General features: G+C 38.1%; 3 protein-coding genes across 3 annotated transcripts; 2 read left to right on the top strand and 1 right to left on the bottom strand.

The window, feature by feature from the left end:
* The first annotated feature begins 19,888 nt into the window (after positions 1-19,888).
* Positions 19,889-22,896, top strand: LOC145782199 (mesencephalic astrocyte-derived neurotrophic factor-like). The gene is made up of 4 exons (XM_082593970.1): positions 19,889-20,023; positions 20,514-20,638; positions 21,154-21,295; positions 22,171-22,896. Exons 1-4 carry the CDS (start codon positions 19,927-19,929, stop codon positions 22,335-22,337), a joined length of 531 nt encoding a protein of 176 aa, XP_082450096.1. The 5' UTR covers positions 19,889-19,926; the 3' UTR covers positions 22,338-22,896.
* A 14,497-nt stretch (positions 22,897-37,393) lies between these two features.
* Positions 37,394-44,044, top strand: LOC145781841 (solute carrier family 35 member E3-like). The gene is made up of 5 exons (XM_082593521.1): positions 37,394-37,804; positions 38,777-38,887; positions 39,436-39,589; positions 39,763-39,966; positions 40,753-44,044. Exons 1-5 carry the CDS (start codon positions 37,406-37,408, stop codon positions 40,827-40,829), a joined length of 945 nt encoding a protein of 314 aa, XP_082449647.1. The 5' UTR covers positions 37,394-37,405; the 3' UTR covers positions 40,830-44,044.
* A 5,256-nt stretch (positions 44,045-49,300) lies between these two features.
* Positions 49,301-50,896, bottom strand: LOC145782435 (cytochrome c oxidase subunit 4 isoform 1, mitochondrial-like). Its single transcript, XM_082594222.1, has one exon. The coding sequence runs from the start codon at positions 50,867-50,869 to the stop codon at positions 50,339-50,341; it is 531 nt and encodes a 176-aa protein (XP_082450348.1). The 5' UTR covers positions 50,870-50,896; the 3' UTR covers positions 49,301-50,338.
* Between the last annotated feature and the right edge of the window lie 21,193 nt (positions 50,897-72,089).

Genomic DNA, 72,089 nt, shown 5'->3' with positions numbered 1-72,089 from the left:
CCGTGTGTGCACCAATCATTTTCTGGCCAGCGATTACCAACGCGATCTACAGGCAGAGCTACAAGGCACCAAGTCCAAACACCTGCTCATCCCTGAAGCTGTTTCTTCTGTCTTTGATTTTTCAAGATATGTGAAAGCCACTGTCAATCAATACAGTACAGTAGGCCTACCCACAAAACTCGATCGACCTAGGTACAGGTCTATGAGTACGATCGGGCGTTTGGATCGAATAGCAAAGCGAGAAAACAACAAGACTTTGAAATAGGTCAGTAGGACAGTAAAACATTGGCAGGGTAGGCAAAGGCATATTGGGCAACTTTGAATACATAGGCTACTTTTAGTTGATATAAACCACTTGGTACAAGCAAATTATTTTCCTGCATTTTTTTCAATGCAAATTTTCCATCCGACTGCTGTCTGAACTGGTGTTGTCAGAGCACGAATCAGAATGATGTTCTTCGCTGTCAAGTCGCCATCTTTTTGGTTCAAAGAGAAATCCTTGTCTTGTTTCAGACATCTTGTTTATGCTCAATATACAATGACCTATGCGACGTTTCTAAGGCAAATGCATGAAGCTGTTTACTTGGTTGCCAGCCGATGACGTCACAAGACACATAGCGCCATCAGGTGGCCGATTTTCATTTGGTTATATCTCCCAAACAAAAAGGCATATCAAAAAAATTTTTTGAAAAATATAATACTTAAACACTAAAGAATCACCAAAAAAATTTTAATTTTTCATTTCAGGTCCCCTTTAAAAACAAAATACATTAATTATGTGTTTGACTTTCAAGAACATGGTAAATAGTTATAATAATCACAACATCATCATTCACAAGTTTATAAATATTTGCACGGAATATCCCTGGTTAAATGCGGGGAGGGGGGTGGCAGTGGCGTATCCTGGTTGATTTTCCTAGGCATGCAATGGAGGGAGGGTCATAGCCAGTGTAAAAAGGTCTGGGGGCATGCTCCCCCAGGAAAACTTTGCAAATTTGCCTTAGGTTTTATAGCTTTTCTTGCAATCTGAGCCTTAGCCTACTTAGTTGATAATTGTTTGAGCTGTTTTGAAAAAATAAGGTTTGAAACCGGAACGCATCATGAATCCAATCCAATGTCTTAATTTTATTGGCTATCTTTATCCTGCATTGCAGGAAAGCGGACTTGAAGCGTTATGCAGGAATGCAGCGGTGTATAGCCTTCAGCATACACCCGACCCGCTTTCTTGATGCTCTTTTAAACTACTGTGCTTAGGTTTCAAAGTGTAATGTGCAAGTTTTTGCATTGGTTCAACGTTTGCTTACGTTGGAGCGGTGTAGAGGTGACGAGATTAGCTGGCTGGGGTCTTATAATTATCGCTTTATCGACGTAACTTTATATCACAGTACGCTTGGTATCTGCAAGACATAACTTCCTTGGGTATAAATATAATTGGATTTCCGCAAGATGATGATGTTATTGGTCACAGCGGTAAACCATAATCTCTTCGTGGGAAAATTTTAACATAAAGTTCCCGAATCCGTTCGTCTGTATATAATGACCGAAGAAACACACACTTGAACTTCTTTTCAAACAGTGTATTTCTGTAAAATTAGCCCGCGGCTATCGAAATGGAGATGCAATGCCTACACCTCTAAAACTGTCACTACAATACAGATTACTTGGATAAAAGACGGAGAATTTGTCCAGCTAGCAAGCACCAAATAAACCAGTTAAATGTGCGACCGACTTCCAACAAACAACTTCGAGAATGAATCAGAAAAATTTGTGATAACTCAAAGGCACGAGAGCAGTTCGTGTGACGCAATTTCATGTCCAAACAGGTTTCAACTGAAACAGGTTTAAACAGGTTTGACACGAGTCTTACGGACGATGGTGCAATTTTGGCTCATGTTTTAGGAATTTCCATGACGTAATATTCAGTAGACCCGAACGGTTTTTATATGACGTTTGACCAGGCGAACAACCGTCTGGAACATAGCGGCCCCTAGTTATGACAGTCTGACATGGCATAACTAAAAAAGAATTGACGACAATTGTGAGCCAATGAATAAAAACACATGATACACAAATTGTTTGAATCACTCACGTTTAAGTTAATACGCAAATACAAAGGGCATGCAAAGAATGAACAGCAATAAGAATAAACACGACGATACATGAAATTGGTACCATAGGTATTAGGTACACGCAAAAAATGACGCTATATACCATGGTTGCGATAATAACCGACTGTTCTGGGCTCAGACAAGTGTCGGCCACCGCAGACAAAACCAGGCTCAAACCCTAACACTTAGGTGTTCTTTACGGGGGCGAGGCACGAAATATCCCTCAACACACAGTCTACTTTCACTTTCCCCGTACTCTCATCATAGTTGCAGACGGCAACTTTAGCTCTACGAACCACAGGCTTCCCTTTCCTAATTTGTGGAACTACCTCATGCACCCTCCCAAGTTGATACTTCCCACGTTTACCAATGTCCTGGAGAGAACCTACCACTACAAGTTGACCAGGCTCCAAATTCTCGGCCATTTTTAGCCATTTTTTCCGGCCCTGAAGACCTGGCAAGTAAAAATCGATCCATTTACTCCAAAACTGATGAGAAAGTGACAAATTGAACCGATAATCCCTTCTTAATTGGTCACGATCATGTGGTTGCCCAACAGCACAGTGTGGGTCTAAGTATGGGGTCAAAAGTGAGGCAGGGGTGATGACAGTAAAATCCCTAGGGTCGTCACTCAAAGGTACCAAAGGGCGTTCGTTCACGATCCGAACGGCACTGCCTGTGTACGTAAGCAGTTCAATAAAACTGGGCTTACGAATTGAAGAGTCCAAAATGTGAAAAAATGCGATTTTAAATTGTTTAACCATTGCCTCCCAGGCGCCATCTTGCGCCGGAGCATACGGAGGTATAAATTCCCAGTTTATCTCTCTCTGTCTCAGGGCGTTGTGAAATTCAGCTGATTCTATCAACTCGGGCAACTTTATTTGAAAGAAGCATTTAGTCACATCAGCCATGAGACCAAATCTACCAAGCCGAAATCTAGCCAAGACATCTACCAGAGGGTTTAACAAGTCAGGACCCGAAAACATTACATCATTAACACAAGTTCCTCGAAATTCAGACTTGCCATCGTAAACAATGCGCTTTTTTAATTGTGACGTAACAAAGTATGGTAAATGCCATTCAAATCCCTTGACATTTCCTGCTTCACCAGTACGCTCAATATAGCCATTTGATTTAAGATCTTTCATGGTGTCAGTAAGGAAATCACGAAGTTCAGGTTGTTTTAAAACTTTCTTTCTTAAAGCAGCAGCTCTATCTGACGCCAACACAAAATTGTTAGGTAGATCAATATCTTCCTTCAACGGAACAGGTATCTCAAATCGACCATCTTTCAACTCAATATTCGGTTCGACAAGTTCTCTAGCCAAATTATCATTGCGAGACAATTCACAGGTTTCATTTTGCAACGTCAAATCCTGAATGACTTTATTCAGGTCTGCTATTTCCATATCACGAGACTCAATTTTACGCTGAAAGCCAGAGATGACATCCGACTCTGAAGACGTCTGCACTCTGCACACGTTAGCAACGCTTTCATCTAAGGGTGACTTACTACCACAAGCCAACCAACCGAGAGGAGTGAGTAAAGCATGCGGTTCACTACGATTTTCACCAACACGCTCCTCTTTGGCCCACATCAAATAAGCGTTTTCGTTGCCAATCAGTACATCTACAGTACTACAATCATTCAAATGAAACATATTCACGTCATGAAAATGACGGAAACCATTTAAATCTTGTTTATGCGGTAAAGTTTTAACATCATCACCCCAAGCTGGGTTAACCACCGAGGTTATATCACAAAACAGTTCATCTGTCTCTAACGACTGGATGTTGAGTTTGACAAGGTCAGCACAAGTAGCTTTCTGACCAGCCAGGGTATCCATTTTAAACGACGCTTTATCGTACGGTTTAAGATCAAGTTCACACACTAAATCACTCGAAACAAACGTCAACTGCGAACCAGGATCATGCTGACAATACACCAACTTCGATTTGCCAGTCATTGGATTCAAAACACGAGCAGCAGTAATGCGGTTAAAAGCTGCTTTAACATTTCCAATCTTAACATTACGCACAGGAACTCTGGTACGAGCATCATCTTTCCCAACCGAATCCAGAGAATCACGTGACGTCACATAAAAATCATGCAGAAGAAAATAGTGTTTCCTATCGTTGTTAGGCACACACTTACGACTTGCATGAACGCAATCCCTAACCATATGCTGGCGCAAACAATTCAAGCATTTGCCAGCTTTCACAATGACATCTCTCCGATCTTTAGGTGTCAAACGCAAAAATTCTTTACAATTAGACAAAAAATGATATTCAACTTGACCACGTGACGAACAACAAATGCATGCCGGTAGGTTTTTACGTCTGGCTTCACCACCGCGCGGTGCGCCAACAACAGTCGAGTACTGCGAACTCCCTGACATCACATCATCATTGGGTTTTACGGACGTCTGCCTAACCGGACATGAAGGCAATTTTCCTTTGCCAAACTTTTTAAATTGCTGCGACTCACCAGAATCGTCCATTAGCATAATGCTAAAATCAGTCGACTTACGCGTTTCCTCCCGTACTACAAATTCAAACAAACTCTGAAAGGTAGGCTCATCAGTGCCACCATACTGATCACCTAAAAAGTCAAGATAACGCTGCTTACTGCTTAGCGTCAAACGGGAGTCGCTTAGCCAAATCCAAAACAAAACGTCCTTCTAATTTATCACGCTGACCATAAGCTTGCGCGTAAAGCAAACACTGCGACAATTCATCTTTAAACTCTTTCAGATCACTGGAAGAGGTCGAAGTCAATTTGCTACCATAGCGATACTTTCTAATTTCCGGTTCTGCAAAAAGACCTCCACGAACCCCAAAACGCTGGGACAAGCGAGCTAACGACATTTCTATCCTGTCTTCCTCTGACAAGCCAGGGGTGTCAGAAACCAAATTAGCAATCGTTTGCGCAGCTGTCCTAACACAAGCTGCTTGTAACAAAGTCAAACGAGTCCCCTTAAAGGGCGAAGCTGCCATTAAGGCCGTAACACGATTTTTAAAGAAGATAAATGGCATATTATTACCATCGTAACCAATCAAGGCCGCCTTATCGAAAAACGTCCTACTATTTGGTATTCAAAAAAGCAATCCTGCTGTTGAGAACTCGATTTAGCGGGAGAAGACAAGCTATATCCCTTAAGGGGCTGAGTGGGCTCAGTCACATGCACAGCCCGATCACGATCCTCACACACGTTAAAATCAGGAGACGCGATACGCCTCTCACAACCACCCAAATTACGTGTAGCTGGGCGATCCACAACTAGCGGCGCAGAAAAACTTTGAAGGGGGCAAAGCATTACTGCTAATGGCGGCCCCGTGACCTGTACGCTCTGGGGGAGGAGTTCGGTTGTAATTCACAGACCTTATTGGCTCTACAGCATTCGGAAGACCCTTAGCCGCGGCCCCAAGACCTCCTGAAACAGCTGGAAAACGTGTGGATTGCCCTGGTCCACTCACAGGTTGAACGGGCGTTTGGAAAAGGTTATGTAAATTAAACTGCGAATGATGTTCATTTCTGGAATGCCTAGAAGAGCTCTTCTTAGAGCTACGCCGAGAGCCCACCTCTGATCGATATTCAGCTAAAACTACCTCTTTTCGTTGTTCAGCCCTCAACTGAGCGTCTTTGAGTGCGAACTCAGCAGCTCTCGCTTCGGCTTTCGCGGCGGTCTCAGCTGCTCTCGCGGCGGCCTTTGCAGCTCTCGCAGCAGCCTCAGCTCGTATGGCCTCAGCTCTCGCTTCGGCCTCAGCTTGTATCTGGAGCTCCTCTCGTTTTAACTGTAGGTTAATTTGTGTAACTATCCGTGACGAGCTCTCAGACATCCTAGTGCTTACGTTTGAGGCGCTATCCTCAGGATGTATGTCAGCATCCAACCTATCTGAGAACTCACTTTCTTTTTGTTCGAAGTTATGTTTTAAAGAGTTAAATTCGGGATCTACCCTATTACGAAGTTCTGCCAAGATTGCAGAGTTAAAGATTTTAGTCAAAAGAGCATGGAAATGCAGCAATTCCTCTTCTAAAGTAGATAACTTAGATCTAAAAATTAACAGTTCCTGCTTATCACTCAAAGAACCTAGGGCTACAGAAAGTTCCCCAATTTGAGTCAAAATATCCCGTCTAAGATGCCGGGCCTCTCGAACTGACTTAGCCTCATCGTTATTGGGTCCTGTTGTGTCTGCCTAGCCTGCTTTACACAACTTGATAGTTCAGATTTAACATAGCACTTGTATTTGCGTGGCGGAACAAAGAATCCAAACAGCGAGACACGAGTCATTTATATACTAGCACGTTACGGGTTTCCAATACAGATTATGTAAATACACAGACACTACATCTCTTTCCTTTTCAGAATCAAACACTATTTCGAAATGCAGTCAACAGATCAAGAATTAAACATAACAGTTCTGGCTAAACACAACACAGTAAATTACATAACAAAGTCTTTAAACCGTTGCGGTAGTTTGATGTTGCGGTGCGGCCTGGTTAGAATAACAGCGTCAGTAAGGTTATCAGGCGAAACATTTTGTTCAGGTATTACATCAGTTGAATCAGAGAAAGCCTCAGTCGAGACATTATGTCTCGAAGACACATCAGTGGTTGGGTCATTGTTTGAATCATGAAATTTCTTAACATGGGTTACGTTTCTTTTATACTTTGCGTCATCATTTTCAACAATCACACAATTACCATGTTTCTCTGTGACAATAAACGGATCTTTACGAAAGGTAGTAGAAAGTTTATCACGGCCATGTTGTTTCAATAGTACAGTGTCACCAGGTTTAATATCAGCTTGAACTGCACCACGTCTAAGATCAGCATATAACTTTCCCTTTTCCTTCATTTCTGAATCTCTGTCACGAACAGATTTAGAATCATGGTCATAAGAACGATCAATGCATGGTAACTTAGTACGCAATTTTCGTTTGAACAACAATTCGGCTGGACTAACTCCAGTCGTTGAGTGTGGTGTAGAGCGATACATAAGTAAATACGAATACAATTCATTTTTCCAGTTTTTACCTTCAGCTTGTGCAATTTTAATGCGTTTAAGCAATGAGCGATTTTGAATTTCAACTTCTCCGTTGGCTTGAGGCCACAATGGAGTCACTCTACGATGCAATATTCCACATTCGCTCAAAAATGAATGAAATTCGTTGCTAATAAATTGCGGACCATTATCAGAAGTTATTGAACAAGGTAAACCATGCGTTGCAAACATTTTCTTTAATCTTCCAATCACTTTTTCACTAGTAACTGTTTTCATAACATCAATTTCAAAGTAACGACTAAAATAATCGATCACAACAAAAACATAATCACCAGAAGGCAGAGGTCCCATTAAATCAATAGCAAGATCTTGCCAGGGTCCTTCCGGCAATTCGGTACGTTTCATGGGTTCAGGAGATACAGGTTTTGAAACAAGTTGACACCCAAAACAATTTTTACAAAAACGATCGACATCTTTGTCTATGCCAGGCCACCATACTTTAGTTCGAAGACGTCTCTTCATGACAACGATACCAGGATGGCCCTCGTGAGCTAACGTAAGAACATGTTGTCTCAATGTTTTTGGAATCACAATACGTGTACCTCGTAATAGAAGACGGCCAATGACAGCTAATTCACTTCGAACTGTTAGATAAGATTTACATTCAAGTTCACACCAGTCGTTCGAAAGAATGCAATCCATGACATTGCGCAACTCAAAATCAGCGTTTGTTGCACGCTCGATGTCACGTGTGCTCATGGCAATAGGCGTCGCTTCTTTTGCTACAAATTTCACATACTTCATGCGGTCCCACGAATTACCCATAAGTACCCATAAGCACCATAAGTACCCATAAGCCCCATAAGTCGCGTCGAATTACCCATAAGTACCCATAAGTCGCGTCGAATTACCCATACGCCCCATAAGTCGCGTCGAATTACCCATAAGCCCCATAAGTCGCGTCGAATTACCCAAATGCCCCGTAAGTCGCGTCGAATTACCCATAGGCACCATAAGTAGCATTGAATTACCTAGAAGTAACGTCGAATTACCCATAAGCCTGTATAGTGTAGAGTGTAGTCTATAGCCGTCTAGAAGCCTAGTAGTCGGCTGCATAGCCGAGTGGTGAGGAGCACTGGCTGGGCGTTCCAAAATATAGTTCTACACCGCTCAAGAGCAGGACACTTGAAGGCATGCCTAAAGGTGGACACAAAGATTGGCTTCGTTGCCTTCCCGTCCGCTTATGTGTAATCTGCAGTTTGCTGCAGCAGATGGAGTGTTTTGTCCGATAAAACACCTTAACATTGGACAATTTTCCCTATGAACCAGGTGACTGCAGCATAGCAATCGTTCTCGCACTCAGCCAAAGACTTAATTCTTGCTTTAAACTTGATAATTAAAGAAAAAAAAGAATAATGGCAAGGGTGGGAATCAAACCCGTGTCACCAAATTCAATAGCCTTTGCCTTAACCACTCAGCCACGCAAGAGCTCGTGAAATCTTCGCTTAATTTGTTTATATGGGTAATGTTTCGATAACGCTCACAATATTATCAGTTTAGTTTGTTTTTATTTCTGACCATCACAACGAAAAAACAATATACGACAAACTTAGCAGAGGTCTATAAAAGGTAGAAGCGACAAAACGCGGACGTTATAACGTGCACAATACCAAAGCCTGCAGATTACATATACGCTGACATGAGGCGTAAGTAATTCCACGTTGCTTATGGGTAATTCGACGCGACTTATGGGGCATTTGGGTAATTCGACGCGACTTACGGGGCTTATGGGTAATTCGACGCGACTTAAGGGGCTTATGGGTAATTCGACTCGCGTCGAATTACCCATAAGTCGCGTCGAATTACCCATAAGCAACGTGGAATTACTTACGCCTTCATGTCAGCGTATATGCAATCTGCAAGTCGCTGTTGCGACTTGCGATAGTGTCACTTAAACTGATTGTCCTGCTTTGGTATCATGCACGTTATAACGTCCGCGTTTTGTCGCTTCTACCTTTTATAGACCTCTGCTAAGTTTGTCGTATATTGTTTTTTCGTTGTGATGGTCAGAAATAAAAACAAACTAAACTGATAATATTGTGAACGTTCTCGAAACATTACCCATATAAACCAAATTAAGCGAAAATTTCACGAGCTCTTGCGTGGCTGAGTGGTTAAGGCAAAGGCTATTGAATTTGGTGTCACGGGTTTGATTCCCACTCTTGCCATTATTCTTTTTTTCTTTAATTATCAAGTTCAAAGCAAGAATTAAGTCTCTAGCTGAAGGCGAGAACGATTGCTATGCTGCAGTCACCTGGTTCATAGGTCTATAAAAGGTAGAAGCGACAAAACGCGGACGTTATAACGAGCATGATACCAAAGCAGGACAATCAGTTTAAGACAAACAAACAAACAAACAAGTGACACGATCGCAAGTCGCAACAGCGACTTGCAGATTACATATACGCTGACATGAAAGCGTAAGTAATTCCACGTTGCTTATGGGTAATTCGACGCGAGTCGAATTACCCATAAGCTCCATAAGTCGCGTCGAATTACCCAAATGCCCCATAAGTAGGGTTGCCAGATATTTTTCCTCAAAATAGTGAACATTTTGAAAGCGCGTGACCGCATCCTCAATGTTCTCAAAGCAGTGGCGTAGCCAGGAATTGTGAAAGGGGGAGGGGTTGACGGCCGGCGGGCGAGGCCCGACGGCGTCTCCGCCAAAGGCGACACCCAGTGGCGGGGGGTCTGGGGGGCCTCTCCCAGAAAATTTTGAAAAATGACTTTGAATTTGGTGCATTCTGAGAGCATTTTCAACCAAAATGTGGGTATAAATATTCCTGTAAAATGGTGCTGTCTGGTGGCATAGCAAAAGGATAAGATCATTATTTCTTGGGCATTTTTCGGTAATAGAGCTATGTCTCTATGTTTTCTTGTTGCTAATTCCCAGCTGAGATATTTAAATGTTTGGTATTGGCAAAACTCGTTCTTTTAATGCAGTTTCGTTTAAAATTAGGCAAACTTTGTTTTGAGGCATAGAGACTGAAAGCATCATTCTCAATATGTCACACGCGTGACAAAGGGGGGGGGGGTAGTAACCCCCAAAACACTCCCCCTTGGCTACGCCACTGCGCTCATCTGTCCATATGTTACCCATAACACTGAAAATTCTCTCAACATTGGCATTAAATACAGGGATAGACATTGTATACTGGACAAATTTTAACAATTTAGGTACAGTTTCTTTCTGAAAGAAGTTAGTCCACTTTTCCAGCGATGATCTGAATTCTTAACTTATTAGCCACATCACACATGATTGAGTAGCTGGCCTACACACTCTATAAACAAACAGTTAAATGGCCAAACTTCTAGGCTGTTAGTTGCTCAGGCTAGTGGCTTTCAGTTTGTCAGCTACCTAGGCTATACAGTGTACACTCCACTGTTGGACTTCGTGCTGGCCAAGCCTGGCTTTGGCGAAATTACACTGGGGTAGCATATCAGGGGTTTTTCCTCAAAGCACCAGACTCATGTGCTTTTACTTTCTAAGCAGCAGAAGTGTATAGTCACTGGTTAATCCATGGCTATTGGCTAAAATATATTGACAGAATTGTAGACAAAAATTAATTGTCAAAATAGTGAACATGTTCACTATCACTATTAGCAAAATAGTTTACAGTGAACATTTTCTTAAAATAGTGATTTGTTCACTAAAATAGTGAACATCTGGCAACCCTACCCATAAGTCGCGTCGAATTACCCATAAGCAACGTGGAGTTACTTACGCGTCATGTCAGCGTATATGTAATTTGCAGGCTTTGGTATTGTGCACGTTATAACGTCCGCGTTTTGTCGCTTCTACCTTTTATAGATCTGTGCTAAGTTTGTCGTGTATTGTTTTTTCGTTGTGATGGTCAGAAATAAAAACAAACTAAACTGATAATATTGTGAGCGTTCTCGAAACATTACCCATATAAACAAATTAAGCGAAGATTTCACGAGCTCTTGCGTGGCTGAGTGGTTAAGGCAAAGGTTATTGAATTTGGTGACACGGGTTTGATTCCCACCCTTGCCATTATTCTTTTTTTTTCTTTATTATCAAGTTCAAAGCAAGAATTAAGTCTCTAGCTGAGTGCGAGAACGATTGCTATGCTGCAGTCACCTGGTTCATAGGGAAAATTGTCCAATGTTAAGGTGTTTTATCGGACAAAACACTCCATCTGCTGCAGCAAACTGCAGATTACACATAAGCGGACGGGAAGGCAACGAAGCCAATCTTTGTGTCCACCTTTAGGCATGCCTTCAAGTGTCCTGCTCTTGAGCGGTGTCGAACTATATTTTGGAACGTCCAGCCCGTGCTCCTCACCACTCGGCTATGCAGCCGACTACTAGGCTTCTAGACGGCTATAGACTACACTCTACACTATACAGGCTTATGGGTAATTCGACGCGACTTATGGTGCTTATGGGTAATTCGACGCGACTTACGGAGCTTATGGGTAATTCGACGCGACTTACGGGGCTTATGGGTAATTCGACGCGACTTATGGGGCTTATGGGTAATTCGACGCGACTTATGGGGCTTATGGGTAATTCGACGCTACTTATGGGGCTTATGGGTAATTCGACGCGACTTATGGGGCTTATGGGTAATTCGACGCGAGTTATGGGTAATTCGACGCGACTTATGGTGCTTATGGGTACTTATGGGTACTTATGGGGCTTATGGGTAATTCGTGGGACCCTACTCATGCGTGTCATCAACGTGTTTGCACAGCGCTTTTGAAGAAAATAAGCGAGATAAGCAATCGGCAATGTTTTGCCTCCCTGGGATATACTTCACTTCATACTGATAAGGCATTTATCTTAAAATCCAGCGTTCCATTCTAGCATTCGGCTTGGAGCGGGGAGTGAAAATGAATTTTAACGGTTTATGATCTGTTAATAAATCAAAACTGCTTCCATACAAATAAACGTGAAATCTTTCGCATGCCCACACAATAGCTAAAGCTTCTTTTTCAGTTTGCGAATATTTACGTTCAATTTCGTTTAAAGTACGGCTAGCATAACTAATAACATAATTTTTTCCATTTTGGTTTTGCACCAGCACTCCAGCTAAACCATAAGGACTAGCATCAGCAATTACTTGAGTTTTAGCATGTTTGTCATAATAACCCAAAGTTACACAATTGCACAATAAAGATTTTAGCTTTTCAAAAGATTGCTGTTGAGCTTTACCCCAATGAAAATCAACACTTTTACGAGTTAACATACGAAGCGGTTCCGACACCGTGGCTAAATCAGGTATAAATCTAGCATTATAATTCACCAGTCCTAAAAAACTTCTTACTTCAGCGGCGTTTTCTGGTGCTCTTGCTTCCTTAACAGCTTCAACTTTTGCCTCTTCCGGGTCAATTCCTTTAGACGACAGCACATGTCCCATAAATACAAGTTTGTCTTTGTTGAATTCGCACTTTTCTTTGTTCAGCGTGAACCCACTATCTCGAATTCTTTCAAGTACCTTCTCGAGTCTTCGGTCATGCTCCTCTTGAGTCGACCCGTACACGATAATGTCATCAAGAATATTCTTGACTCCTGTACAACCTTGTAGCGTTTGTTGCATTACTCGTTGGTACATCTCCGGAGCACAACTAACTCCAAACATCAGTCTCTTGTATCGATATAATCCTTCATGCGTCACAAATGTAGTAATATTTCTAGAACTAGGTTGTAATTCAATTTGGTGATACGCCCATTTGACATCTAGTTTAGTGAATACCTTGCTTTGGTTCATGTCATGCAGCACTTCTTCAATGGTAGGCATCGGGTGACGTTCTCTTCTGACAGCTTTGTTAGCTTGGCGCATATCGACACACAAACGAATGTCTCCATTTTGCTTGGGCACGATCATTGCAGGTGAAACCCAAGTTGACGGTTCTTCAACTTTTTCGATGATGTCAAGGTCTTCCAACTGTTTTAATTTTTCTGCTAACTTGTCCCGAAGGTTAAATGGTATTCGTCTTACAGGTTGACACACAGGCTTTACATTTTTATCAACAGGTATTGTTAATTGAAAATCTTTTAATTTTCCCACACCATCGAAACATGACTGATATTTATTCAAAAACGAAGGACTTTTAGTTACAGCATTTAGTTCACAATCAAATTTAATTATTTGTAACTCTGTGGCTGTTTTCAATCCTAGCAGCGGTTGCCCTTTTCCTTCGATCACTACAAATTCGACATTTTTCAGTGCTTTTTTTGTTGTTTCAACGTCTGCAGTGAAAATTCCTGCTATTTTCAAAGGTGCATCACTTCCATAAGCGTAGATTGTTTTGTCAGAAAGATGGCTTTTGCACTTAATGCGCTGTTTTTTCAAATCTTCCCACAGTGCACGATCAATTACATTACATGTAGCTCCCGAGTCGATAATCATTGAAATATTGATTCCACCAACATTTACCGAAACTTTTCCAGTATTGTAACTACATAGATTAAAGATATAGTCCAACTCACCATCAGCATTTCGTTTTACTTGTCTGATGTTATTTTTCCGGTTCGTTCTGTTGCTTCCATTCGTCGGGTTCTTTTCCACGTGGCTGGTTCCAACAGATTTTGTTCTGCAGCAGCTTGCAAAATGACCCATTTTATTGCATTTTCTACATTCTTTTCCTTGCGCTGGACAATTTCTGTCGCTGCTTTTGTGACCTTCCCTTCCGCATCGGTAACATCGGAATCGAGATTGATAGCTTTTCTTAACTGATTTAAACGTCGAGATTTTGTTGACTTCCTGACTGTATGATCTTGATTGAATTTCTGACACTTCGAATGCCAAGGCCAATTCTCTTAACGTTTTTAGATTCAAGTCACTTCCTTTTTCTAAGAGTTGCCGTCGTAACGCATCCGATCTACATTTTTCCACGACTTGATCACGAATTTGATCATCCATGTCTTCAAAACTGCACGTTTCTGCTTTTTGTTTTAATCGAGTTATAAATTGTTCTACACTTTCTTCCTCTTTTTGAAATAGAGATCTAAATACATGGCGTTCAAACGGGACATTGTTTAACGGCGTAAAATAATTAGTTAATGCTTGAACAGCAGCTTCATAGCTGTTCAATTCCCCTTCAAAGGTAAAGAAAATGTCCTGCACTGCCATTCCAGCACAATGCAGCAGCAGAGCTCGCTTTCTAGAAGCATTCGTGACATTTTTTCCTTCAGCATACAACTCAAAAGCTCGTTTCCATCTGGTCCATCGCGTGCTTGCTCCAGGACTTTCACAGTCAAAAGGTTGTAAATCAAACGTAGGTATCTCCATTCTTTTCTGAGTATTATCCTACTATCCTCGTCGCCAGAATTGTTGTGTCTGCCTAGCCTGCTTTACACAACTTGATAGTTCAGATTTAACATAGCACTTGTATTTGCGTGGCGGAACAAAGAATCCAAACAGCGAGACACGAGTCATTTATATACTAGCACGTTACGGGTTTCCAATACAGATTATGTAAATACACAGACACTACAGGTCCCTCCCCAGAATGGCCTGCCCGACCGCAAAGAACATCATCAGGCTTAAACTCAGTCGAGTCTACGGCGGTCGAGTCCTTGTCGCCACCGAGTGTAGACATATTAAATGTTGGGGCTAAATTTAACAATTGAAAAAAAATGAAGTTACACAAACACACAAAATTATTAGGCTACAGTAGTTATAAAAAACTTAACTGCAAAGACCGTAAAAAATACAAAAAAGAATTTAAATGCACGATACCGTAGCTGTACGGGTATGAAGTCCTAAAGTCCACAAAACTTGCTTGGATTCTTCCACTTGAATCTACAAGCACAGATGGATTGTCTTTTAATCTTCTTTCTTGCCAATGAATGTCAAAGTTATTTTTCTTCTGTACCAAACTGAGGAGAATTGTCTTTACTTTTCTTTGCTTCTGTAAGAGTGTAGACTACCAACCAACAAATCTTCTTTTATTATTTCTTGTACTTCTAAGTAGTTCTTCTGCACTAGCTGACAACAAACACGTCGTTTATTTTTTATGCCTTCAAGTGCTTCTTGGCCTACCAGCTAACAAAAATCGTCTTTTATTTTTATGCCTTCAAGTGCTTCTTGGCCCACCAGCTAACAAGAACTCGTCTTTTATTTTTTTGCTTTAATTTCTTCTTGACCTACCAACTGACAAGAACTCGTCTTTTATTTTTTATGGTCACAGCGGTAAACCATAATCTCTTCGTGGGAAAATTTTAACATAAAGTTCCCGAATCCGTTCGTCTGTATATAATGACCGAAGAAACACACACTTGAACTTCTTTTCAAACAGTGTCCCAGCCAGCAAGCCCATATGGGCCCCACATGGGGCCCATATGGGCTGATGTACGGGCCCCATGTGAGCTGCTCATATGGGGCCCATACACATTGTGTCCGCGGGCATCACATTGCGCCCATATAGGCTGCCCATATTCATTTATGGGTTTCATGTGGGTTGCTCACACTCAACCCACAAATCTAATGTGGGCTGTAACCCATAAATCTAATACAGGCGGCCCATATGTATACCAGGTATATATATAACTGCAGACAGATGCCAAAGTGCTCAAACTGCAAGCAGTGAACTTTACGCAATGCATAGCAAGGTGCCCCCAGTAAAGTGCTCAATCGGCGTAAGCCAAGAGCAGACAGTGCACACCGTTTAATATATACACTGGAATGGCCATGAAGGTATATAGCTCCATGTTACATTTTCCTATTTGTGGTACGTAAGCACCAAAAATAGTACTACTGCCAACCTTGCCAAAGTGCTCCAACTGCAAGCAGTGAGCTTTGCGCAATGCATAGCAAGGTGCCCCCAGTAATTTTGCTTGTTCAATTTCATTTTGTGTTTGTTTAAAAGATCAATAAAAGTCGTTTGAGACAACTAAAAAATCTCAAAGTCTAGACAAATGCTGATCGAGGTGTATATCATATTAGTATGGGTTGCCCACAAACCTTTGAATCACTGTGTGGGTGCCCATGGTCTGCCCATAAAAAATGTGGGCAGTCCATGGTCTGCCCATAAAAAATGTGGGCAGCCCATGGTCTGCCCATAAAAAATGTGGGTAGCCCATGGTCTGCCCATAAAAAATGTGGGTAGCCCATGGTCTGCCCATTAAAAATGTGGGCAGCCCATGTTCTGCCCATAAAAAATGTGGGCAGCCCATGGTCTGCCCATAAACAAAGTGGGCAGCCCATGGTCTGCCCATAAACAAAGTGGGAAGCCCATGGTCTGCCCATAAACAAAGTGGGAAGCCCATCAATATTTCATGCTTAGCCCATGATCAATAATTTTATGTGCCTAAATTTATTAAAATGCATTTATATGATCACGCATTTGAAGATTGGAAGTTTTATATTCCACCTTGTCATTTAGCAACACATTCTGCAAAAAAGCCCATATTGGGCACATATGGCAAAAACACAAAAACCCACATGCCCACAAGCCCATTAAAATAGTATATGGGGCCCATATGGGCTTGCTGGCTGGGGTATTTCTGTAAAATTAGCCCGCGGCTATCGAAATGGAGATGCAATGCCTACACCTCTAAAACTGTCACTACAATACAGATTACTTGGATAAAAGACGGAGAATTTGTCCAGCTAGCAAGCACCAAATAAACCAGTTAAATGTGCGACCGACTTCCAACAAACAACTTCGAGAATGAATCAGAAAAATTTGTGATAACTCAAAGGCACGAGAGCAGTTCGTGTGACGCAATTTCATGTCCAAACAGGTTTCAACTGAAACAGGTTTAAACAGGTTTGACACGAGTCTTACGGACGATGGTGCAATTTTGACTCATGTTTTAGGAATTTCCATGACGTAATATTCAGTAGACCCGAACGGTTTTTATATGACGTTTGACCAGGCGAACAACCGTCTGGAACAGTTATTTTTACTTGTTTGTTTTATTTGTTTTTGTCATTGTTTTGTGGTGCCGTCAAGTTGTAACTATTTTGTGACTCGTGCATGGCCTGGTGCGTTGCACTTCAAATGGCCTTGCCATTGGGCCCGTGGCCCATTTCTATTTGAGGTTTTCTTTGAATGCCTTGCTCTTCTTTGCTATGAGCTAAAGTGCTAAATGCATCAAGATGTGTTCCCCTGACGACCATACGCACTCTTGATAACGCACCATGGCCGATCTTCATAGCAAATGTTTACATATAGGCCTACAATTCTTGAAAATATCAGCTAAAGCTATCACATTGTGGGCTGTTGTTTTTTTTGTATTTTTGTTTGTAACATTTTCTTTTATTTCCCTTTTTATCTTAAAATTTTCTGAAGGTGTTGCGACCGTGCTAAAATAAATCCTTTAACATAATAACTTACTTCAATCACAAGCACGTTTTAACGTTCGCGTTTTGTCGCTTCTACCTTTTTCTCGACTTTTGCTATGTTGATGCGTATTTTTTTTGCTGTGATGGTCAAAAATAAAAACAACTGAACTGAACTAAAGTTTTTTTCACTTTTGTCAAACTTTCCAGGCAAACCCTTTCACATATTGACACAAAACTTGTCACCCGTGACTCCCGGTGAAGCCCTCCAATCATGAATCGACAAATCGCTGTTGAAGGTTCCATTGAGCTACGTTGCTTTATAGTCATATTTATCTACCTTGAAATGATTTTCCAAGTGTCAGTTTCTTATGTGTAAGGACGGATTAACCAAGTACTGAAACCAGAATTAACCGTACTACTAAATTTTTCCTTTTCAATACTGAAGATCATTTAGAAAGCCTGGTTTTTGTGCTTTTAATTGTTTGCCAATTATGGTAAATGAATTCTAGGTAGCCTACCTGGCTAAACAATACAGTTCATGTTCAAAACAAGCAAACTATTGCATACTGAAATATGAATAAAATTTGTTCAACAAGCAGTTCTTTTGCAAGACAGTCATATAGTCAGGGCAATTTTTTTTGAGGCACTCCATTTCTAACTAAAAAAAAATTCAAAAAATACTTGCCACTACCGTATGTATGGCCAGCCCCAGGCTTGATGAATACATTGATTTTTCAGTTTTAATTTTCTTATGGAAGCACATTTGCACAGCTTTCGATCTGTTTTAAATGGTGCAGTAGTAATAAGCTAAGACGATAAAAGATGGTTTGATTTCCTTAAAAAGTCATTCAGTCTTTCTCCCATTTCGATTTTGTATAGGCTACGGTATCTATATTAATTTCCAATGTATTGTATGTTATTATTATCTTTTCCTTTATCTAAAGCTGTGAGTAACTTGTTTGTATGAGCCAGAAATAGTTCTGATAAAATTTCTTTGCAGTTATTTAAGACATAACTTAGACTAAGTTAAGAGGCTATTGAGAGAGCAGGTGCTCTCCAGGTACCATGTTTCACATGGTGAAGTCTATGTGGTTTAAGTGTGAAAGATAAAATCACTAGGCTATTTCATTGAACAGAATTTTTTTTTCCAGAGGTCTTAAACAAGATTACTGATTGTGGTTCCAGTTTGTTGGAAAGTATTTCCAGCCTCAACAAATGTGGTATATATCTGTCGGATACAATGGGTGCAACCTAATTCGTATCATGAACAATTCGTACCGTCAGTTTGTACCTTGAAAAGATCGAGAAAAAAATTAAAAAAAGCCGAAGTCACTGATCGCAGTTCCCGCAAACATTTTAAAAGGGTTAGGGTATCGGTTAGCGGTATCTGCAAACAAACTAAAAAGATCGAGAAAAAAAATATAACATCGCTGATTGCAGTTTCCGTTTTTCCACAGTTTCCGCAAACATTTTAAAATTTCTGGTAATGATCCTAAGAGTTTTTGTTTGTTTGCGGAAAATTTTAAAATGTTTGCGAAAACTGCGATCAGCGACTTCGGCTTTTTTTTATTTTTTTCTCTCGATCTTTTCAAGGTACGAACTGACGATACGAATTGTTCATGGTACGAATTAGGTTGCATCCGGATACAATAAACTTGATCCATCACAGCTGGGTTTTTTTGTGTGATATCAGTATTCACTCAATTGGGTATGTTTTATCTATATAAGTCTGATTGTTATCGTGGTATGTAATATAACTTCTGCTTAAACTTCAAATAACCAACAATATTTTCAGTTCACTCCATAAGTTGAGAAGTTGGCATCTCATCTTATGCTGGTTTTTTTTTTGCTGAGACTTTTCGGTCGTTTGTCCGAAATAACTTGAAAATTTTCGGTCAATTTTATTTATTTTAATCATTTTTTGTCATATAGGCCTAGTCAATTGACTATACATTTTTTCGGACATTTTGACCGAATCGACTATATTTTTTTTCGGACATTTTGCTAAAAAATTGGTCGATGACCGAAAAAAGAAAACCAAATCTTAAGTATTTTCAAATGAAGCTTTTAACTTTGTATTCATAAACAGCTTTTGCTTAGTTAAATGCTGTTCAGTTTTAACACATTTCACTGTCTATGTCTTGGTTGATTCCAGTCTTTGACGTATATTATAGCATTTATAACCAAGGTGGAGACTTCTATATCAGCTCCCAAAATTTATTTTTTTGCAATATTTATTGTCTTACAACAACTGTGAGTAGTAGTAGGATACTCCAGTTAGTAATCATAAATTTTATCTGTCACTACCTAAAGAATTGGTATCTTTCTATATAACTAGTACTGATGCTTTCAATCTGGGATGCATGAATGGCAGAAACTAGAAAGTAAATCATGATTATAGATTAATATACAAATGTATTTTATTCTAAAAATTTGTTGAATAAATACACTTTTTTATCAGGTCTAGTCAATTTTGAAAACATATAGCCTAAGTATGACATTTATAAGTTATTCTACTACTGGTTTATTGTTTCTTGGTATGTTATCGATATGCTTGAGTTTGGTGCAAAGTGCAGATGATGATTGTGAAGGTATGTATCTCATTGGTTCTTTTTACTTTAGTATGGTTTATCGTCAAATAACATAAGTTGACTTTGAATATTACCAGTGGCTTCAGTCTCATTTCTTCTTAAATTGTCTTTTGTTTAAATCTTGAAGGTTAATTTATTTGTTTTCTTTACTCATTGTTGCTACATTGCCAACCTATTTTGAACGTGAATGGTTTTTATGGCATTGTTATGTTAATGACTGCAGTTTTTACAATTTGGTTTTTAAAGTGTAATATTTTTTATTTGATTAACTCTTCCCTGACCATGGTCATCTGTATACGTTTTGAAATTTTGCCATGACCAAGGACATGCCCATACTTTCAAGGTAAAAATCTGCATTCGTTTTACTTTGTTTGTATGGGTACGTCCTTGGTCTTCAGGACAAATATCCAAGTATGTTTACACATGCCTGTGGTTGCGAAAGAGTTAAAATAAAGTTTAGTTGAGTTTCATAAAATATTTTTATTTTCAGTTTGTATAAAGTATCTGGCAAAATTTGAAAAGATTATTGAAGATGAAAACATAGAAGGTGAACCAGCGATCCGAAAACGATTAAAGCAAGAGTGTAATAAGGCGAAAGGAAAAGACAATCGATTTGTAAGTTTGACATTATGTATACATGCCACTCCAAAGTCTTTGAACTCATGTGATTTCATTGGTTACTATTTTTCATCTTGATTTGTAAACTTAAAGTTGTTAAGTCGTAAATTGGGAATGGGGATGCTGACACAGTTTCAGATTTCAGACAGTTGGCCACTGGCCAGTAGTATAAATTGTTCATGACTTTTTTGCAATGTGTTCTTTCTGTAAAACTTTATTTTTTCTAGTTAGCACCTGTTGCTTTCATGTTGTTACATCCTTTTTGCGGTCCAGTTGGTTATTGATATTGTACCTTTGCTTATGAAGTATAATTTATAACTTATACTCAGTTTTTAGTATATATATAACTCAGTAGTGCAAACAGCATCCCGCCATCCTTACATCTGAACATTTTGTATATTACCTTTGTTGATGACCATGTTCTTTGATAATTTGGATTCATTCTGTCAAATTTCAATATTTTTTTGCTACTGCTTCAGTGTCTCATGATTATAATTTAATTCTGATTTTAGTGTTACTACATTGGTGGAACGGAAGATGCAGCAACTGGTTTGATACAAGAAGTTACAAAACCGTGCAGCTTTCATATGCCTCCTGAAAAGATATGCGCAAAGTTGAAGAAGAAAGATTCACAAATCTGTGAATTAAGATATGGTGGGTCAATACTGCTTACGAGGACAATGCTTTTGTTCTTGGTTTTATTTTGATCTGAAAAAAAAAAAAACAATACTCTTGTACAGTAGGTGATCGCAGCATGGCATGGCTGAATAGTGAATAGTAGTGTACCACTGTACCTATTAGCATATCTTTCGACTAAGAATGCTTTTTTTGAACATTAACTTTGGCAGCTCTGCATGCTTCCATAGTACTAAATTGCAGAACCTATTAAAATTCCTCTTGTAGCTGAGAAAGTATTTTTCCAATAGATTTTTTAAAGCTTTGATGAGACAGATTTTCATTGCACTTTGCAGATAAAGTAAAATGTAAATGTGTAAATTCATAGAAGCAACAACATTGCCATAAATCTATTTTTTAGTGTAATATAAATCCGTATTTTGTAGGGTAATTTTCATCCATTTTAAGGCTATAACTTCAAGTTTTTCCGTCTATTGCCAACTGAAGGTTAATACCAAACTGAGGGTTAATAATATTGAATATAATTATAGAAACTAAAGTAGGCTAGTTTTCTTTGAACATAGCAGTTGGACCACCTTGGTCTTTTCTTTCCAACTCCCACTTCATTTATCTAACCATATATATCTAACCAACTACTTCAATGCATTTTACTATGTCGAGTGTGCTGATCATCTGCACATTCTTATTTTAGTCTGCTGCAAATGCAAGCACTATCTACAACACATTGTTTAGAAGGTCTTGTCATCAATTTCGCAATCCCGCTGCACACTTGATCTCAGCGATCGTCTGTCCCCGATTACAATAAATGTGAATCTTCAACGTATTTTGTTACCGACTGGTCTGACTTGCAGTTAGCAAGTTATCTAATACGCAATCATTGGTATTGTTTTCAGAGAAGGAAATTGATTGGAAGACTGTCGATTTTAACAAGATGCGTGTCAAGCAGCTGAAGAAGATTCTAATGGACTGGGGCGAGGAATGCAAAGGGTGCTTAGAAAAACAAGAATATATCCAACGAGTAAAACAACTACTTCCCCAGTATACCCGCCAGGAGTTGTGACCTAAATGAAACGTCCTTGGCTCGCTCCAAAGCAGCAGCATCAGCTCAAATTAGAGGAATTTTTATGCGGATATTGCAATGGTTTCTTCCTATTTAAATTAACAGTTAATGACAAAAGTAGACATTGCGATCTACAACTGCCTAAAAAAATTGTGCTTTGTTTAACGTAACTTTGCAAGTTTGTGCAAAGGAGTTTATAGTTTCAAAATATGCATTTAACGGCACTTTTGAGCTGTATCAAAGTCGCCAAATAGCCTTTTGCTGCTTTTTAAAGCAGTTATTCGGTTCCTTATTCAGTTGTAGCTTCGTAAAAGATTAACAACAATTTTTGTAGCTAAAATTTTTAGGTTTTAGGAGTTTTGAAATTGACCTAATGCATCGGTTAAGATTAGTATATCTGCAGTTTAATTTTTCTGTTATTGACCTTTAACGTACAGTATCTCTGTACCAGCTCACAACCGAGTGCGTGGAGTTTGCAGAATGTATTGATAGAGTTACATTGTCTACAGTCGACAGTCGACCAGTATTCCTGATCATTAAATAAATATTTGTTTCCTTATCCTTTTATTTTATTTCGTCTTTACAGGAGCAATGAATATATTTTGACTCAAACATTTTTATTAAAATGGGCCATGGGTGTAAGAAAAAGTAATTTTTGGGGTGCGAAAGAAATGCTCCCCAAATATAACAAATGCGCCCAAAAAAAATTTGCAATAAAACATGCTTCACCTCAAAAAATGTCACAATTTTTTTTGCACGTGCAATTAGTTTTGACTGCTGATTTTGATAATCATTAAAGTGGGGTATTAAACACTAGGATATGACCTAAACACATAAAATGCAGTTTCAATTAGTTTTTTAAAACAAGAAGCTGAAAAGATATGTAATTTTTATGAATCGACAAAATATTTAGAATTTTCTGTCCATTTTTTTTTGCAATTTTGCCCGAATTATCGACAAATCAAACGTTTTCGGAGTGCGACCGCCCCCTGCATCCCCAACTCCTACAACTATGAAATGGGCCCAAAAACGTAGCGTGTGTCACAACAGAGGCCCGTTAAACTCTGGAAACACAAGCCATAAAGGTTTAAGGAAAGATATCTGTAAAAGACGATCCCGTAGTTAATGCAAACGCATCATATCTTCACAGGTCTTCAAAGAATACAAGGTGCTTTTCCTCGGAAAGTTTTCAATCTCCTAAAAATTTTCATGCTATCGCAAAATGCAAAATCACGCGGCGCTTGTTCGATTCTCCGGGTGTGCGCTTGAGCGACGCAATTCAGGACTGCTCTATTCAGCGGCATCTAGTGAATAGAATAATGCCTCGGCAACAATCGGAAAACTTCACTCTGCCAATCTCGGTAACTGGCCCTGCGTCAAGAGCCTCTACAAGTATGCGAAATTACAGTAGAATTCGCCTATAACGGCACCTTTAGGGGATTGCAAAAACTGACGTTATAGCCGAATTGACGTTATAGACAAACTATTCCAAAACTGTCTTTTGATTAAAGAAAGAGGTGTATAATCCAGTCAGGTTTACTATGTACCACCAAACTGACAAAAGTTACGCAGAAAATACAGTAAACAAAGAAATTGTTTAAAAAAAATACTGTTGCACGTTCAACTGTTGCTTTAATTTGTTTAAAAGTCAGCTGTAGAACTGCTTTTTACACGTGATAGTTTTTCACGCGGGAAAAAAGTTAATTCAGTTAATTAAAGTCCCTGCTGCGAACGACGTAGCAAAATAAAGGGAAGACATTTTGCAAGCAGCAGCGCTAACTGGAAAAGACTGACGTTTCGCGGTAAAGGTGATGGCTTAAAGTGACGTTATAAACGAACAAAAGACGTCTGGGGACCAATAAAGGGTGCCGTTACAGGCGAATTGACGTTGTAAGCGATGCTGTTGTAGCCGAACTACAATGTACGCAAAAGATAGGAATTCTGCCGGGACCGAGCGAAATGTGACGTAATGGGCGAATTGACGTTATAAACGAAGCCGTTATAGGCGAATTCTACTGTACCAGGAATTACCTATCAAGGCTTTGTCAGTCTAAGGATAAAGATTAAAAACCAACCATGGTCCAAAATTTTCTTCTGTAACTTACTCTCCTTAACGCCACTGAGTGGTCGTGCTTGCTGCACAGCAGTGCCTTCCAATGCCTTACTGCAACATATTCGATGCTCATAACTTGTGAATCCTTCCAAATATACAGAGTGGCACAGCGAAATATGGACAAATAAAAGTTGGCTTTTACAGTGACATGAAGACCAATAAAAACAACTCATATTTCAAATAAAAGAAAACTGTATTGTCTTCAATAACCCCAAGAATTATTCAACCTTTCTCTTTGATAATCTGGCGGAGACGAGGGATCACCTGACTACACGTAGTGGCACGCACAGTTTCAGACTCAGTGGCTCTGGTTTCAGCGTCAATTTCTGCACAAGGTTTGAAAAAGTTTTCAAAAACGAAAAAAATATTGTGTAGCCTAATAATAAACCGAAAACGCTGCACAAACTAAATACGAGTGGGCGCTAGTTAGAGGTAGGCCCCCAGTCAGGGGTTTGGAAAGCACTAAATGCGGCCTGGCATGATTTAATTAGCTTTTGATTATCGAGCTTCTGTGGTAGGCCTACCGTATATGTATATATTTTTTTTTAAAACAGTCAAAACATTAGACAGACGAAAATGAATGGGCCCCTAATCAGCCGCGCCCCCTCTCCTTCTTGTCCGGGGGGAAGTGGCTACTTGGCTAAGAAGGGCAGTTAGCACGGCCCTGGTAGTACCGTAGCCTATAGTTTTTTTGTAGCGGTTGATTTAGGCTACACTTTGGCGTGAAGCCGGAGTTGGGTTAATTTTGATCTAGCAGCTCATCTGTAGTCAAGTATAGGAGTTCCATGCTCTTGCTTGCCTGACAGATTTCTCGGTGCTCACAAGGCTCGATCCACACAGCGACAGCTTGTCGATCAAGGTTGTGGAGCAATAAGCTTCGAGAAGGTGATGAAATACTTAGTTCAGAAGTTTCAATAAGGACAAGACCTATACTTTATGCTTATAGGCTAATTTACAATTGAACTAATTCATTCTCTACAGACCAACTTACTTGAACTGTCAGGTTTGGTGGCCGTGCTTAATTTACTGTGACCTAGCCTACATGAAGCGCTGACCTCTTATCTTTTGCACGTCTTAAACTTTTGTGGCTTTGTCACCTTTTCCTTAGTTGTTCGGTCTTGTCCCCGTAGCCTACTCTATTATAAACATCATCACGACTGTTGCATTCCGACAAAAAAACCAATTAAATTGAAATTTCTGTACCACCTTGATTGATTTTTTTCTTAAATTAAAAAAAAAATCTTCGGAAGTAAGCTTTGACTGACTCGCATGGTTTATGGCAGAGGTGTAGCCTAAAGGAGCCGGAGTTTTGGAGTGTTTAGGAGCCGGAATCTTGGTTTTGATTGCTCCTTCTACAAAGGCTACAGCCTACATCTTATTTTTGCATAAAAAAAAACATCTAACAACATTATTTCACAAGCCCCGGTTTTTATTAAAAGGATGTGGCTTGATCTACAAAACTAGTGTTGCCAAATGAGGAATTCTGCTCCAATTTGAGAAAATTTCATAGGTGTTCAAGAAAAAAACTTATGGCAACGCTTGTGACAGAACACAGCTTTTTCTCAACAGTTTTATTTTCAACAACCAAGTAATCAAATACTACAAAGTTTAGGCGTTCATCAAGATTATCTTTTCTAGCATTTGTTTTCTTGCAATTATTGCAAAAAAAACACTAATTAAATTCTTGTTACATGTGGCTGACATAGCAACCAGCAACTCATTGCGTAGGAGCATGATATTTCACATTGACTAATTGATTGAATCTTTATCCTCCGATAGGGAAAGCTTAGAACTTGCAGAGCTTAATCCTGGCAGTTTTGCATACTTGTAAGGCAGTGGCTATTTGACTGGCGCCGGTCTTTGCATCTGAAACACTATTTGACTGGTCATAACGTCACTATACAGGCACTTTTTCTCTTTTAAAGCAAAAGACGAGAAGCGCGTATATAAGTTCTAAATTCGACAGTTTTATTCAACTCGATCCGTGGCGCATGCGATACCTCGCTGGCTTCTACTCTAGAGGGAATGAGTTCGATACTACCCAGAAGCGTTCTTTTTTTTTTTTTTAACTAAATTTTGATCCGAAGTGCATTTTTGTAGTCAATTTTTAATTTGAGTTGCCTACAGCCCAATTTTTTATGTCTTTTCAAATGTGAGTAATAAAGTTAGAGTTTTTTTAATTTGCTGGAATTTGAGAATTTCTCTGGGAAATTTTCTGTTTTTGGCCATGCTAACTACTGATATATAGCCTACTATAGTCAAGTGGGGTAAAAAAAAATAGTGGGGTTATTGGGGTAAAAAAAAACACTTACCATCTCACATCTAAAATGAGTAGATATTCACTCAACTTTTTTAGTGTCTGTTTAAGTGGTCTTTGGAGATTACTTTGAGGGGTAGAGGAAAAAGATTGGATTTGACAAAGAAGAGTTATGTTAAATAGAGTAAATATGACCAGCAAAGGGTGCAAAAAAAGGTTCGGAGGAGTTTATTAAAGGTTTTTGCTAAATTTTAGTGATAGGTAGTATGAATGTTTTAATGTTATATTGTGAGTACCGTACTATGTTGTGAGGCTACTAGATGCAACAAAGACTGGGGCCTCCAAATGTTTGTGTAAATTATTATTGAGGTGTTTTTTTTTACCCCAATAAAATTCGTTGATTTGGGGTAAAAAAAACAGTGCATTTTATGGAATGTTTTGGCTTTGTATTGGTGTTATGTCAACTGCCAAGCAGTATATCACCAAAAAATACAAAAACAAACTTCTGGATGCATCAGTGCCAATGTATGCATGTGTTATGCACAATCAATTGATGTTTTCTGGAGTTGGGGGTCCGAGCTTAAGGTTAGTATTGCGGGTTAGTCGATCAATAGCGCAGATTGAGAGTACAGAGTGATCCATTGATTGATAGTGCACAACACATACAATCATACATACACAAACTGTTGTTTTATTTCCTGTCTGTTGTTTTTTAGTTGTATGTTCATTCACAAACTGCTGGTTGATTTTTTAGGATTCACGATCCGCGAAATTTAATCGCCCACTTGCATGTTCAAACCAGAGCTGCAGATAAAATTCAGGATGGCGTGCATAAGTATACTAAACACAATTTTTTGTCTTGCTGCTGTTTTTATTACAGTAATGAGACTTTGCGATTTCACAATGTGTATTTTAATAAAAAGTGCATACAAAAATTGTGGGCAAAATCGTTTACATCATCATCATGACCCATCCGGTCAGTTTCGAGTATGGGTTCAGCATCTCTCACAGTCCTTGATATATGAGTTACACAAAGCTTCTTTTCTCTGGTGGAGAATCATTTAGGCTACATTACATATGAAATCAATAGCAAAACATATGAAATCAATATTATAATAATAAAGAAGAAGAAGCTGCTATACTAACAGGTGTTTTTTTTTACCCCATGAAAAATTTTTTTTACCCCAAAGCTGGGGTAAAAAAAAATTCAGGTATTTTGGGCATAATTTCCAAACCAGTTAATGGATTCAAAAAATTTCATTGGGGGATGATAGACATACATGGTCTGCATATTGTGACCAACTTTAGTGGTCATACTTGATAAGCTAAAAAATCTAGGACAACCTTTCTGAAAAAAATTTTTTTTTACCCCACTTGACTAGGGCGTCTTTAAATGTAGCAAACCTCGCAAACCTAGCAAACGTAGCAAACCTCGCAAACCTAGCAAACCTCGCAAACCACAAAGTTGCCAGATGGTATTTTATTAATTGTATTTTTTTGTAATTTCTTGGCGTTTAATTTGTCTGGTGTCTGTTTTTTAAAACCTTTTTAAATATGTTATTTGTCTAGTATTGATGTTCTATTATCATCTATAAAAAGATATCAAAATCTCTGCTTTGTTGTTTAGGGTTAGTTTTGATATAAATACGTTTAAAGCAATGGCTTTGCGATCAACATTTGTGAGATGTTAAAAGTTAATATTAACGCAATATTTGGTAGTCAGACATTCGAGAATCAGTATCCCTCCCTTAAACCATGGTTGGGTGAGTTCACTAATCACTGGTTCTCTAAAAACCGAGCTGCAGACGATAAATACAACTTAACTTTTGCAGGCAACCGTAGTTCCTGCTCTTGGCTACGCCGTGTGACACACAACGAAGAAGTTCCTAATGACAAGTTTTTGTGTGTGTTTAGAAAGTAAGGGATATTTTGTGAACGAAACCGGTTTTTCCAAGTTTTGGTCATTTGAAGTGTGTTTAAAATACCTATATGCTTTGGCTCCTTTTTGGGCTACTCCCAAAAATATTGGTTTGTTTTGGGGATTGGTTTGAAGCGTGTTTTGGCTGGGTAATTTTGTAGAATCTGGCAACTCTGCAAAGCTTGCTTCTTTAAATGTAGCAAACCTCGCAAACCTGATAAGGTTTTACTATCTAGGCTATGACTTTGAGAAAAGTTTGTGCATTTGTCAATTGATAGTTATGAGGTTTTCTCAGCGGGTGTCTTTAAATGTCGCGAACTCCGAATTCCTCGCAAAGCTTGAGAAGGTTTCTACATTTGAAAGCCAACCCCAATAAGTTTTCATAGTCTCTCAAAAGAAGATAGATTTAGATTAGCAGCAAGTAATGGTAAGGTTGTCTGTAGTCTAGGCCTATTTATTTTATGCACACTATAAACAGTTGAAAACTTCATCGGCCATCAATTGTAGAAGCCTTTCTCAAGATTTGCGAGGTTTGCTAGGTTTGCTACATTTAAAGGAGCAAGCCTTGCAGAGTTGCCAGATACTACTAAATTACCCAGCCAAAAACACGTTTAAAACCAATCCCAAAAACAAGCCAATTTTTTTGCAAGTAGCCCAAAACGGATCCAAAGCATATGGGTATTTTAAACACACTTGAAATAACAAAGACTTTTGGAAAAAAACGGTTTCGTTCACAAAATATCCCTTACTTCATAAACACACACAAAAACTTTGTCATTAGAAACTTCGTTGTGTGTCACACGGCGTAGCCCAGGGCAGGAACTACGGTCGCCTGCAAAAGTTAAGTTTTATTTATCGTCTGCAGCTCGATTTTAAGAGAACCAGTGATTGGCGAACTCACCCAACTATGGTCTAACTAAGAGATTGAATACTGATTCTCGAATGTCTGACTACCAAATATTGCGTTAATATTACCTTTCAATATCTCACAAATGTTGATCGCAAAGGCATTGCTTTAACGTATTTATATCAAAACTAACCATAACCAACTAAGCAGAGATTTGTGATATCTTTTTATTGATGAAAATAGAACATCAACAATAAACAAATAACATATTTAAAAAGGTTTTAAAAAACAGACACCAGACAAATTAAACGCCAAAAAATTAAAAAAAATACAATTAATAAAATACCATCTGGCAACTTTGTGGTTTGCGAGGTTTGCTAGGTTTGCTACGTTTGCTAGGTTTGCGAGGTTTGCTAGGTTTGCTACGTTTGCTAGGTTTGCTACATTTAAAGACGCCCCTTGACTATACATAATTTTTCATTCAGGCACGTTTTAAACCTTTCAAGGTTTTGCCACCTTCCGTTCATTAACGTGCTGGTAGGTCTATAGGGTCAAATCATTATATTTCAACAAAAAATTGTAATTTGTAACCCAATGTCTCAAAAACTCATAAATTTTTGATATAAGGTGCACTTGAATGAGCTAAATCCAATAAAAGAAATTTCAGTGAAATCCATCGAGAAATGGCGGAGCTACACTGATTTGATTGTACCACTAGAGGCGCTGTGCGTGATAAGGTAAAAATACAAATATTGATAAAATTTGCAGTTTTAATGCTAGGAATGTGGCGAAAACTGGGAATGTACCATTTTTGAGGGTGTAAAATTCAAAAATGAGGTCAAATTAAGCAAAAAAGACTTGCAAATGGGTCAAAACTGGGATTTTATTTTCAAAAATGATCCATTTCAAACGCGTGCTTTCCGAAAAGGGGACGATGTTTCGAAAAAATAAAAATAGGAAAATGACCTTCGGGAATCAAGGTATCATGTCCAATATTCAAAATAAGTGCCCCAATGCTTTTTATAGACAAATTTCAAATTTTTAAAATTGCAATGAAAAAAACTCTGAAATAGCACAAAATACTGTAATTTAGTGATCAGATTCAAACATGAAAAGTTTTTACAATTTTTCATACAGTTTTTACAAGTTTTTTTACAACGCATTGGGGCACCTATTTTGAATATTGGACATGATTCCTTGATTTCCGAAGGTCATTTTCCTATTTTTATTTTTTCGAAATATCGTCCCCTTTTCGGAGGGCATGCGCTTGAAATGGGTCATTTTTGAAAATAAAGTCCCAGTTTTGACCCATTTGCAAGTCTTTTTTGCTTAATTTGACCTCATTTTTAAATTCTACACCCCCAAAAATGGTACATTACCAGTTTTCGCCACATTCCTAGCATTAGAACTGCAAATTTTATCAATATTTGTATTTTTACCTTATTGCGCACAGCGCCTCTAGTGGTACAATCAAATCAGTGTAGCTCCACCATTTCTCGATGGATTTCACTGAAATTTCTTTTATCAGATTTAGCTCATTCAAGTGCAACTTATATCAAAAATTCATGAGTTTTTGAGACATTGGGTTACACCCCTTGTTGAATTATAATGATTTGACCCTATATCGATTTTTATAGTTAGTATCTTTTTCGTCCCAGACGCGTTAATGACGAAAAATAAAATGATTGATGTGACCGTGTTTGCTGAACGAAGCATTACATTTTTGCTCTAGTTATATACAATGCTTCTTTTAAAAAAATGGTGATGGTATTTAAATGTAGTGCAACTCAAATTAAAAATTGACTACAAAAATGCACTTCGGGTCAAAATTTAGTTAAAAAAAAGAAAAGAACGCTTCCGGGTATAAAATTGTCAAATTCAGAACTTATATATGTGCTTCTCGTCTTTTGCTTTGAAAAAGAAAAAAAAGTGACTGTGTAGTGATGTCATGATCGGTCAAATAGTGTTTCAGATTTAAAGACCGGCGCCGGTCAAATAGCCACTGCCTACTTGTAAAGGTTTTGAACCACTGACACAGGCCCGGTTACCGAGATTGACAGAGTGAGGTTCCGATTGTTGAAGTCTTGTTGCTGGGGAGTTATTCTATCCATTAGATGCCGCTGAATAGAGAGCAGTCCTTAAAGTGCGTTGCTCAAGCGCATACCCCGAGAGTCAAACCAGCGCCGCTTGATCTTGAAGCTTTTTCATTCCAGAAGTCACGCGCTAACCAACTGAGCTATTGGGGCGGACATGATTGTATATTGCATAACTAATAGTCAACTTCTTAACCAATAAACAAGTTCCACAAAATAATTTTTTTGGCTATTTTTACGTAATAAATCCCATCTTTGCCCATAAAACCTGTTTTTTCCCCAAAAGCTTGTTTTTGCTGGTAAATATTACCCGGGTTGGCTGGGTTTAATAAAAAAAAGTTTTTTTTAACCTTGAATATAGTTCATTTGCATATTGCATGTAGGCGCTCTAAAGGTGCTTCCACACTAACAGCCACTGTTGGTTATTGACGTTGTCACAGTCCGCCCCGATAGCTCAATTGGTTAGCGCGTCACTTCTGGAACGAAGAAGTTTCAAGATCAAGCGGCGCTGGTTCGACTCTCGGGGTATGCGCTTGAGCAACGCACGTTAAGGACTGCTCTCCATTCAGCGGCATCTAATGGATGGAATAGTTCCCTGGCAACAAGACTTCAACAATCGGAAACTTCACTCTGTCAATCTCGGTGACCGGGTCTGCGTCAATGATTCAACGCCTCTACAAGTATGCAAAACTGCCAGGATTAAGTTCTGCAAGAAGCTTTCCCAGTCCGAGGATAGAGATTCAATCAATCAATCATGTGACAGTAATAAACAGGTGCATCTATTCTTGCAAAGAAGAAAGAGGGTGAGAAGCGGTGGAATGGATATAGATTTTACAATAAAATATTAAACCAATATCACATATATGTGACTGATGACATCAGTGACCAAGGTGATCAATTGTTTAGGAACACTGGCTATTTTGCCAGGCTTTCTATGTACTGTGCAAGGCTCAATTTTTGATACAACTTCTTAGAACCTGAAATTTTTCTAACTTTTTATCCCCACCTACCTTGATATTTTGCAACACGCATTTTCAAATGAATCGATAAACGTTCTGTTACAAAACACAGCTTTGTTTCATGCATTAGTATATGTAATCAGGCAGAAAGGTTGATTTGGTAGAAGGAAAACAGCTTCTGTTAGCTTTGATTTTTATGTTGATTAGTTTTTTTTAGAGTTGTGTTGTTGGCTTGGACCAAATATGCAATTGATTCCTTTATAGGCGAGTAAGAATTGACATAAAAATAGCCGGACCCGGACATTTTTCTTCATAAAAAGATGGGTTACCTGTTTGACACCCCAAATTCAAAATTCGGCAAAATTCGGACATGGGGAAAGACCTTTTTCACTGGGGCAATTATTGATCGGCGCGCCATCTAGCGGAAGAAAAATTTATGTATTTTCTGTCGTGCTAATTCCCGAATTTCAAGTGAAACAAGGATGATTAACATAGTGTCTAGAATTACCCTTCAGCAAAATTTGCTATTTTACGTTGATTCAACGTCTGGCAACGTTGAATCGACGCAAAATAACATATTTTGTTTGCTGAGTGCGTCATGTAACAGAATTTAGGCTCCAGTGATAGTGTAAAAAGGTGGTCCCATACTTGATTCAAGTGTTGGGTATGAGAAGATAAGGTCCTCATTGTACTAAGCCTTTGGCACTAAGGAAAGTAGGGTGGCCAGTTCCTTTCTCTCGGTCGCCTTTCCTGCAGCAGTTATGCCCACCCAATTTATTACACCCTAGGTAGAGATGAGCGATGTTTTCAACAACCAGCTGAAGCCGGGAGTCGAACCAGGTTTGCATAATTGGAAAGCCAACGCCTTACCCGTTGTGCCATCCCACAGTGAAGTGGTTGTAAAATTCTAGAAAGTGCTAATTAACTAAGATAGATTTCGGAAAATGTAATTTCGTCTGTTACAACGAATCTGACGAACATGAAAATTACGGACACATAAAATTACAGTAGGTAATGAGTTATATCTTGAACTTTCACAAAGAAAAGATTTCAGAAAAAGCATAATTAAGGAGTTGGATAACAACTATAACATCATACCAGCCAAGTCATTAAATCCATTGCATCATCGCTAAAGCTGCACAAAAATACTTACCTGAAGAAATAGGTTGTTACATAGGTAGCCATTCTTACGTCGATGCAATGTCGCGAGACTTTTATAGTCAATTGGCATTTTTATACATCAGGTCACAAGATCGAGTATTCTCTTGGATGTACTACCCCAGACAGCAAAATCTGTCATTTTTACATTGATTCAACGTCTTTAGACGTTGAATCAATGTAAAAATGACGGATTTTGTTGGCTGGGACCATCCCTTGGTCTTTGTGCAAGTTATGATCAAGTAATAGCGTTTAAACGATCAGCTACTGTAAGCCAAGCGAATGGTGATAATACGGATGAGGTAATGGACTGTACAAGTCATCCCGGCTTTTTCTGTCAGTGGGTAGCAGATAACTTCGATTTTAACGAAGATAGTCTGACAGGTCATGAACTCATGATACAATTCATGTGATGGGCATTGTAAATTGTCAAACACCAAGAATGGCAACTCGACCACTAGTTATTGAAAAAAAACAACACATCAGTGCAACTAAACTACTAGAATCAGGCAATTTTGGCAATTTAGTCAAGTCGTATACTGGTGCAAAGACAGGTACTTGGAAATACATACGAATCAAGCAGCTGAACGTCTCTTGCGTGTTATTTACACACCATGGATGGCTTGACACTCTATGGCTGTGTTCAAACATATTCAATTCTAAGCCAGTACAATGGCAAGGGTTCATGGCTAATGTAGTTCAAGGTGAGTTTCAGGTTTTGTCAGTATCATTTAATCCTATGATACCGCTTAATCCCGCAACAGATGAAGCTGTTTACAATACAATGATATTCGTTCAAGACCAAGCGAGAAAAATGAACATACGTTGTACATCGCTAACGTTTGACCAACCCCTCTACTTCAGAGCATTCAAAATTAAACACTTACACAGGACAATTTTGGTATTTTCAAAAATGTTCACTTGCAACTTGGTGGTTTTCATCAACTGATGTCCTTTCTCGGAGCAGGATGCAAACTGATGGAAAGAAGTGGTTTAGATGATTTATGGAAAACTGCGTATGCAACGAAATCTTTGCCAAAAACGATGGAGAAGATTTGTAGGCTACAACGTTTCAACAGGGCATTATTGCTGATACTCGTGTAAATATGGATAACGTCTTAATTATTGGTAACAATATTATTCGCATAATATGTGGAAAGAAACTGAAAGAGATTTCGCTGAAAAGATCTGACCAAGCAAGTACATTTGCCGTTATGCGAAAAGCCTTAAAATATGAAGATAAAGAGATACACAATACACATGTCATTCACCGAAATCTTTCACAAATTTCTGTCTATAGACTGTTTGCAGGGGTCATTGGAACCGGACAAATTTTCGTATGAACTTGCCAATGTTCCACCATCACTTTTCTCAGATAACGGAAGTATACGAAAGTCTCGGACATCTGCATTGTTCAAATACATAATCTTGCAAAATGAGAATATTTTGTGCACTAATTCTCGATTATCTTGTATTTCGATTGTATTTGATGGCTGTGCTTTCATTCACTGACTTTCCTGGAATATGAAAAATTTACTTGAAATGTTCATTCAATATCTTGTAGCCTACGCGGGAAAATACCAATATCAGAGTTGTTTTTGACAATTGTGATATTCAAACAACCAAAGGAGCAGAGCAAAAGCTGACCACATCTTGTCCCAACGTAGCAATTCGCTTAGACATACCCATTCCGGCAAATAAACCCGCATTTTTATCAAATAAACGTAACAATTTATAAACTTACTTTAGGATAATCTTAGTAGTAATGACTTTATTGTGGACAAGGCCAAAGGAGAAAGAGACGCTGATGTTGCTATGGTCCGTAAGGTTCTGGAAGAACATGAAACCTATGGTCAAGTACAGGCTAACTGTGATGGCTGACGATACTGATGTACTCATCCTTTTGCTTTATCACGCACCATGCGGAAACTGCATTTACATGAAAATGTCTAACGCGAAAATTTCCATTCGTCGAGCTCAGCTTGCTCTCGGAGAAAATATGTGCCGATCTTTGCTATTTTGCCACGCGTTCTCTGGATGCGATACAACATCCTGCTTTTACGAAACGGGAAAAGTAAAAGTTTTTAAAATCTTGAAAGGTCTGGACAAAGTGCAACGTAAATGTGCCACCTTCGGAAACAAGGAAGTTTTAAAAGAAAAGACATTTCCAGAATTGGAGAAGAATTCTCCCAAATTTTGTATAAGCAAGTGTTTTCCATGAATACTTTGAATTTATTGCGCTACCATTACGCTGTATCCTCACAATATATATCAGTTGAAAGAATACCTGCAACAAGTAGAGCATGCTACTTTTACAGCCTTCGTGCGCATCATCAAGTGTCAACATGTCGTCATTTGAAAACTGTGCTGAATCTTACTTTCTATGGATACAAGGAAACAGCTTCTGGTCGGGTCCCAATAATGACAGATAATGAATGTGCACCCAAAACCTTTTTGAAAGAAATTAGGTGCAATTGCAGGAGCGCTAAGCGTTTATGCACATTTTGTGGTTGCTCCAAGAAAGCCTTTAAATGCAATATTCACTGTGCTTGTGAAGCTCAGTGTGAAAATTCATCACTTTTAGAGTGTTAGATACCCAATAGCTGTGAGTGTAGAAGTATATATTTACTTTAATAAAAATAGTTGCGTCCCTAGAACGGGACCTCAAATTGTTACTGTGGTAGTTTTGGAAGTAAAATATTTTTGCAATGAATGATTAGTAAATGAAAGTGAACGCATATATTAAATGTACGCTGCCTTTTTTGTTGAAGCAAAGCAATAATACTGAATAAACGACATTAAATGGTCTCCAGATAAGCATTAATTGCTCAAATCGCTGACGTTTATCTTTCTAATATACGTTGATTATACATCTGCCAACGTTGTATCACCACTTGTTTCAGTTGCTAATGTTGTTGAAGTGTCATCAAGCCTACATTGAATTACACTTTAACGTAGGCAATTACAATTGTGTGAAAATAATTAAACTGTAATAAATGGCCAAATACGTCACAAATATGGGCATCGGCAGAAAAAATGCAGGGGTGGGAGAGAAGCGGGGGTTGGGAAGGCACAATTTTTGAAGCCAAATCCATCTTGTAAGCTGCAACATAGGAAAGAAAAGTTCTAAATTTAAAGTAACATTTGAGTAGTTAGGTGCAAAAATTGTGAAAAAAATTACTATTAACGTATGATGTAAATGGTTGTTGCGCCTACGGCGCAAAACTATTCAGAGAAATCAAAAAACTGCAGTAGAATTGGTTGAAAACCTGATGAGAAAGTGTTTGCGTGGAAGGCGAATACAATTTTTGAAAATTGCACTCTCGAGCAAATTACATGTAAATCATAATCTTGGGGAGGGGGGTAAGTGCCCCTTCCCTGCCGACACCCATGATCACAACCTTTTTTTAAAATATTATTACACTTATGTTTTTGTGAGTGTTAATTACGTGTATATGCTTAATCAGTTGCATTTTACTTAGAGGAAATATTTCCAACCGCTAGATGGCGCGCTATGAAAATTTAATATTCGGTTTTGGGGCAGTTCCCCAAGTCCGATTTTTGCCGAATTTTGGAATCGTCGGTCTGACTACCAGACAAGCCTCCTGCAACCAAAAAATGGTTGTTATCAAAAATGTCCGGGTCCAATGTCACTTCTTACTCGCCTATTAATAATTTTCACAAGAATTGGGAATTTAACTAGGTGCTAAATCATCACAAACAATGAAAAGTTTGATAAAATGGAACTTTGATTTTAAAATTGCCAGTGGGCTTTGTCTTAATTTGTGCTGTTCAGTGTGCATTGTTTTTCTGAATAAATGGCTCTATTCAATGTTTGCATTTCCAAATATAACACTTACTTGCGTCCATTTCATTTCAACATCTATTGGGTTGTTTGCCTGTCAGACCTTTCAAGTGTTTTCTCCGAAAAATTTACCACTGCAAGAAATTTTTCCACTTTCTTTAACTTTTTGTGGATTTGTCGTTTTTACGAACTTGTCCTTACAAAACAACACTGTTGGAACATACCAACTTGCAAAGGTTTTGACTACTCCATTCATCATCGTGATACAATCCTACTTCTACAATACACACTTTTCAAAATGGATCAAGGCAACTTTGGTATGTAAACTTTTAGTGGTGTGACAAGCATAAAAAGTGATCACATTGTATATTTTTTGAATATTCTTTTAATTATTGTGTTCTCATAAGAAATTGCATACCGGTAGCAGTTCTGCTGATAATAAGAAATTTGTAGATAATTATTAGCAGAGAGAGACATGTTATAATAATCATAAAAATGCTTTAACAAACTTGTTTGTTTAAGTGCTATACAGTAATCTCAAAACTTATGTTTACTCATTAATAATCCTTGTTTTTTTTTAAAGAGTCATTACCAGGAGGCCTAGGTTTTAAAGTACAACTATACCGGTAGTTTACGGTACTTTACAATCATCTAAATCAGTGCTCTTTAATAAGGATCTGCAAGAGTTTTCTGTTTAGAGAAATTGATTTCTTGCTTCACTAATCACTATATTGCTGCGTCATTCTGAATTTTTAGATCACGGTGTTGCATTCACATTCCAAGTAGGCCAATTAGTTAAACCAGAGGTGCAGTCAATAATCTAAAAAGAAGCAAGCAAATCAATCTTAGTGATTGCTTCTAATTATAAGGTTCAATACCTTAGGTTCAAAGTCGATTCAAAGCCTCTACGTCTACAAGTATGCAAAACTGCCAGGATTAAGCTCTGCAAGAAGCTTTCCCAGTCCGAGGGTAAAGATTCTATCAATCAGATCGCCTTTTTCTGTTAGCTTTTCCCACTTTTGACTAAAAAAGAAGCATAGATAGTTGTGTCAGTGGCTCATTGTAATGCTGTTAACAAGAACATATTATTTTAATAATTTTTTGTTAGTAGGGGTACTGAAACAAATGTGAAAGTAAATCAGGGATTCCACGATGGCAAAATGGTTGAACAGTATTGATCTAAATTGAATTCTATGAGTAATATCATATTTGGGTTTTAACAATAGTTTATAGGTCGGCACATTGCTGAAGTTATTAGATGTATGTTTTATTGTAGAATGCATTTTTAGATTCCAATTTCTGTGGGTGTTTTCATCAACTCGTATTATGACATTAAGTTCAGCATCTTAGGAACATTCTTTGCTTTAATTGGAGTCGTTGTCACTTCATTATACCAAATAGTAAGTGCTTGTTTTTTAATGCATAAGCCTTGTTAGTTGTTACTCAACACAACAAACACTTTACCAGCCTTATTATTTAATCTTGACAGGATCACTCTGAGGATGCTGTCATATAGCGAAATTGATTTATGATTAAAAAATAAGGCTGACAAACTGTTTGTTGTGTTGAGTGACAAGGCTTATAGTAATAACAGGAGACAGTCAACCACTTCAAGTGGACAGTTTGCTGGGTTGGTTCACAAAAAACAGAAAAGTTTTATTAGTCAGTTTTTTAATGCAGCTGTAGCAATGCAGTTTAGTAAAGCTTAAAAGTTTTTTTTGTAAATGAAACTTATTTATTTAGAAACATTTTTTTCAAGTAGGACTCTGCGATAACTTACCAATTGCAATTTATTGTGTCCTTTAGATTATTGTAATAACAAGACAAAACAATAATATGATGAAACAATTAGGGCTGGAAATGTAGCCTACCTATTTTAGATAAATTTATCACAAATGAAGTTAATCACCTGTTGTCTCAAAACTCTTTATGATGATATTTTCTGCAGTTGGTTGGTAGTAAGCAAAAAGAGTTGCAAGCAAATTCAATGCAGCTGCTGCTGTACCAAGCACCATTATCATCGCTCATGTTGATGGTTGTCATTCCATTTCTTGAACCAGTCTTCACTGCAAATGGAATTTTTAGTGGATCGTGGAGCCCAAGTGAGCTAGAGATCGATAGTTGACTTTCAGTTTGGATTAGAAAATTTTTGACACTTAAGCATCGTTAAATTGGTAAAAAAAACGTCTTAACTGTCAAGGGAAAAAAGCTTTGTTATTTCCACCATCAGGTAAATCTTTTTGTGAATAAGGCATTTAATTTTCTCTTTTTACAGGTGTTTTTGTATTGGTGGGCTTATCTGGAATTGTGGCTTTTATGATAAATTTGACCATATTTTGGATCATTGGCAACACGTCTCCTGTCACATACAACATGTTCGGCCACTTCAAGTTCTGTATCACTCTGCTGGGTGGTTACATTATTTTTCATGATCCTATTCAGTTCAACCAACTTGTAGGAATCAGTATGACCCTTGTAGGTATGTCGCTCATATATTAGTATTTTTTAGCAATTTAACTATAAGACCATATTGTCTCCAAGCTTTTGGTTGGAATTGCTATTCTTAGTACGTCTTTGGTAGATACTTTTTAACAGGCACAACTAATTGTAGTCACTTTCTTCCATTTTTGTCAGTAGGCCTGCTACAAGCTATTTAGTTTTGTTACAATTTAGTCATAATAATCATATTCTAGTCAGTGTGTGCCCTTACGACAACATACAAGTGCACTCACTGCACTGCGATCAAAGATGCAACACAACAGGAAGCAGTGAAGGGGCGTACCATATATTCATTGAGTCAGCTGCTGTCCTTGTTTTGGCATACCATTAAGTGTCTTTGATGTGACAAAGCCGCATGCTCTGGGGCGGTGTTAAAGCGACGTCATTTCGAACGTCGCTTAGACATTCTCATCTATGCAGCCGACAGAAAATCTCCAGTTGTTTCGTAAATGAGCGACTAATTATTAACAAAGTTGCTCAGTTTTATGATTCTTTATATGGAATTGTGCTTGAAAGATTAAGGGGGATCTTAAAGGTTTTCCTTCCATGGATGATACTTTGTACCAAAAAAAAAAAAAATGCTAACGCTTTTATTTGTCACGTAACCTTATCTTCCACTTTAAAAGCAATAGCAGAACTTCATGGTTAACTTTTTGGCGACATCATCGACATACGACATGTTTTGTTATGGTATTTCGGTGATTTATTTTGCAATGATTCTATTTTATAGCTGCTGTATCACTAATTATATTGTATCCTATTTCAGGCATAATCGCATATACTCATTTGAAAATGTCTCAGAACTCTGCGAAACAGTCATCCAAACCTCGAACAACTGTGTGAACAATCCCCTTTCATCTAACATCTACTCGTGAATCGCTGAGAAGAGTTTTATTAACATATTCATTTATTTATTTAAATAACATGATGCGTTCTACTGGTGCAAATCAAGATGAACTATCACAAGATGTATACAGTGACAATCTGCTTTTATTCAATTTGCACCAGTAGAACTCATCATGTTGTTTAATTAAATGCCTGGTGAACAGTGAACAGCCTCATTCAATTTTCAGCATGTTCATTTATTTGTTTATGGAAATGTTGACAGGTTCCAGAAACTATTGATTCATGACAGATAAAGCGTTGCATCTTTGTGTGCTTTCTTGCTGTGATGGTTGAAACAGGTTGCACAAACATTTGCGGTAACCGGTCAGTAGTAAAACACCTTCGGTTTGGAAGGTTTTGCGTAATACTTTTCCAAACTAGTTTGACTTGGAGATGGAATGCGTGTAAAATGTAAACAAATTCTGACAAACAGACCTAGACAAATATTCCAATCTTTGTCAGCTTCACTAAAATTGAATTCATGTTTGCAACAGACATGTTCTATATTTTTATTTCTTAGCTCTGTAAAATTACCAATCAGGACTAGATGTAATCAGCCAAGTTGGCACTGTGACCTCAGCCAACTAATGTCCACCCTTAACCCCGTAACCCTTAACCCCTAACCCTTAACCCCCTAACTCCAACCCTAACCCCTAACCCTAAAACGGCAATGATAATTAGGCTACGGTACCCGATAATATAAAAAAAAATTCAAAAAATTGCCGAATAGGAAACTCGCCGAAAAGGGCTCTCGCCGAATTGGACTCGCCGAAACGGGCCATTTCGAAGATAAGAAACATTTTTTTCACGTATTTTCTAATGTGGAGCGAGTGGAACTGTAAATGGTTTGGAGCGTTCTCAGTTCCAGGCGTCGTTGCACTCTTTATTTATTTACGTGTTACATTTTCCACCTCGTAAAAATGGTCATTGTGAGCGGACTTTGAATGACTATGAAATGATCATATTTACTAGCTGGATTTGCTCATTTGAGAAAGGGTGCTTGCAACTCTGATTGTTGTGCATCCTGATTGTGCAGTCTATGATGCATGTACTTGTCCAATTGTTACTGTATACATCAAGGTAAAACTATACGTCCGATGATTATTACTGTAGGCATTGTAAACGTATTATATAGTTTAAGCTATTTTCTGTAATCGTATTTTTAATACTGTACCCCAATTGTACTGATTATTATTCGTAAACTTTAATGATTTTTTTTAATTTTTGTTTTACTAAAAAAGCGTATTTGACATCAACTATGTTGTTCATATGCTAGCAACGATTTGTAATTATTTCGTTTGGAATAGCCACTTCAAAGTGGCAGTAGAACTTTGCTAATTTGTCACCTTCGAGAAATAATACTGATGCAGCAAAGTACAGAAAATGCTGTGTAATGCAATTGACGGAAAATATGTTGCATATAGAATGATACTGCTATTTTGCATTCTTCAAATGCTGGCATTTGCACAACAATCTAACTTAGTGTAATTGATTAAGAATCGATTTTGCTACAGTAATAGCATCTGCAGTTGGTATATGTAAAAAAGAAAGAAAATTTGAAAAATACTTAAAACGAACAAATAAAGCAAACTCCGATATTGTCAAAACACATAAAAATTCTATTTTGAATAGATGGTTACATATAATATTAAAATCAAAAGCTGCAATACAAGCCTAAATCTTAAACTGGTGTTCTGCCACGATTTCCAACAATATACTGGTACAAAATTCAAGAAATACATGAACATATATCATCCATCAAGTTGATGGTAGATAAATGAGATTAGTGGGTACTTTCGAAATAGGATTCAGTAGATCGCTAGTAGGAGATCCAAGGCCACCCGTCTATCACTCTACCGCTATGTACCGACTCTCCTTCAAATTTCTCACTGCCACCAGTGAATTTAAGATAGATTTTAGTTATCCACTATTTCCTTGAAGCTTCAACACTACAACTTCTTTCACATTTACACACATGATCATCCATTCCCCACGCAATGGTTCAACAAAAAGTGTTGAAGTCATATGTTTTCTTGTTCTCACGTGCAATTATTGATAGCTGACACTGCTTTGTACAAGGCTAAAAGCAACGCATATCTGCGATGATACTGCCCTATGTAGTACTGTACAGTAGAACACAATATTACTACAGTAGTTCCCGCTCATTAAGCCCAGTTTGATCTGGTTCGGAATTACTGAATGTATAGGAGTGGCCGAGAATCGTCCTCGCTTGATAAGTGGGGACTACTGTATTTGAAATGGCTATTCCTTACCACTGCTGTACTGTATGTTATTGAACTACTGCATTACACAAACAAGTTGTATTTGCTTTATAAAATGCGTGTTTTCATTAATAGGGTGACCTCATATTTGTGGTTAACCAAAGGCACACATACCCTGAATGTAAACTTGTTTTGATGTTGTGGAAAGTGGATGTAGACTCGTTGTTCCTTTCTGGCCAGGACTCGCACTGAGAATGCATTTGACATGACAGATGACGCAACTAATTATGCCTGTCATGGAGGTTACGAAATACCCATTGTTTCTTTGTTTTTCACTCTTAGTTTCACGAGGCCACGTCATTTTTGCATAAACTTGAAACGTAATGCAATCATTTTGGTTCGTCCCTTGGTTGAATATTTCAATTGGGCTTGTAAGTGGCAAGTTCTCTTATTTTGATGCCTTGATGAGGTGTTATTGCTGTCATGTTGTCTTTCGTTTTGATTTATCGCGCAGTCAACGGTTTTTGTATATTCTCAAAGTTGCTTGCACGTGTTTTATCCAGACTTGGCTCTTTGTTCGTTATCCTTTTACTTTGAATTAATGTAAAAGATCCAATTTCACCAGTCAGCCTAGAATTAGAAGCTTGTGCTGTAAGAGCAACATATTTCACTCACCACAATTTCCAACTGCAGCTTACTTTCTCGTAGCCTACTCATAGTTTCATTGTGTATTGTTAAAACTACGACAGCAGCTTGTACGAATGTACGTATGTATGTTGATTTTGACATTTTTATACTGATGTTGCCAGAAAAAGATTTCCAGATTCAACCAATATTTATTTTTGTCCTTTTTCGTTAGGTTGTGGCTTTTTTGTATGGCTTAAGATACTCTTTGTACTGGTGTCGAATTTTCAGAATATAAACCGTTTTTCAAGCATTTATAAACTTTCCAGTGGGGAAACTGCATGATTTTGTCATTGGACTGGACGATGTAGGCCGTGGGTCAGCAACCAAGCAGCCGATGCCGGTCCGTGCGAGACTTGTTACCATGCCGCGCAAAGCCGCTCCAAAAATTGCAAAAAGTTTTAATCAACTGGGCTAGTGCTAAAATATCGATATTAGTAAACGTTTGCTGCCAAAAATACTAAGAATTTTATAAAGTTTCCTTTAAAATAACAAACAAGACAAAACTATAAACTTGGCTGGATATAACGAGCCCACTGCGGGTGTCATTGACTAGGCTACCATAATCTTTACGTGAGAGCAGCTTATTGCTGCAAGCCAAGGGCTTTCACGGAAGCAGAGCTATGATGACTGAATGAGATGTAACATATTTACATGCACCAAACATATGTGTTTTATTGAAGATCGGTCCGTAAAACAATGCCTGCCTTAAAACGGTCCGTAGTGCAAAAACGGTTGCCGACATGTCAAAACAATGCAAAAAATGTAGCTTATATTTTGGAGGAGATGAAAGTTGGTTAGTCTCTTCTAGGGATATGGTCATTTCGAATGCAACCGGTTCCTCTTTACCTACTCCATACACATAGCCGTACGAGACCAAACCATTTTGGGGGGCAGAACGTAAATTTGCCCAAATCTGCACGCTTTTATAGAAATTGCCCAAATATAATGTATGCGGTGCATGATAACAGTGAAAAACTAACATAACAAGATCACCAGCTAGCTAGAATTGCTTACCCAAGTAATCAAGATAGAACAACTGAATTCATCTTTGAATATAGCCTACCTTGCTTGTGCATTGCTCAATGCTTCTGCACTTTGGCATGGTAGGTAGGAGTAACATTTAGGAGTATTATATACTTCAGCAGTAGCATTTTAAATGTTGGTGAAATTAACATGACACAGTTGCATATACAAACTAAATATTTATTTTTTACTTTGGGGCGCAACTGCATCATTTTAATTTGGGTAGTTTTATAAAAGTAACCAAACAAAGCTAAGCAACACCACAACATTACATTTAACAGGTACAGTATAACATTTTTTCGTTAAGTGTTGTGGTGTTGCTTAGCTATGTCCGTTTATGGTTGTTTGTTTGTTTTATTATCTTTATCCTGCATTGCGGGAAAGCGGACTTGAGCGCTATGCATCGGTCTACGCCTTCCGACGTACACCTGACCCACGCTGCAGCCGACTGCAATGTCTGTTTCCGGTTGTCTACTCTATTTATGACTTAAATTTGGTACTACCCATTACTCGAAATCGATCACTGGGTAGAGGCAATTATCGTAAAGTTTCTTGCCCAGAGAAACAGCAGCAAGTGCGGGTGGCTGGTGTCGAACATGCAGGCTCTCGACTGCGAGCCCAACGCGCTAACCACTCGGCCACTGCTGCCGACACTGGTTGAAAAAGTACTGTAACCTCTCCACCCGAATTGTTTTATAAAAGCCTCTGTGATAAAAGCATTCACCAGATTTATATAAATTCATATTTTGTAGTTGCCCAAATCAAGATGATGCATTTATGGATATTATGCCTATGAAAAAAATTAAAGACTTTGTAAATTTTGATGCCGAGGCAACTGCATCATGCCAATTTGGGCAGTTTTATAAATAGACTATGATCAGATAATTTCATATTTTTTGTTGCCCAAATCTAAACGATACAGTTATGTAAATGGGAAAAATTAATGAATTTGTTCATTTTTGGGAAACTGCCACACGCTAATTTGGGCAGTTGCATAAACAGACTAATCAGACAATGTCATGTTTTCAGCTGCCCAAATCAACACGATGCATTTGTGAAAATTAATAAAATTACCTAGGCTATATAGCAAATTTTGTGTTTTGATTTGGGCAGATTCACAAAAGTATTAGAGACATATTTTGGTGGCTGCCCAAATTGGCATGATGCAGTTGGTTAAATGCATTTCGTACTACAGTTTGATCACTATACAATACATCAATACGGGTGCGCCAAATGAAAATTTTGCGGCATATTTCTTGTGCAAATAAGAGGCTGTACTGTACTTAGTTTGATAGGTAAAAGATATTAATTTGTAGTTTTTCTTAATTCATGCCATTTTGAAGCTTTTCATATAGCAATTTTTACCCTAGTAATTGCAAGATTTTGCCCGAATTCGCGACGTTTTAAAACAATTAACAGGGGGGCAGCTGCCCCCCTGGCTCGTGCGGCTATGTCCATACAACAGGGGTTCTCAAAAAAACGTTTTCGTTTCGACCCATTATTGGATTTGAAATAGCCTAACCCGCGACCCATCACGAATTATTATTTCAATTAAGAGTTTGATTACCACTGATAGCCTATATGTTTCTTGGCAGCCGATTGTAGCATCAATTGACAGCGATAGACACGTGTTTCGCCCGTGAGGCTGGGTTGTTTTTTTTTCGCGCAACGTTGCGAGTTCAAGATGGATACCATTGATGAACCCAACCTGGCAGGTTTACAATTTCCCTTATAAAATGGATTTGGTACCTGATGGTTGGGTTCGTCAGGCTGTAGGCTGACTGTTTTCTTCTCTTTTTTCGCGCAACGCTCAGAGTTCAAGATGTATATTCAATTCAATTTATTTTTCTTTGTCAGAATGCAAAAGAAATGATATTGTGAAAAAGAAATACACTAACAAAACCAACAAAAGGAAAAGGTGGCAAAACCTTAATGGTTTAAGACGTGCATGAAAGGATCTAATATTGCGGTATATGCATCAATAAATATAGTTAAGCACGGCCACCAAACCTGATACTTTAAAATAAGTTGATGAAATAGTTAAGAATCAGTCCGTCACCTCCGAGATAAATTACGATGGTGACGATCAGTCGCCTCCTCGTTCCTGGAACAACTGGAGCGCCAATTCTCAAAGCAATGAGAACACGACTGAACCCAACAACATCACAAAAACAAACTAATACCTATAGCCGACACAGTTACACACACATATTGAAATTACGTAACGGACTATTTACAGATTTTATACAGAAATAAAGTGTTCGCAGCAACGATATTAAGTAGCCTATATATTGCAGAACAAATACATAATATGGCAGCTCATTATCAAGATAAAATAGTTAAAAAAAGCTTTGTTTTTTTTAATTAATTTCCTGCGCATGTAAGAGCATAAGAAGCATGATGATATAGCAGCGTGTTTTTGGTATTTCTAATTAGAGTTGAATCATCTTTTATAGCGTCAGTGAGGAATGGAGTGTTTTAGGTATCGCTAATGAGAGGTGGAGACTCTTTGGTAGGGCCGATGAAGGATGTAGTAGTGTCTGAGTTGTTTCAAGCATCTTTTCCAAACCAACCTAAACAATAATCTTACGAAAAGTCAAGCGATCCTCTGAACGAACGTACATAATAGCTTATAATAATCTGGGAGTAGTTAGATGCAAGCTGGTAGTAACTTAGTGATATATTCTTATCTGGCAAATATTAAATTATGCAATACGGTATAGTAGCTTATTCATGGAAGAGTAAATATAGTAATCATCATCCTTATCCAGTCGGATGTAATAGGCCTACATGATAAGATATACATGTACGTATAGTAGGGTGTGGCTGGTGCCTACCAAAAATTAAATAGCCTACTTTACTAAATCAGCTCTTCTTCCGGTACACTCCGTGGATGGGCGACACAAACTCACCCGCAAAACCTCAGCTGACCCCCACAACACTCAGGTGCAGCACACGGGACCCAAAGATTGCGCAATCACACGGCACCAAAAACAGTCAAAAATCGCCCGCCTTCCCAGCATTCCCCAATAACACAAGCACATTTTCAACCACAAAATGTACCACTGGCCCATGTCAAAGTAAGTGTTGTTTGCATTATAATATTTGGGTATTATTGTGATAATTTATTTGCGTTTTCTCCTAACTTCCATAAATTTTTGGTATTTTTTTTTCGTCGAAGCAACGAAAAACTTTGATTTTTGAAAATTTATCATTTCAAACAGACAGTGACACAGTACTGCACAAACACAATTAAAACCAATATTAAATATAATACACATTAGCATAGCAACAATGTTTATGATGTATACAGAAACCAGGTTTTTAAACTATCCCCAGAGGAATGTTCACGCTGGTTAGGAAAAACCTTTCGATCGTTTTTAACAACTTGGAGTATGTTCTGATACTTTTCATACTTTGTTTGTCGTATCCAGGCTTAGGCTACACCTGGTGAGTGAAGATTTAGATTAAGTGGACGGGAAGGCAAGGAAGCCAATCTTCAGGCAAGCCTTTAAGTGTCCTGCCAAAGACACAGCCGCATGCTCTTGAGTGGTGTCGAACCGGCGCCCATTCGATTGCCGTTCCAGGGCTCTCACCACTCGGCTATGCAGCCGCTTTGTTGATAAGAAGCATCAGACTCCCAACTTTAAACAGGTAGTTCAAGTAATGCTGTATCAATTTTAAACAAATCAAAAAACATCCATGAATCAGCGCCGACAAATTGATCTAAAGAAGATGACGATGATACCTCCTTGAGAAACTGGGGTTTTCCATAACCAGGCTGGGTTCGTCAGTATCGGTAGTGATGAGGATGAACAGAGAACGGCGTCTGTATTATAAGCCGTGAGACGCTAATGGGTTTTCTGTCCTCCCTTTGTATGTCTACCCGCCTCGATAGCTCAGTTGCCTTGCGTGTGACTTCGCAAACGAAGAGGATTCAAAATCAAGCGGCGCTGGTTCGACTCTCGGGGTGTGCACTTGAGCAACGCATTTTAAGAACTGCTCTCCATTCAGCGACACCTAATGGATGGAATAATTCCCAGGTAATACTTCAACAATCGGAAAACTTCACTCTGCCAATCTCGGAAACATGCCCTGCATCAAGAGCCTCTACAAGTATGCAATGCTACCAGGAATGATCTATAAAAGGCTTCGTTAGTCCGTCGAGGATAGATTCAAAAACCAAACTCAAGTATACAAGGCATATTTCATCTCATAACTATGGTTGAATGTCCCATGGGTTTACTTTAAAATTTGCAATATTTTTTGAGGGGCACATACATTGTTTTTATATCTTAAATCAATTCTGAAAACTTACGTGCCCAAGGTGCGGTTGAGATAACAAAACGAGCTTTGGAGAGCGAGACAATTTTTAATCTTCTGAATTTTGGGTGTGACACGTGACCAAGAATCCCTTGAATTGCCCCTCCCATGTACCAGTTGTACCACATCCTTAACCTGGCGTCTTATGCTAGTGAACCAACCAGGCTTGATAAGTCTTGCTGATTTGAATGTTTAATACGAAGCAATCACTAAATAGCAGCCAACAAACGTTGTATCGAAATCAAACGTTTTATTATCTTCTGGATTGTGTTGTGATTGGACGACGAGTAGTGGGTGCAAAACTTATCCGACGGTAAAAAAAATTAACATAGCCTACAATGCATTGCATTCTCGTATATGGGTTATATATCGTGGGACAAAATTGCACTAGCGCCAAAAATGTGATCAGTGGGCCCAGGCGCAAACATATACTTGCACTGTTCTTATCAGCTGGCAGCAGGTATTGTGCTATCATCACTCAAGTGCAGACATGCTTCGATACAAAAAGTTTTCAGAATTTTGAAAGTTTTCTTGTCAAATATAATTGAAAATTTTAGATTTGATAAATTATTCTCGAAGAATACATTGAGTAATTTGAAAGCAAACCTCGAACTGCAAAACAAAGTATTTCTGCTTGACTGTAGTTGGGAGGTCGTATACAATCACCACGAAGACAATGATCAGAAAAGGTTCCATCTTGTATGAAAGAAGACATTAGTATTTTTTCTTCTTTCAAACTAGGTGAGCTTAACTTAACTTCAGAATGAACTGGTTTAAAATTGTCCGAATAATGCCAAACACACAACAGTAAACTGACCTGCTATCGCACATTACAATTCAAATAGTCCATCAAAAATTCATTGAGATTTTTGATCTTGCTTTTACATGGCATAAGAAGTCAATTATTAGACTTTAGAATTTAAAAGTTGAAAACTGTATTAGAATTTTCAAAAATTGTAAAATATTGACCATGTCTTACAAATAATACAGTAATTCGAATGCAGCAACATACCAAACTAAAACAATGTCACAAAATATTTTTCAATTTAAAAGTCTATGTATTTTGTTATGTGTTGCATCATGCAAAGCAAAAATCTACACAGGGTGTGCTGTATCTTGAGGTCATATCACACAAGTGTCATCAATATATTGTAGCCATAACTTGACAATTACAAAAACTCCAATATTTAAGTGATGTTTATATTTGATAGTTTACTTCTTCCAGCAGTTGTTCTCGTAGTCCCACATGGAAGCATAACCAGTGATGGGATTGGCATGAAGTTGAATCTCTTTCTTGATGGTTGCATGGACCCATTCTGCATCGTTGCAACTTGGTGTATATGGTGGTAACACATATACATGAATAAACCAGTGCAACATGAGAGAAACGCTTATCAGCATGCAGACGACGCCAAAAACACTCTTGTATTCATCTTTTTCACGAAGCATATCGGCCATTGACATGCTGAAGTACATGTTGTAAAGATCCATACGATCTTCTTCAGTCAATGATTTCCAATCTCCTTTTTCTTTCTCTTTCAAAGCCTTCAGTTCCCCTTGAAAACCAACGGTTCGGGGAATGGCTGGAAGAGGTGTTGTAAGACTTTCATAAAAGTCTTGGTTTATGTTAGGGTCAGTTACAGGGGAGGGGATGAACTTGTAGATTCCAGCAGAACTTGTTAGGTGAAGAGAGCGATGAGCAACTACCCTATGCAGAGCAACTCGCAACAAGTTAGAGGCCATTATGAAAACCAGTAGTGTGAACTATCTGAATCTAAAAAATGGAATGGTTTAAATTTGTGGCAAAGAATAAAGTGTGCATAATAAATTTAACTTCCCTTTAAAACAAAAATGGTCATATGTAATAGCAAGGTAAAACTCGGTGAATGTAGTTTAGTATTAAAGCAGTTTCTTGGACTCAAAAACTTGAAATTTTTCCAATCCGGCTTGTGGGCACAGTCGTGAGAATGTTTGGTTCTGAATCGGTAGGTGTGGGTTCAATACTCTTTTGGGTTAAATCAAAGACTTTGTAAAAGTGGTATATATATTGAATCTTATTGCTACTTGGTATTCAGCAAAGGAATAGATTCAGAATGTGTTATTTTTAGCTTTATAGCTGCTGCATTGCTATATGGGTTGGCAACTGTGATCGTTCCATTTGACTGTTCTTTTGCCTTAGCGAAGTTCAACTGTGTAAAGATTGGATCTTTACAGCACGATGTCTTGCGATGAGTTTACAGCATGAAATTACAATTGCTTGTTTTTTTTAATTTGCTTGTTTTTTTTAATAGCACACATTAGTTTGTTGACCTGATTTTCTACACTTAACTTTTGAACGTTGCAGACAATAATGCAGAAGAGAAAAAGCAAATCCTGGTACAATTATCTGATGAGTTTACTTAAAATTAGATTTAGGATTTTGATAAACCGATTGATATGTTTAAGCTAAGTATCTCAGACAAGGGGCTTGCAACAATATTTTGGTATAGTATGGTTTGCAAAGCTTTTGAACTTTTAAATAATTAACAATAACTATTCAAGTGCCACATATATTTTCCATAGATTTAAAAAGGTGAAATTCATTGTAAAATTGTTCTGAAAATGTCTATTTAAACTATTGCGACCCTTGAGCTTATTTACAAATATTCATTTTGCCCTCAGAGCAATTTAAGACCCATGGTTTAAGCAGTAGCCTATGCAATTAACCGACTTTATATGTAACAACAAAGCAGCCTGGCATTGCAAATCCACGGTGAATGCAGTTACATTTATCGCCAAGCAGTTCTACTTAGAAAAACATCAATAGGCTACCCAAGTTTTGCCAAATACTATCGTTGTTTCAGTACTGAATCTGTTTATCATTTTTCATTGACATATTACATTTTTATACCGCTTGAAAGATAGGATGCCATTTTTTATTTATCTTTTTAAGAGTTGTCTAAAAACGTCATTTTAAAATTAAAAAACAAGTCACGTAGTTGGTGTAAAAAGAAGAAAATCACAGAAGTTGTGATAAAATTATAAACTGTAAAGTTTTTCTGTCGAATTATTTTCAATTGCAAAATATTACAAATTTGTAAAGTGGACACACATATGTGATGATCGCAAATTAGTACAAGGGTCGTGAAATTTCACAAACAAATTCAAAAAGAAAGTCAATGATTCATTGGTTTGGTTTTGAATCTTTTTCCTCGGACTGATAAAGGCAAACTTGTAGAAGCTTTTGACTCTGCTTTTGATGCAGGGCCGCTTACCGAGATTGGCAGAGGGAAGTTTTCCAATTGTTGCAGAAATGTTGTTACCAGAGAATTATTCTATCCAATAGGTGACACTTATTTAATTGATTGAATCTTTATCCTCGGACTGGGAAAGCTCTTCTGATAGCTTAATCCAGGCAGTTTTGCATACTTGAACCACTGATGCAGGCCCGATCACCGAGGTTGACAGAGTGAAGCTTCTGATTGTTGAAGTGTTTTATTCCATCCATTTGATGCCGCTGAATGGAGAGCAGTCCTTAACGTGTGTTGCGCAAGCGCACACCCTGAAAGTCAAACCAGCGCCGCTTGATCCTGAAGCTTCTTTGTTCACGAAGTCATGTGCTAACCACCAACTGAGCTGAACCAATTAAGTGAATTAACACACCAAAAAAATATACACAAAAAATCAGGTAGGCAGATAAGTTAACTGAATCAATTAACATATAAAACTTCTAAAATAAATATAACCATATGGGGAAATAAAATACAGCAACAAAATGTAAATATCACAGTGTAAAAGCTTAAAATAAAAACAAATTAAACAGAAACTCAATACATTAAACTAGCATGATTCTGATACACATTTAAATAAATCAGAATGGGACCTGGCCCTAGTAAGTAAATCCTTTCTTTCTTTTGGCATTGGCTGGACTTGGTTGGGCTGCATTCTTTCTTTTTTTGCACGTACTCAATAAGAAGAGTTGCCCAATAAAACAAATAATTTCCTGAAGCTCTCAGGGGAAATACTTTAGTTTAGACCAGTGGTTCTCAACCGGGGGTCCGCGGACCCCAAGGGGTCCGTGAAGCGATTTCCGGGGGTCCGCGAAAGTTTCCGAGTTTTCAACATGACGGATAAATTAAAAAATTTAAAAATTGTTTGTGCTTTGTTTATGTATTAGCCTACAGTGATTCTTAAACTGTAAGTCTTGTCATGAAAACAAAACTACACTGCAAAAGCTACAACGTACATGCAATAACTTTCTTCGTACTGTATTTGACATTGACCGCAGAGAAAGCATAAAAGGTGTAATGGAACTCAATAATTTAAAGTCAATTAACCACATGAAAACTACAGAGATTGCAACTTTCATGTTTAAATATTCAAAAAAGCTGCTTCCCACAACATTCAATGATATACTTATGTGTAAACAATCAAGTAGCCTAACAACAAGAAGTAACTCTCCATATATTCCTATATATTGCAGAATTAACACTTGCAAACAATCAATACGGTACATGGGGCCAACAGTTTGGAACAAGCTTTCCCCTAGGCTACTATAAGAAATGAATGTAAAACTGTAAAAAGCTTTAAATCAAAAATAAACAAGCTAAATCCTCCTTGAAATAATCCCATCTAAGTATTACATCATGCACCAAACATACTAATATTTTTTTTTTATTGCCCAGCAATGATTAGCCAATGTGTGTAGATTTATTAGCAAAATAGTAAGATTGTAAGTACTCCTACTGGCCTTCTGGTTCTTGTGTTTTTTGTCCACAGAAGTTCTACAGAGTCTGCAGAAGTTTTTCCATCCTTTTTGACCAATCTCCATCTTTCGGTGAAGCGGTGGCCATGTGCTCCAACCAGTTGTTTTATTTCAATATCTTGGACTGGATCGTCATGCTATTGTCTGATTGTTTATCTATTTTTTTTAACGTAATATGCCAAATTGGATATTTTTTGTCACTTTAATATGGTTTAACGTGTAAAACAAACCCAAACGGTAACGGTACCCAAATTTATCATATTACTGGGACATACCACTACTACATCCCAGCTGGCGATGACTGTCATTTGTGCATTAATTCAACGTTAGCCAACGTTGGATCGGTGTGGAAGTGGCGAGTTTAGCTGACAGGGGTCTAAAATTATCGCTTTATCAACGCAACTTTTATCAAAGCACGCTTGATATCTTTAAGACATAACTTCCCTGGGTATAATTGAATTTCCGCAAGATGATGATGTTGTTTTTTGCTAGTTTGTTTTATTTGTTTTTTGTCATTGTTTCATGTCGTCAAGTTATAGCCTATCTATTTTGTGAGTCGTGCAAGGCCTGGTGCGTTGCGCTTGAAATGGCTTTGCCCGTGGTAGGATTTCTTTGTGGGGTTTTCTTTGCCTGCCTTGCTCTTTGCTATGAGCTAAACGCATCAAGACGTGTTCCCCTTACGACCATCAGCACTCTTGATAACGCACCATGGCCGATCTTCATAGCAACTGTCCATACAAATCTTCAATATAACAGCTAAAGTTATGTAGGCTAATAAAGTTATAGCCTATATATGTTTATTTGTTTTGTAACATTTTTTTATTTTTTATTTCCCCTTTATATCTTAAATTTTTCTGAAGGTGTTGCGACCGTGCCAAATTTTTTTCAACTCAATAACTTACTTCGATCACAAGCACGTTTTAACGTTCGCGTTTTGTCGCTTCTACCTTTTTCTTGACCTTTGCTATGTTGATGTGTATTGTTTTGATATGATGGTCAGAAATAAAAAAACAACTGAACTGAACTGAACTGAACTGAAGTCGCCAACGCACTGGTGCGTCGTTTGAAATTGCAAAGGACATTGCACAAGGTTTGGTTTCATAACTAAAATATCATATAAATTACTTAAACTCTTTAATAAGGCTATGTTGGCTATGTTCAACTTAATTCTTTTGAGACAGCAGATTGTTGATCAATGATTAATTTAGAAATACAAACGTTACTCAGCAGTCTATCACCACTCACAGGTTTGTGACTGTGACTGTGATCATAACGAATTAATATTGATTTTAAATGAAAAAAGGGAGAAATTCTTTGTAACAGTCGCAAGTATTCTATTAACTTTTGATAAAAGCTATAGAAAAACATCAAATGAGCATATAGCTTACCGATGTTTGATCCTGTGTGCCAACATATAGCTCATAAGTCATAACATAATTTCGTCAATCTCATCAATCGTCAAGTGCGTTGCGAATTCAGCAAATTCTTTTAAGTGTGTTGCTTTGAAACTTATGTAACATATGATTCCATAAGGAAACGCGATATACCAAAATTTCAAATTGAAATTTTTAGGGGTCCGCGACCGCTTCGAAGACACCAAAAGGGGTCCACCAAGACAAAAAGGTTGAGAACCAGTCCAGTGTTGTACGTTGACGCCGTCAATTTGACGGCGTCATTTGACGGCGTCAACTTTTTGTTGACGCTGAGGCTAGCGCCGTCAATTTATTTTTCAGTTGACGGAAGTGATAGCGCCGTCAACTATTTTGCCGATTTTAAGCGTCAAGCGCTAAGCGTCATTTTTTTTTTCATGGAAAATCTCGTTTCACAATAAGAGTTTCACAATGTATTCTGGCCAGCGCGACTCATCCGAATTACCGGCTTTTGCGTTGGGTGGAATGGCTCCCTGGAATACATGCGGAAGAAGTTCGCCAAATGGTGATCACCCATGTATTGAGAACGAGGGATCAGAGACAGAAAGCGAAAAATCCATGAATGGCATCGCGGACTTTGAATATACTTTATTTCAAGAGCTCTATGCCCCTGAAAAGAGCGATGTTGGTGCAGTGGACCTCGTTAAAAGATTTATAGGCTACATGCTAAACTATCACAGCACGCTTGGAACAGGGATACCTTTCCGACTAAACGTTTTCAACTTGTTTTTGAAATACAACACACCAATACCAACCAGCGCTGCTGTGGAACGCATGTTTTCACTTGGAAAGGACAATATGCGCAGGGGCGCCGGAATCGGGGGGAGCAGGGAGAACGGATGCCCCTCTGCCCTCAAATTTCTGTGGATGGGGAGGGAAGAGGGGCAATGGTGCCCTTTTAAGGTCATGTAAGGTAGGCTACTGCACACTTTGCAATATAACAATTTATGCTATTCGCTTTTAGCCTAATTATAATGTTCTATTTTTGCCTTAAAATAATATTCACGACACAAAATTCTCCATCACAGTAAGTTATATTACATCATTATAAAATAGCATGATGCCCTTCCGTGCCATTGTTCTTTGTATAGCGGACACTTGTATCATTACTCGATAATGAGCTGATAGATGAGCATTATCGCTATATCTTATCTAAAAACTTACAAAACAAATTGGCTTTTCAGCAACAAAAGTGCCCTTTTTTCATACTCCTGCCCATCCAGTCAAAAACCGTTCCCGCGCCCCTGAATATGCGTCCCAAACGCAGCAGATTGTCAGACAAACGATTTGAAATGCTTGTTTTTCTACAAGGAAATAACTAATAGACTAAGCAGCTAATTACAATACAGTCTTAAAACATAATACCTGCTCTTTATTTATAGCTATTGTTAGCCTGAACTTGGTTGAAATATTTCCGTCTTATGAGACGCTGGCAAAAAATAGCGCTAGAAATTAGCGCTGACGCTGACGCATCAATTTCTTTAAAAGTTTACGCAGTCCTTTATGCCGTAAAGTTTTTAGGCAATTCGCGCTGACGCTGACGCTGTCAACTTATTTCAATGACGCGTACAACACTGAGAACCACTGGTTTAGACAGAGCCTTGCGAAATTAACTTGATTGATTGTGAGAATCTTTATCATCGTGTTCAGAATGCTTAATTTATAAGCTCTATCCTGGGAGTTTCGCATGCTTGTAGTTTTAGCAATTTGGGAAAAGACGACTGTTACGACAAAAACTTGAGGAGGCATCACAACTTGTGTGTGCTGGTCAATAATAATATAATTATTGCAAGGATTGAATTAGCCTATTGCAAGAAAGAATGTCACCCAGTTTTTGTATGTAGATGGTATTTAAAGTGTAGGCCTACTTTCAGGCGCGGATCTAGGAGTTTTTTTTGGGGGGGGCCAGAAAATTTGAAAATGAATTAAAAAGTAATAAAGATAAAACAGATATGAACAATCAGTGGCGTAGCCAGGAATTTGGGGGGTTTTGACGGCCGGCGGGCGAAGCCCGACGGCGTGTTCGCCAAAGGCGACACCCAGCGGCGGGGGGTCTGGGGGGCCTCCCCCAGAAAATTTTGAAAAATTACTTTGAATTTGGTGCATTCTGAGAGCATTTTCAACAAAAATATGGGTATAAATATTCCTGTAAAATGGTGCTGTCCGGTGGCATAGCAAAAGGATAAGATCATGTTTTCTTCGGCATTTTTTCGGTAATAAAGCTAAGTCTCTATGTTTTCTTGTTGCTAATTCCTGGCTGAGATGTTTGGTATTGGCAAAACTTGCTCTTTCAATGCAGTTTCGCTTAAACTTAGGCAAACTTTGTTTTAGAGACATAGAGACTGAAAGCATCATTTTCAATATCGTGACGTCACACGGGGTTGTAAGTCTGCTGCGGGACTAATATCAGCTGTTTAGAAGCATATCAAACCATTCAACAATTTCTCACAAAATTTCGGGGGGGGCCCGGGCCCCTTGGGCCCCCCCCATAAATCCGCGCCTGCCTACTTTGAATGTCTTGCTGCATAGTTAGGCTAATTTTCTCAATATTGAATTTACATTGTCCGCCCCGTTAGCTCAGTGTCCGCCCCGTTAGCTCAGTGGTTCTGTGCCCGGCTCAAAGTCACGCGGCGCTGGTTCGACTCTCGAGGTATGCGCTTGAGCAACGCATTTCAGGACTGGTTTCCATTCAGCGGCACTTGGTGAATGGAATAATTCCCCGGCAAGAACACTTCAACAATCGGAAAACTTCACTCTGCCAATCTCGGTAACCGGCTCTACGTCAAGAGCCTCTACAAATATGCGAAACTACCAGGAATAACCAATCAAGGCTTTGTCAGTCCGAGGATGAAGATTCAAAACCAACCAACCTACATAGGCTATATTGCAGCTCCTAAGTTATCAATTGTAATTTTCTCACCTCATGAGCTCATTCTACAAATAGTTAGTAAATATATACAGTGTTGTACGCGTCAATGAAATAAATTGACGGCGTCAGCGTCAACGCGAATTGCCTAAAAACTTTACGGCGTAAAGTACTGCGAAAGCTCTTAAAGAAATTGTCAGCGTCAGCGCTAATTTCTAGCGCTATTTTAGCCAGGGTCTCACAAAACGGAAGTATTTCGACCAAGTTTAGGCTAGCAATAGCTATAAATAAAGAGCAGGTTTTATGTTTTGAGACTGTATTGCAACCAGCTGCTTTAGCTTATTAGTTATTTCCTTGTAGAAACACAAGCATTTCTAAACGTTTGTCTGACAATTTGCTGCGTTTGGGACGCATAATGTCCTTTCCAAGTGAAAACATGCGTTCCACAGCAGCTCTGAATGGTATTGGTGTGTTGTATTTCAAAAACAAGTCTTAAAAACGTTTACTCGGAAAGGTATCACTGCTCCAAGCGTGCTCTGATGGCTTAGCATATATAAATCTTTTAACGAGGTCCACTGCACCAACATCGCTCTTTTCAGGAGCATATAGAGCTCTTGAAATAAAGTATCTTCAACCACCGTCCACCGCGATGACATTCATTGATTTTTCGCTTTCTCTCTCCCTCGTTCTCGATACTGCTCACGATATGAGTGATCACCATTTGGCAAACTTCTTCCGCTTGTAGCCTATTCCAGGTAGCTATTCCAACCAACGCGAAAGCGGGTAATTCGAATGAGTCGCGCTGGCCAGAATACATTTTGAAACTCTTGTTGTGAAACGAGATTTTCCATGAAAACAAAAAATGACGCATAGCGCGTGACGCTTAAAATCGGCAAAATAATTGACGGCGCTATCACTTCCGTCAACTAAAAAATAAACTGACGGCGCTAGCCACAGCGTCAACAAAAAGTTGACGCCGTCAAATTGACGGCGTCAACGTACAACACTGAATATATATAGTCTATTATGGGTAAACGAATTAAAAAATGCATCTTTTTGTTCTGTTTTTAAGGAAAAATGTAAATTATCAAGTGCCTCCCTAAATTCCCTATGTTTCTCTGTTTTCTTCAATTATAAAAATTAGTTTTAGGAAATTACATGGCTCTTCGGCCTTGATATATACATACATAGGCCTAAGATCAAAAACCTTTTTACACTGCATCTTCTTTATTGCAATATTATAACAAGCAGTAGGGTAGCCTTCCTTTTTAAGATCTCATTGGCTGCCATGTTTTTATTTTGTGTGTGTTGTCATGTATGTAACCACACACTATATGAACTATTTTGTATCTGAAGTCCGAAGACGTCAAATCTATGTAAAAAATCGATTGATTTTGGGTCTGGTTAGTCACTTCTTTCAGTGCAGATACCAACGTGCAGTAGGCCTACCGTACCTATTAAGATCTCATTGTCTGATAGGCTATATGTTTTTATTTTGTGTGTGTTGTCATGTCACCACAGTAGACTATATGAACTAATTTATATTTTGTATTGGTTAACTGGGCTAAAATGCTAATATAGGCTAGTGCAGTGCTCTTCGACCTTTTTTCTCGTGTTATAGCCTACCTTAAATAATTTTCCAAAAACTTTGTAGCTATGGGCGACTACCTCACAGATGGAAATGTTCAATTGCGCTTAGAAAACAAATACTAAAATGAAAACAAGCAGGAGGTGGCTCTTTGAGTTATAAAAAATGTTTAATTAATTTTTCAGTTATTGAGGAGCACACCTAAAACTCTTTCTTCACAATCCACTGCTGAAAGCACAAGGGCCTCATGCAACTGATGATAAGTTGATGATAGATTATTGAACAAAAAGTGAGCGAAAAAAATTTGAAAAAACTGCAAAAATTTACGTTGTTCCTTAGTTTTGGTGATGAACAGGGCCTCTGAGAGCAATTTTCACTAAGGGTACGAAGAGTCATTCCGGCCCCCCGCCCCCCCCCCCCCTTACTCCGGGCCTCCTTTTTCATGGGCAAAACGCGTGATGTTTGCTTAGGCATATCGCATACCATACAAAATTTTACTGCAGAATTAGACATATCAGGCTGCAATAAAACTATTATTCAGTGTTTTGTGTTGTGCATATCATGTGATCTGTCCCTCGTCAATTTGTCTATACAGTACTCTATTGAATTCGTGTGCCAGTTGTTGATGGTGCTGCTGAGAGGTGTCGCTTGTACAGCTTTAATGTAAAATTTTCAAATTTATTTATTTGTTTCTCTTAGATGTAGCCTATAATTATTTCTGATGAGGACACTATATGTGATGTTGAAAACGTTGGATTTAGTAGGTTTTTTTTTGTGTGTTTAATAAAAAATGTTAAATCCGTTAATGTTAGGCTACTGATCGAGTGTTATATGTAGGCTATCTGGTAGCCTACAACAAGTCAAGCTCTCTACAAAGGCTCAAATATAAGACCTTGTTAAAATACGGTATAATCAAATTAATCATCTGACCAATAACCTTTCTTCATTAACTTTTGCATTCACTACTTGCCTAGCTGAGGTGAACGAAGTTACTTCTTTTTTTTACTCCGGCTGCGCTCCTGCTGCGAAAGTATTCACTCCGGCTCCTGCTCCGAAATTCATTTTGAAGTGAAATACCCGGGCTTTTTAAAAAAAACCTAGCAGGTTGGGCTTTTTAGAAAAAGCTCGGGGTTTTCTCAACCCTGCTTTTTCTACACTACACCCCCCCCCGGACAAGAGAATAACCAACTTTTATGATTAAATTTAGGGTGTTTTTAACAAAACATTTTTGCCCGTAAAGTATTAAATTACCGTACAACTTTGGGCACCGCAATGCATTCAATTACCTTTCCGGGCCCATTTTCTACATTACGGGCCCCCCGGGACTAAAGAATAACAACTTTTATGCTTGAACTTAGTCGTTTGGGACGGTTTTAACCAAACATTTTTGCGTGTAAACTATAAAATCACAATTTTGGGCCCCCAATAATCACAGTTCTGGGCCCCCAACAATCACAGTTCTGGGCCCTCAAGGGTACGCCGTACCCTCCTTACCCCCTTCTCATAGGCCTTGGTGATGCACGTGACCAAGTGCTCCCCCTAGGATCCCCTGCTGTACAGCTACGAGTATACTGTATAGCTACGAGCTACGAGTATAAGCTACTTTAATAATTTTTGATATTTATGAAATAATATTACTGGAAGCCCAGAGGTAATCTGTATACCTTAGCTTGTATACCTTTCTGTTGTATACTCTATGCTTCTCTGTTATATACTCCATTCGTGATTTGGCATACACTTGGGTACACAGTAGGCCTATACCCAGTTGAAGAGCACTGACTCGAATGACCTTCATGTTTCAATATGCAATTACAACGCAATTTGCTGTTTTCGTTAGATGGCGCTCACGTTTAAAATACTGCAAGCCGTGATGATAGTAAACTTGCATCGTTACAAGTGGCATCAGTTCAGTTTATTTTTATTTCTGACCACCACAAATTACTCAGTGTAAAAAGCTACATTGGTGACAGCCCTGGATCGACGTTCCAATTGACTTCGGTTCGAGTGGCTGTGTCTTTGGCAAGACACTAAACGGCATGCTCGCGAGTGGACACGAAGATTGGCTTCTTTGCCTTCCCGTGCACTTATTCTAAATCTTCAGCCACCGGGCGTAAGTCTGGATACAACTTTTGTGCAAAAAGCAGGGCCTTTTGTTATTTAGGAATGGAGTTGGACCATCGGGCACAAAAAGACTAAAGCATAGACGAAAAAAAGTTTATTACACTTGTTGTTAATTAATTTCTGTACGGCAACCAAACAGAAAATCAATCGTCTTCTACATTAATTCAGCGTCTGCAGACTGAAGTCTGAAGACTAAAGACGTTTAATTTACATAAACAACAATTGATTTATTGTCTGGGTAGTAACTTCTTTCAGCGCAGAAAAACCCATGCTGCCATTGGGCTACGTCATTCAAGATTAGCTTTCATTTACCATCGAAAGAAGTGATTCAATCAAATTTCACAAGCTTCAGCAAAAGATATGATAAGTTTAATCATAAAAAATTTTCAACTTCTTTGCACAGGAACCCCCTAGTCATAAAATCAGCCCTTTTTACCTTGTTTCGACGTTTGTAGATGTGAAATCAAAGTAAAAAAACAACTGGTTTGCCAGATGGACTTTATCCACAAGGATTAAAGATATCTGGATGGGGCTAAGCGTATAAAGCCAAGTGATTTATTTACTGAACTTTCTTCAAGAATTCTTGCTTTGTGTTTTAGTTGAATCATTATAAAATTATTAGTAACAAAACAATGGTGGACATGCAGTTGGTTTCTGATTGCAATAAAGTTGTAACTTTTTGGAGGCATGGCAACTTGATTAGCTTTAGCCTACTCTTGAAAGTTGATTAAATTCCAGCAAGCTAATCAATAATGTAAATGAAACCGCTTGGTGATTGAAGAAAGATCAGAAAACACATCACCAATCACCATCTGCCATCATACAGATGTTAAGTTATCGACATGAAAACAATTTTAATCATAAGCTGTGATATAATGTGTCAATGCTACAAGCGTTCTAGATATTACGATATAGATAGAATATTAAATATACGTGGAGAGTTGATGTGTGCTGCTCAAACACAAGCCTCGAAAGTTAAACTTTTTTAGCGTAATCTTGCAGTTTTTCAGTTTTCAGAACTGAGCGTTGTCAAAATGAGCTATTTCTCAACTTTCTTCCCTCAATTTGGAAATGAAAGTGTTGATTGATAAAGCGATCGCTGCAACGATTTTTCAACTTCAGCATGAAAAACGTTACATAAATATCCTTGCTGCCCATAGGTGGTGCCACTCCAACGTATAGCATAGGTCTGCTTTTATCGCAATAGGTTTAGAGAAAATATTGATGGAGTAATCTTCATTTCAATAAAAAGCTTCCACAATAACCAACATGTATTTGAAGCCAACTATAGGCTGTATTTTGAAAAAATTCACCGTCCAATTCAGACTTGACAGAAACGTGAATGCATGAATCCAGAAAAAAACGTTTTCAACTTTTGTAAAAAGCGCAAAGAATACTGTTTTTAAGTTTTGAAAATACGGACGATAAACTTTGTGCTCGTGGTATCACTGCACCCTTGTGTGGAACACATTTTTGCGCAGCAAATGTCTTTGGTAACTTTTTGTCTTTTTACGATCTTGTCCAACATTTTTATCGGGTATTCAGTCTTTCTGTCGTAGCGCTAAGACCAACATTTAACAAGATTGGAAAATAATGCGTCTGTCATCAAGAAATTAATAATAACGATTTTGCGTTGTCATACGTTGTTTTTAAGTAAAACAAAAATATTGGAATGTTTTCACCGGAACGGAAGTGCTGAAAGAAGAGATGAGCTTACAGAGATAACGTTGTTACATTGCTAATACGTTTTACAACAAAACAGTTTTTGATTTTGTGGTTAATTCTTTTCTGAAATATTTTGCCAATCTCTGATGGGTAGGAAAGGAGTCAATTATACTTTCGCTTATCTTGAAAACACAGTTTAAATCATGAAACAGAAGAAATTTACTACCTAGGCATGTTTAAGACGTGCAAAAGTCAAAAACCGAGACATTTGAGATTGCAAAGGGCGTCAATTACAAAACGCCTATCTTTTAGGCGCGTGCCGTAATCTTCCTGACTTCATTTGAAGATGATGAAAGGAAAAAAGGAAACTAATTTCGAAGCAGTTTTATTGGAGAAAAGCAAGCTTTGTTGAAGGGCTGCACATTGATTTTTGTGCGTTTGTAGTTTGTGCTTAAAAGCTGGAATATGCAACTTTGTCAGCACCAACTCAAACTGATTTTGTAATAGAGCTAGTTAGCAGGCTAATATTAAAAAAAAAATGTTCAATTCTGGCCGACAAAGTTTTCATGTTCAAAATAATGAAAGACGATTTTGCAATTACGTAGTGCAGTGAAAATTTTTACATCGTCTATTCTAAGAATGTCTTTTTGCTTTCGTAGGAAGGCATACTACACAGAGGCAAGAAAATCAGTTCAACACTGTAGCTTCATCATTTTTAGTCAAGATAGATTTTATTATTTGAGGGATATAGAAAAGTTTGCAAAATATCCTATTTGCTATCTATTTGAATTGGTTCTCGTTTTGGGAATGTGAGGCTTATCACAAAAATAAAGAAAATTAAAAACAGAGCTGAAATGAGACGCCTAAGTTATTCAATTGTTTAAAAGGTGTCCTGCCTAAGTAATAAATACGAGAAAGCATCAAAAAGCGTTTTGCAAGACGTGAAATCATAAACCATCGTATGGTATTTGTTGTCTCTCGCACCTTTTTATATTTCGTCGCAAGTACAATCGTCGATCCGGTCTTTCATAAGCGAGATGACGAGCTCGTGGTTTTCCATCGTTCTCTGTGCAGTGTCCCAAAGTGTTTTTGGTTGACTAATTGATTTATTTTATTAAAAATTGCATGGAAATGCTATTTGCTGTCTGCTACGCGCAGGCCTTCCAAAAAGCGACCGCCTTTGCAAAGATTTTTTATATTATTTTTTTGTATTTACTGTACCTACGTGTAGCTGTTTGTTCGCTATAGTGCCGCAATCAAAGTAACACCATATTCTCAAGACCCAATTCAATGAAAGACATGAAGATTAGTAGGCTATGACTTTAACTTTTAGAGAAGACATCAAACAGAGCTACAGCATAAAGAACTTAGTCATAAAAGCAGTTTGAATCAAAACAGAAATACTGTAGAGGCATTTTAAATCTGCAAAAGTCTAGTGCTACGTTTTTCTTGTTTAATAATTCTCAACCGTGGTGTAGCCTACCGCGTAAGTTGGAATGACGTTGTAGGACTTTTGAAAAGTAAGAAACTAAGAGCAGGGGCGCCGGAACGATTTTGGACTGGGGGGGCAAGATTACAAAAAAAGGGCACTTTTGTTTACTAAAAGGCCATTTTTTTTCAAGTTTTAAGATAAAATATAGCGATAATGATAATCCGGTATACAAAGAAGGGCATCATGCTATGTTATAATGATGTAACCTACTGTCAAGCCTTAAAGCAGCCTGCGGCCATGGCCGCTAAGTAGTGCTTGAATGAACCGCCGGTGCTACCTCCTCAATCGGCCAAGTTTGGCCGCCGGTCTCTTCTAGCCAATTATTTAATTTCGCAATAGAATGATTGTGGATTAACTGTCGAAAATATGTAGTATCAAAGAGTGACGCAAAATTAGGTCAGCGCGTCATAATCGCCACTGTTGCACTGTGCGGAATATTTGTTATTGATGGAATATATCCATCTGCGATCGCCAGCGCTGTAAGTCTTGTTTGTAATTCCCGACGTTTATTTTAACAAAGTCTTAATCCGAAGTGCTAATTTACATCGGCTGGCAATATTGTCGCTTTTATGTCGATTCGATGTTGTCGGACATTGAACCGTTGTTCAAAAGGAGAACTAAGTTAGTTGACATCAATGGGGAAAACATTTTTTGATCATATTTTGCAAAAATTATGCTTCTTTTACTAATGTCTTTTAGTAATGTACATCATTGAAATAGCTAAAACCTCAATTGCTAAGGCAACAGAGATCAGATGTCAGTAGATGTAACAGAAAAAATATTTCGCACTTTCTAGTGCATCGTCAGTTCTGATAAAGGGCAGTTAAAGCCTACAAGTAATGTTTTAATCATTGAAATACTTATTTTATTACCTTGCCTTCATCGTCAACACATGTCGAACGTTGTTTTTCGTTGCTAAAAAGAATTCTCTGAGGGGAGTGGCAAACTTCTATAAAATCAGCCACATTGGAGACACTCGTGCGAGTGTCGTTTGAATAGTAGCCTAGCCTACTGGATTACAATCCCGATAAAGCAATTATTGCGTGGTGCAACGATTCTATGGTAGGACGTCGCCCAGGCCCAGACTTCAACAACGCTAAGTGATCATTTTAGCATTGTTGCAAGTTTAATTCTATTTACTTGTGCTATCGTTATTTTTATTTTGTATTTTGGCCTCCAAGCACGCAGATTTGGCCACCGAGAAGGAGCTCCTGGTAGGCCACGAGCCCACGATGGATGCCAAAAAAAAAAACGAGTTTTAAGGCCTGTAGGCTACTGTGTTGCAAAATTTAGTGCCAAAAATATTATTTTGAGGCAAAAATGAAAGATTATAATTAGGCTAAAAGCGAATACCAGAAATTGTTATATTGCAAAATGTGTAGTAGTATACATGACTTTAAAAGGGCACCATTGCCCCCCCTGCCCCTCCATCTGCAGAAAATTTAAGGGCAGGGGGGGCATTCGCCCCCCCTGCCCCCCCGCTTCCGGCGCCCTTGACTAAGAGTTTAATATCTTTAGGCAGATTGTGTACAGAGTTGTAACAAACAAAAGGTAATCATTGACGGCAGCAAAAACAAAATAGGGTAAATGAAAACATTTCAAATCTTCCGTGCAACGAATGCTTCCAGATTCCAGCTAGTCTAGATTCTCAACCATCGCTTCCACGCACGATAGGCACTGTTAAATATCAGACTATTGGTTGTAATTCAAACTTTGCAAATGGATTGTAATAGTAAAAACTAAAATGCAAGATATTGCAAAGAAAGCCATGCAAATGAGAATGTAAACGGAAATTTACAAAAAGATAAGAATTCGAAAAAACATGATGAAACGCAGCTCTTAGCCTGCTGTGTGCTTACACAAAATATACAGATCTTACGTTTGTTTTAGGTTTTCGAATAAAGTTTTCAAGAATGCCGAGAAATTACAACATAACAAGTGAATGCAATTGATTGAGTTTCGCGTTTAGCAGCATGATCGCTGCTTACTTCACAATGTAGATTTTAAAGATCTGTTTTAGCCTGATGCTGGAGTTCGTTGTGGCAATATCGAATTACACTAGCTTTCGGAACACAGTTCCCTAGTCGTGTGCTATGACGAATGGTCCATTGCTATGTCCATTGCTATGACCATTCGTCATAACTCATAGCACACGACTAGGGAAACTGTGTTCCGAAAGCTAGTGCAATTCGATATTGCCACAGCGAACTCGCAGCATCAGGTTAAAACAGATCGTTAAAATCTACGTTGTGAAGTAACAAGGGAATACTGCCAGTCAGGTTTGGAAACTTTACTTCTCGATAACATTGAGATACCGGAATAGAGGTTAAGTGACACCAACGTCTACTTTATCACTGATACATCAAAATATGTTTGTCTATTTTATCGAAGACGCTTAATTTATTCAAAAGTTAAATTTAAATGAAATCTTTTCTGGTTAATTCAAAACCACTCTCTTTAGCCTGTTTACTGACTAATCTAGTTTTAACACGTAACCTTCTGTGACGTATACTTTGAGCCAATGAAACAAAGTAGGGTTTTCTCTATTGGCTAACTTTACTCGAAGAAGTAACCTTACGAACCTAAAGTACAGAGCCGGTGTATACACAACAATGCAGTATTTAGTATTGTAAAAATTCAATTCGATAAACAATAATTGCGTATTTAAAATAACTCTAAAATATTTAACATAAAATGTCTAAACGTATTGATATTGGTTACATGGTTAGTCGTGCTTCGAGCAGATTTGATTTTCATGTAGGCTATTACAAGTCCAATAGGTTGGGTGCCATTGTAGGCTTAGGCTACTAGTTCATGGCGCACCTTGTCGTGTTGGACTGTTACTGAATCGAGGCAAATTAAAATGATGCAGAACTACTTTTGGCTGAAGAGCAAAATGCTTGGAAATTTTGGTTTATTTAATAAAAAAAATAAAGAGTCCAAAATGTAGATACTAAACTCATGTTCAGCAAACATTTCGACTACTAAACTTTCATCTTTAGTGCTATAAACGTCCATCCTATAAATCAGTGGTTCCCAACTCATGGGTCGCGACCCAAAGTTGGGTCGCCTGATAATTTTTTTGGGTCGCTTGTTTTTCAGGCATATTGTATCTTGGGCGAAACAAATAACAATAAAAAAAATTTAAAACGTGATGAGATCGATCACAAAACTGGAAAATATAAGCACAAGTCATGAAGCGTTTCATGTCGAGACATCGGAAAGCTTTGTAGCATGATCGTAGTGCAAGAAGTTTTAACAGTTTTCGCTTTTATTATTGTTATTATTAATAAAATTAGTTTGCGTTCTTCTGGTGACTATATACTAGGTTACCTCGTGATGTTAAAGATGATAACTAGCTTTTGTATTTCCGACGTTTCGTCAGTCAGCACGACTGACTTTATCAAGGTGGCTAAAACAGGTTAACACAACCTGTTCAGCAACGATGGCACAACACAAAAACATACTGATAAAATGAGTAAAGTAAAGCAGCAAGAATCAGAATTAAAACACGCAACAAGATACCTAGAGGTTAAACTAAATGCAGTGAATGCCTAAAACCAGTAGGCTACTTTCCAACAGCGTAAATTTATCTATCTATTGGGCCACTGTCAAGAAACGTTGAAAAGACATCAGACAAGACAGAAAACAATGGGATTAGCAATAACAATGGTAGAGAAAACGCACTGAGAATGGAAAAGGTGAAGCTAAAGTTAAAGTAATTTTTTGTACACAGAGGGGAAATTCTGACCATTAAAAAAAATGGTCAGAATTTCCCCTCTGTGTACAAAAAATTACTTTAACTTTAGCTTCACCTTTTCCATTCTCAGTGCGTTTTCTCTACCATTGTTATTGCTAATCCCATTGTTTTCTGTCTTGTCTGATGTCTTTTCAACGTTTCTTGACAGTGGCCCAATAGATAGATAAATTTACGCTGTTGGAAAGTAGCCTACTGGTTTTAGGCATTCACTGCATTTAGTTTAACCTCTAGGTATCGTTGCGTGTTTTAATTCTGATTCTTGCTGCTTTACTTTACTCATTTTATCAGTATGTTTTTGTGTTGTGCCATCGTTGCTGAACAGGTTGTGTTAACCTGTTTTAGCCACCTTGATAAAGTCAGTCGTGCTGACTGACGAAACGTTGGAAATACAAAAGCTAGTTATCATCTTTAACATCACGAGGTAACCTAGTATATAGTCATCAGAAGAACGCAAACTAATTTTATTACCAAATGCCTGGTGAACAGTCTCTCTCTGTTTTTATTGTTATTATTATTATTAAATGTAAACCCAACAAAAATTTCAGTCTCAAACATAAATTAACTTGACAAAGTTACGGTATATATATTGTAACGTGCACTGTATGTCACGAACGCTATGTAGGACAAACTATGACAAAGTTTTCCACACGTTGGACCACGCATGGTCTGGTGTGGTAAAACGCATCAAAGACAAAGCCCCAAGTGCTGTATGGACTTATTGCTTTCTCCACAGAGAGGCCTTTGCTGCAAAAAAGCTGTCTCAAGAGCTGCACGAAGTGTTGAATGATGTGAAGTGTGTAAACTTCATCAAAACAAGTCCACTAAATCGGCATTTGGTTTCGTCTTTGTGGATTCTGATTGTTATCAAGCATTGCTGTTGCACACAGAAGTGCGATAGTTGTCACGAGGTCGTGTCCTGAAGCGAGTTTGCAATTTGCGAGACGAGCTATCTTCCTGAGGCAACAGAACTGTGTGAGATTAGCAGAGAAGTTTTTGCAAGAAGAGTTTAAGGCAAAAGTTGCTTACCTTGCCGATATATTTGACTCTCTGAATTCTCTAAATTTATATATGCAAGGCAACGGTTTTACGGTGATTGATCGCGCCGCAAAAGTTTCTGCTTACCACAAAAAACTCATCTTCTGGAAAAGTTATGTCACCAGAGATGAGTACGATATATTTCCTCAGCTAACGCAATATATCTGTGGTAATGAAGTTGATATTAAGCAAACGATATAATTAGACACCTGGAACAGTTTGCCAAAAAGTTTGTGCACTACTATGGAGAATCTCTAACACTTAATAACCAAAATGATTGGATAATTGATCCATTTGTTGGAAAAGATCTGCCTCAACTTTCCATCCATGTTGCAGAACAGTTTACGGACATAACGACAGAAGTAACAAACCGTATTTCTTTTGCGTCCTTCAAAGACAAATACCCCAAAGATTCTGCAAACATCCACTTTTGGGCTTCACACAGTTTCACAATTAGTGTATCTCACAGTTTCACAATTAGGGATTCAAAAACAGATTCCATTTGCAACAACTTGGCTTTGTAAGATTGGATTTAGCGCCATGTGTGTATTGAAAACTGAACAGTGAAACCGGCTGGAAGGAAGCCGACATGCGGCTATGCCTAAGCAAAACAACGCCTCGATTTCAAAAACTCACTGACAGCAAGCCAGCACAGCTACCTCATGAGTGATTTGATAAACATATTATTTTCGGAAAAAGTTACTGCTTTTGTAGTGCTGTTTGTTTGCAACACAATCTTGTATGGGTTTTAAAATATTACGACAATTTGCTTGGGTCGCAAGATTTTACCGAACTGAATTTTTTTTTTAAATGGGTCGCCTTAAAAACGAGTTGGGAACCACTGCTATAAATGCTATGTCTATTCTAATATCTAATGATATCTACGATAGTCGATTTAAATGCTATCACCGAAAATGAAGACAGTTTAGTTTTTGAAACGTTTGCTAAACACGCGTTTAGTATCTTTATTTTGAGCTCTTTATTTTTTGATTCTGTGTCTATTCTGGTATTTCTCATTTCATCAATCCTGAATTTGCAAAGGCAGATTTATAACTTTTGGGCTGAATAATAAAAATTTATGATTTGCAAAGTTGTTGAATATATAAATTTGAGTGATCTGTTGTAATGAAAATGCAAGTAGTGGTGTAATGGTGTTGATAACGTAAATATTTATTGCAGAAATACTCAAAATATCTTATCTTTGTATGGCAATACTTTTTATAATGCTAGGTCTTACATGCTTTACTGTGGAAATTTTTATATTTTGTTTGCTTACAAGTCCTCAGGTTTTTGGAACTTTGGCCAATGACTCGACATGGAGGTGAGGTCATTTATCATTAGTCATTTATCATGGAGGTCATTTATCAAGTAATTTGTATTTCTAAGTCTATGAATTAAATGTTCCTTGGCTGGGGGTTTGTTTTTCAAAAGATATTGCTAAATTTCGTAAACCATAAATTTATGAATTTAATTTCACTATTGATAAAACTAATTTTATTTTTTAAATCCTTTGTCACAAAAGTTTTTTGTTTTTCTTACTCTACCCTATTCGGACTAAGCTATTTTTATGAGGTAATGGCCTGACGTGTGGACTTATTCCATCCACACTTTCATTTGCTAATAACTTTTGATATAAAAACGTTACGAGGTTGCTTTTTTCGCAAAGTTAAAGCAAAATTATTGACAAACTGGTTAAAATTTTAAGTGGACACACATACTCTACCAGTTATTTGCTATTGCTTTTTTGCTAAAAGTAGTCATTTTTTTTTTAATTTTTCTGATGTCTCCGTCATAATCTCCTGAAATCGTTAATATCTTCGTAAAAGGCACACGGTCCAGTCATGCATGTAATCCGAAATGGTCAGTAGTCATGTAGGTCACGCAGTAAATCTTGGAAGGCACAAAACAATACAAATGTTTGCTAACTTGCTTGTACAAGATGATAAAGTTTTTCAGATGACCTGGCAATTTTAGGAGTAGGGTGTCAAAAACTGCTGATAACTAAAAAACTATACCACATAAAAATGTCATTTTATTACTAAAACAAAGATGAATAATTTTTAGGAAAAGTCATAAAACTTCAGCCAATTTGAGCCAGTAACTTTTAAGTAATCGATGAAAGTCTTAGGTATGGACGGAACCCATCCACCCGTTAGTCCGAATAGGGTTAACATAAGTTTTTTTGCAGTATAAAAATGACACAGGCAATCTGTGACCCTACGGTGTCTCACTTTATAGGTTTAAGGTCAATAGGCCTCAGTG

This window comes from Aplidium turbinatum, chromosome 13, assembly GCF_918807975.1.
Source record: "Aplidium turbinatum chromosome 13, kaAplTurb1.1, whole genome shotgun sequence".
Lineage (NCBI taxonomy): Eukaryota > Metazoa > Chordata > Ascidiacea > Aplousobranchia > Polyclinidae > Aplidium > Aplidium turbinatum.
The sequence above is the reverse complement of the archived record's forward strand: the minus strand, read 5'-3'. Positions and strand labels throughout refer to the sequence as shown.

Excerpts from the sequence above, each read along its gene's own strand:
- LOC145782435 (XM_082594222.1), bottom strand. The coding sequence starts at position 50,869 with ATGGCCTCTAACTTGTTGCGAGTTGCTCTGCATAGGGTAGTTGCTCAT.
- LOC145781841 (XM_082593521.1), top strand. The coding sequence starts at position 37,406 with ATGAAAAGTTTGATAAAATGGAACTTTGATTTTAAAATTGCCAGTGGG. Across the intron at positions 37,805-38,776 it reads AATGGATCAAGGCAACTTTG|ATTCCAATTTCTGTGGGTGT; the intron begins GTATGTAAACTT and ends ATGCATTTTTAG. Across the intron at positions 38,888-39,435 it reads TCACTTCATTATACCAAATA|TTGGTTGGTAGTAAGCAAAA; the intron begins GTAAGTGCTTGT and ends TATTTTCTGCAG.
- LOC145782199 (XM_082593970.1), top strand. The coding sequence starts at position 19,927 with ATGACATTTATAAGTTATTCTACTACTGGTTTATTGTTTCTTGGTATG. Across the intron at positions 20,024-20,513 it reads TGCAGATGATGATTGTGAAG|TTTGTATAAAGTATCTGGCA; the intron begins GTATGTATCTCA and ends TTTTATTTTCAG. Across the intron at positions 20,639-21,153 it reads AAGGAAAAGACAATCGATTT|TGTTACTACATTGGTGGAAC; the intron begins GTAAGTTTGACA and ends TTCTGATTTTAG.